The 56,708-nt window shown below is 35.8% G+C and overlaps 3 protein-coding genes and 1 pseudogene across 4 annotated transcripts; 3 read left to right on the forward strand and 1 right to left on the reverse strand.

Moving 5' to 3' along the window:
* The first annotated feature begins 17,307 nt into the window (after positions 1-17,307).
* LOC131610772 (3-ketoacyl-CoA synthase 1-like) lies at positions 17,308-19,249 on the forward strand. The gene has a single exon (XM_058882817.1). It carries the CDS (start codon positions 17,539-17,541, stop codon positions 19,123-19,125), a length of 1,587 nt encoding a protein of 528 aa, XP_058738800.1. The 5' UTR covers positions 17,308-17,538; the 3' UTR covers positions 19,126-19,249.
* A 2,937-nt stretch (positions 19,250-22,186) lies between these two features.
* On the forward strand, positions 22,187-22,944 carry LOC131610774 (uncharacterized). Its single transcript, XM_058882821.1, has one exon. The coding sequence runs from the start codon at positions 22,244-22,246 to the stop codon at positions 22,679-22,681; it is 438 nt and encodes a 145-aa protein (XP_058738804.1). The 5' UTR covers positions 22,187-22,243; the 3' UTR covers positions 22,682-22,944.
* A 574-nt stretch (positions 22,945-23,518) lies between these two features.
* Positions 23,519-29,958, reverse strand: LOC131610773 (heterogeneous nuclear ribonucleoprotein Q). 2 transcript variants are annotated; one of them, XM_058882818.1, is made up of 9 exons: positions 29,803-29,958; positions 28,462-28,893; positions 28,242-28,358; positions 27,983-28,123; positions 27,714-27,893; positions 24,623-24,827; positions 24,318-24,499; positions 24,130-24,215; positions 23,519-24,038 (listed from the first exon to the last, which is right to left on the reverse strand). In XM_058882818.1, exons 2-9 carry the CDS (start codon positions 28,855-28,857, stop codon positions 23,900-23,902), a joined length of 1,446 nt encoding a protein of 481 aa, XP_058738801.1. In that variant the 5' UTR covers positions 28,858-28,893; positions 29,803-29,958; the 3' UTR covers positions 23,519-23,899. The 2 variants fall into 2 exon arrangements, with proteins under 2 accessions (XP_058738801.1, XP_058738803.1); XM_058882820.1 differs by lacking the exon at positions 29,803-29,958 and adding an exon at positions 29,604-29,790.
* A 21,602-nt stretch (positions 29,959-51,560) lies between these two features.
* On the forward strand, positions 51,561-53,966 carry LOC131615121 (protein SMAX1-LIKE 8-like; annotated as a pseudogene).
* Positions 53,967-56,708: the final 2,742 nt, after the last annotated feature.

The raw sequence follows: 56,708 nt of genomic DNA on the forward strand, positions 1-56,708 counted from the left end.
GAATTCAATCAACACAGACTATTTTATTTTGTGTAATTTCACTTATTCTAAATTAGTTAGCTAGTTATATTTACAAATTCAATTTAAAATAAAAAAATCTTAATAACAATTTCAATATCTTATTTTAGTTAATTCATGAAATTAGTTTTCATATTTTTAATTCAAATAGTTTTATTACTTTTTAAATATTCTTACATTTAAAATTAATAATACATTTATTTTTAAATAATATATCACTTATGATATTTTAGCTAAAACCATTTCATAAATTTTTAATATAATAAAAATAAGAGAAAATTAAATGAATTTAAATTTAAAATAAAAAGACTAATTTTATAAATTACAGAAATGCCAGTAAAAAAAACTATAATTAAACTAAATAAATAAAAATCCGAAGCTTGTCAAAGATTTGGCCCTACAGACAAAATGAGAGATCAGATAAACAAGAGTACAAGATGGTTGGGTGTTTGTAGTGTCTTATCAAATAATATTTTGATTTCTACAAATTATTTTATCACTTTCATATAAAAAAAAAATAGATAAATTTATACATCCATACTAGTCCGTACCAATTTATACGGAAAAAAAATGAAGATTTCACATTTATTAAAAAAGTTTAAATTTTTATTTTTATTTTTAAATATATTTTATGAGAAGATATAAAAACAATTTTATTGGTTGTTGTTTATAGAAAAATAAACTCTAACACAAATGATTAAAGCAATAATTATAAATTTGATTAATTTAAAAAAAAAAATGATAGTTGAGTGATGATTTAAACAATAAGGACCCCATGATTTGATCGTCATTATTTGAATTTGTAATATTGATTGAATCAGTTTCTAGTTGAGTGGTGATTTATGGGTCATACTCTCTCAATTGGTCCTAAAATATCCAAAATCTTTAATCTAACTTGATAAAATAACACATAAATACATTGTCATGTGGTTATGTATCTATCTCCATAGTTATATGGGACCATTATCAAGTTGCATAATTCAAAGGGTCCTCCAAACAAGTGGAATCAATCCAGCATTCTTTAGGATATGTTGTTTTCATCCCTTTTCATAGGACAGTGTATCAACTCTGTTTCATTTGGAAAATGTTCATTCAAATGTCACACCCATGGACCCAATTCTTTGCAATATTTTCATGGCCATTAGTTTCAAAATCTTGTCGCTTATATTTTAACCAAAGAACATGTGATCAAAATATTTCACATGTTGAATCTTTTTTTGACTTGAAAACAAAATTATTGTATTCATCTAAATCGATAAAGTGCATCATAAAAAAAATACATATTCAATCAAAAGTAAAAAAAATTACAAATAAATTCACAACTGAAGTCAAAGGGTTAAGTATGAGTCAGATTTTTGGAGAAGACAAAGAGAACCATTTGATATCAATTTTTTATGTTTGATAAATCTAAGATATAAGTTAGTTAGTGTTGGGGGAGGTTTTCACTAGGGAGAATTGTTACATAGTGTAGGACTAGACATCTTTTTGAGAGGCATACAACTTATCCATCTAAAATCTTAAGGTGATAGGTGAGTGTGTTCTCCCACTTATAAAAATGCTCAAGTCATCACATTCTTATCCAATGTGAGACTATTTCCTCACTTACTCACACTTGCATTATTATTCTAACACTCCTCCTCAAGTGTGAGTTCACAATACTCCACTTAAGGTTTTGGATGAATAAGTCGTGTGTCTCTCACAAAGGTGCCTAGTCCTACACTATGTATGAATGCTCTCTAGTGAAAAACTCTCCTAACAAATGGTATCATGAGTCTTGGTTAGAGAAAGGGACCGACTAATTTGTATCGAAATGCCCAAGAAGAGGTGTCCCGTGGAAATACCCATGAAGAGGTGTCAACGGCGGTACAAGTATGAGGGGGAGCATTGTGGACTCACACTTGAGGGAGAGTGATAGAATAATAATACAAGTGTGAGTAAGTGGGGAAATAGTCCCACATTGGATAGGAATATGGTGACTTGAACATTTATAAGTGGGAGAACCCACTCACCTTTCACCTTAAAGTTTTAGGTGGACAAGTGGTGTGTCTCCCAAAAGGTGTCTAATCCTACACTATGTATCAATGCTCCCTAGTGAAAAACAAAACTCTCCTCAACAAATGGTATCATGAATCTTTGGTTCGAGAAAGGGACCTGCTGTATTGAAATGTTCAAGAAGATGTGTGTCGTTGAAATTGAAATACCCAAGAAGAGGTGTATCGAAATGTCCAAGAAGAGGTGACAATGGCGGTACAAGTGTGAGGGGAAGCATTGTGGACTCACACTTGAGGGGGGAGACTTAGAATAATATTGCAAGTGTGAGTAAGTGGGGAAATAGTCCCACATTAGATAGGAATGTGGTGACTTGAACACTTATAAGTGGGAGAACCCACTCACCTATCACCTTAAGGTTTTAGGTGGATAAGTGGTATGTCTCTCACAAATATGCCTAGTTCTACTTTATGTATCAATACTCCCTACTGAAGAACTCCCTCGAACAGTTATACCATGAGATATCTTTATGAAATTATAATCAAATGGATTACAGTGACAATCTCTCATATGTAAGAGGACTGAGTGTGACTCAAAGTTGTGAGATTAATCAAAGTAAATTGTTTGTGTCAATCTTTCGTATCTTATCTCCTTAACATTCACCATTCGTGTTTGACTTAAAAAACATTAAATAAAATAAATAAATAAACATTAATTCACACAATTCTAACTCACTTTTTTGTGTTTCCTAACCTTCAACTATATGTATCACATCAAAGATAATAATTATCTATTTTGCATTTTTGGTAATGAAAAATCATCAATAAATAATGTAGATGAAATTGGGTACCATAGTAACAAGATAGATATCAACACAACTAAAATAACAGATTAAGGAGTAGGAAATTGACACACAATATTTACATGGAAAACCCTCAACAAATAAGGGGAAAACCATGGGCACCGGTAGAAAATATTTTCACTAAGTGGAAGAGATTACAACACTTCTCTCTAAATACAAGGAGAGAACGAATTACACTCTCTCTTGAAATAGGGGAACACTCACTAAAAGAACCTTAAAGGAAAACACAATCTTTTCTTTTCTCTCTTACATTTTCTCTTAGTTATGTTACAATGCTATTTTTGTGGTGTTCTATGAATGATAAATATACCTCTATTTATAGGTGCTCATCTTCACAAAACCATGAGAGTCTTTCACAAAACCATGGGTGTTGCTTTCTTTGGTCCATAAATTGTGACTTTATTCAACCACAATCCTTGACCATAATCTTTATTAATCTCCCACTTAAAGTCACATTTATGATCTTGCAAAATGTTCTCTACCTTGCCAACTCCATGATGATTCCGCCTCTAATAGGTCATAGAAAGACCTCCATCATGCAAACTAATAAGATTTGACCGACTTCGTCATTGCATCTGCTAGGTTATCTTTGGTGTGAATTTTCTGCATATCCACTCGTCCTTCTTCTACTACATCTCTGACAATGATATTGAACTCCTATGTGCTTTTTCCTAGAATGAAAAGATGGATTCCTTGCAATATACAAGGCACTCTGACTATCACAATACACAATAATCTTCTGTTGCTTGTTCTCGAGCTCTTCCAATAACCTTTAAATCCAAATTGCTTCATTTTATGTTAGGGTTACGGCCATGTATTCAGCTTATGTAGTAGACAAAGCTACAATGATCTACAATTTGGATAACCAACTTACCGCTCCTCCTACAAGTGTGAACACATAGCCAATAGTAGATTTTCTTTTATCAAGGTCGCCTGTAAAATCTGAATCAACAAGCGTCTGATAGCGAATTCTGATTCCCTAAAACATAATGCAGCACCTGAGGTTCCTTTTATGTATCTAAGAATCCTCTTAACAACATTTTAATGTTCATTACCTGGATCTATCATAAATCGACTAACCATTCCAATTGCTTGAGCAATATCTGGTCTAATACATATCATAACATACATATGGCTTCCCACTGCTGATGCATACGGTACTCGAGACATTTCCATCCTCTCCGCTTCATTGCTAGGATTCATATTTGAGGATAATTTATAATTGACAAGAAGTGGGGTAGAGATTGGCTTACAGTCTTGCATGTTGAAGCGAGGCAAGACTTTCTGAAGATAATGCCTCCATAGAGAAGCATCTAAACCATTTAATGCCTCATGAAAGTTTGATGGTTCTCCATCTTCTGATAGAAGAAAATATGCATTGTGACTTGCCATCACATATTTTGAGTGCCATGATGGTTTTCTTATCTGACGTGTTATTCTTCTGGGTTCTACATCATTGGCCTCATTTGGTTCTTGTTCTGTATATTCTCCTCCATTATTTGTCCTTAGTCACTTAATTTTTTTCTCAGTTTTAAGTTCCACTTGTGCTTTGAACTCATTGAATACTGAATACACATTTGACTTCTTCTTGATTGGGTGCACCCACAGTCTCCTAGAGTAATCATCCATAAATGATGCAAAATATTTTGCTCCTCCAATGGACATTTTCGGTGACTCCCACACACAAGAATGAATCAAGTCTAGTATGTGTTTGCTTCTACTAGTTGACTTAGAAAAATTTAGTCTATGATGCTTTCTTATCACACAGTGCTCGCAGAAAGGTAAACTTACTGAATTGAGCTCGGGTATAAGATTATGCTCTACAAGAACTTTTAAGCCTTGTTCTAACATATGGCATAGTCTGTGATGCCATATCATTGTTGTTTCTTCCTGGCTTCTAGCTGTAACTAATACATTTGCACTTTTCAACGTATATCCCAAAAGCATGTATAGATTTGCAGCAACTTTCTCTACTTTCATCAATATTAGCGAACCTTTCACCACTTTCAAGATCCCACCGTGAACATGGGTCTTGCATCTGAGGTCATCTAGTTGCCCAACAAATAATAAATTTTTCATCAATCCTTTCACATTTCGTACCCCTTGAAGTGTGCGGATAGTACCATTATACATCTTTATTTTGACAGTACCAACTCCAGCAACTTCCAAAGCATGATCATTCACTATCAATAAATGTCCTTCTGACATAAGTGCAAAACCAGTTTCGTCATGGAGTCATGTGCCATGTTGCTCTTAAATATACTATTCAACCATCAGTGAGTTGATGTTATCCTTTGATACTTACTATTGCTCCACTGTAAAGGATTTCTCCATTATCAGAGGTACTAGAAATACATCTTTGAGATGTACTTGCTTCAGAAGACTTCTCATCATTTTCCTTGTTGAACCAACTTCTTTCTTCAAGTGCCACTTCTTGCCACAATTGTAGCATTTGAGGTTTATCCTCCTTTGAGATTTTGATCTACCATTATTTGACTCCCACTAGGTCCCGATTCTGTTGATCTACCTCTCGTCATCGTCAAAGCTTCTATTTGTTTTGAGCTTTCCTGCCAATCTTTCTTATTTTAACGCATGGATTCTTCTTCAAGAACAGCTCAAGCGGCATCATTAAAGGATAGATGATAAACAATATTATTTTTTGTAATATTGATGACGAGTTGATCATAAGAATCTCATAAACTCTGAAGAAGAAGCTTTGCTCTTTCATTTTCCACTAATGTGAAATCTGATGCAGATAGTTGAGCAAGTAATGTTTTCAAATTGTTGATGTGATTCGTCACCGAAGTGGATTCACTCATTCGAAGAGTGTAGAGTCTCCTCTTTAAGAAAATTCTATTGTGAAGTGACTTGACCTCGTATAGTTGTATGAGAGTATCCCAAATCTTCTTTGTAGTTTTCTTTTCTGCAATACTGGACAAAACTGAATATGCCATTGCTAAGTGCAAATCGGCAACAACATTGTCCTCCATCTCTTTCCATTTTTCATTAGTTATATCTGCAGGTCTACTTTCAATTACTGGTAAACAATTATCCTTCCTCAGGATCGCCTTCATCTTCAATTTCCAAAGGGAAAACTTACTCCCATTAAATTTATCAATCTCAAATTTTGCTGCCATTTAATTTTTTTTTCACTGAACCGGTTTACACAATTTCATCGTGAGTAGCATTGTATATTTTTACTGCACACTAGAATAAATCTAGTATACGTTAATAATCACTACAAAAGTATACAACCACACGTGTGAATAGTAACCGTACGCAATGGAAATAAGGATCGACACAAGTAGCTGTGATAACATTGTTGGGTATCAGAGTAGCAAGATAAATGTCACACAACTAAAATAAGATATTGGGGAGTAGGAAATTGACACACAATGTTTATGTGAAAAATCCTTAACTAATAAGGGAAAAAAACACAGACACCGGCAGAAAAGATTTTCACTTAGTGAAAGAGATTATAACACTTCTCTTTAAATACAATTAGAGAATAAATTACACTCTCTCTTGAAATAGGGGAACAATCACTAAAAGAACCTTAGAGGAGAACACAATATTTATTTTCGTTTCTCTTTTACTTTAAAATACACCTCTATTTATAGGTGATCATCTTCACAAATTCATAAGAGCCTTTCACAAAACTAGGGGTGCAAAATCATGGGTGTTACTTTCTTTGGTCCATAAATTATGACTTTATTCAAGTACAATATTTGATAAATAAAGGGTTAAATATGTTTTTCTTATTCATAAATAAACCAACATTCAGTTTTAGTCCTTTAAAAAATTTTCTTTAATGAGTGGTCGTTCTAAAGTTTTTACGCATGTAGTTTTAGTCCCTGCTATTTTCTAAAATTTTGAAAACTTTTTAACGAACCTTTAATTTTTAAATTTTTGAACAATTTTTTTATACATATTTAGAATACTGTAAAATATTTATTTATCAAACTTTAGAATTTTTTAAAATGAGAAGAAATAAATATGAATTTTTCAAATTTCAAAAGATAATGATAAAAGTAATGGAAATGTTGACTTAGAAATCAAATTTGGAGGTTTTTTTTTCAAGGAACTTTTTAGAACGTTCTAAACATGTCTGCAAAATAATCATTCAAAAATACACATTGATTTAACAGCAGGAACTAAAACTACGTGCATAATAATTTTGAATGAACCAAGACATGCCATTTACTTTTATAGAGACAAAAACTAAATTTAATATTTATATGTACCAAAAATATATTTAACCCATAAATAAAAGCTAAGCAAAATAACAAAGAATAACTCATAAAAATAATTTAGTAAAACTATACACGGTTCATTAGTCAATTGTTGTTGTCCTTAATACTTTTGTTAATTTATAATGAAATATTAACTAAATAAAGAGACTTTTTAGATTATATTATAAACTTATAATATATATTTAATTTTTCTATCTATTTTAATATATACCATTTAAAATTTTAAACATATATTAAAATATGTAACACACACAAAAATATTGAGTTGTTTTTATTTATATTTTTTATTGAGTTGTTTTTATTTATATTTTTTATAATAAAAATTTTAACATAATGTAGATAGTATTTAAAACAAAATTGTTTTTGCTAAAATTAACATTTATTGGAACAATTTGTTGAGTAGCTAATATTCAACCATTAAGTTCGTGCTCTGTTGACCAATAACTGCAAAGTATATATTTCATGGTCAACCAAATTAATAAAAAAAAATACAGAACAGTTGAACGAGGTCGGTGAGGTGTATGCCTACATGCATATGTAGCTACAGCATATGGAGATTCATTTCACCAAAATTTGAAAATGAATTCTAAGTATGGTTGGACAAAATTTGAACACTCAGTCTGAAACAGACCAATCAAATTATTATTTTTAAATAGATCGGGTGTTGAATTGATTCAATGGTTCGATTTAGGTCGTATATAATTAGTTTTGATCGGATTCAGATGATTATTTTAAATGTCAAAAATCAAATCCGATCGAACACAAGTATTATTTATTTTATTTATTTTTCTTGCTATATGGTTGACCTATTATAAAATTAGGTTCATAATGTTCTCAAGTTATCATCATTTTTATAATTTAATGGTGTTATGTATTCATAAGAATAATATAAAATTTTGAGTGTTATCTAATTTGTGGTTTAATTATTTTCTTTAGTTCTTCACATTTGAATTGTCGATAAAATTTATATTTTTTTCATCTAATGACAAATATACTATAAAAGTGTGTCTCAAATTTTAAGTGATAAAGAGAAGGAAACGTGTTCGATACTGTCAGAAATCAGAGGCGTCAAAATCGTGAAAATCAGCAAGAAAGTGATATATCTGACAGGTTGTTAGAGTAGTGGTAGCGATCGGGCGGCATGGCAATGATGATGATATAGGCGAGTCGTAGATTTTGAATCTCGAGCAGGGTCGATTCACGAATCTATTCGATGATAGGTCGTGTTTTTGACTCGTTTTGGATATTTTAAGTTCCACTTAGGATTATATTCTTAGAATTCAACAAACCTTTAAAGGTATCTAAGTGGGACTTAAAGAGATAATGATAGAAATTTCTTGGAGTGTATTCTTAAAATTTTGAAGATCTTTAGAGATATCCAAGGGGATTGAGAGACAATTATAAACACGTTGAGTTTGAATAATTCATATATAGAAAGTTTGAGAAACTGGCAAACATTTGAATATAAAATATGATTTGTTTTTATCTAATTTATTTATAATCTCTTGTAACAACTTTCCGAAGTATAGTGAATCGGAGAGATGCTCTCTCCCTATAGTATATCAGTTTGATCGAATTAGGTAAAAAAAATTGTGTACACGTCTTTTATCTTCCTCTTACTTGTTGTGAATTTGCTTACACTGTTTGGAAAGTTAATATTTTCTTAAGGCTAAATTGATGAGAATAAATTAATGAGTAGTCGACTTTATAAAGTCCTAACAAAACAGGCATCTGACTTCAACTGGATCCACTAAAACAAGATGCCTAAATAGGTTCTCCCTCTTGAACACATTATTTAAGAGTAACTGCCAAAAAATTCTAAGTGTTGTGAATAAATGATATAATAATTCAAAGTTCAAACACACCAAGACTATGTGTGGGACAAAGAACAATGACAACCAAAATAAATTACCTCAAGCAACCAAAATAACCTACAATCATTAATAGCAAAGCCACAACAAGCAAGAGGAAGATAAAAGACAGAAAAATCTAAAGAAAATTATTTATCTAGTTGAATCAAACGAATCTACTCTAGGAGGGAAAACATTACTATAATTCAATATACTTCAAAAGAATTGTTACAGGATATTACAAAAGAGTTATAAGAAAATAGTCACCCAATTAAAATAACAAAACCCATTTTGACCCTCAAGTGTTTCTCAATCTCTCCAACTCTTTATATATGAAACATAGAAGCTTAAGGTGTTTAGAAGTATTCCTCAATGCCCTTAAAAACCTCCAAAGGTCTCTCGAATTTCAAGAATATAATTGTAGGAATTTCTATCCTTTCCTCTCTAAGTTTCCCACTATGATTTTTAACTCTTCTCTCTATATTCAATTTTAAGTGTAAAGAGAAAAATGATAGAGATACATATTTATAACTGTTGAAAGTTAACAGATCCATAATGGGCCCAAAATATGATTCATTACGAATGTCTCCACGAACTCAAATGACCAAGCTTGATACTCGTGAACCTCCTGAATTGGACCTGGGGCATAAATAATGCCTAGAACCATTATCTCACTGCATGTGCTCTATCGTCACCACCGACAGACTCATGCCAGTCATCACTCCGATGTCTTATAACAGCGTCCACTGTGCACCATCGTCAAATCGGCGCTAAACCGCCCCAGTAAAATGCCTCTCTGTGGCAGCAATATCCTTGGTCGAATTTTTTACAACTTTGGTTTCTGATAGTCTCAAATTAAGTTTTCCTCCTCTCATCTCTTAAGGTTTTAAGGCATACTTCTACAAATCTCTACCTAGAGTTTAAACCCTAGTGATATCAATTTATCCATCAATTATTTTGATGCTCTCTCTGATTCGAATCATCAATAAAAAACTTGATCAAGTTCAAGTCATGCTTGAACCTTTATCTTGCCACTTGCATGCACTCGCCTCCAACTACCTTTTTCTACGTAGGTAATCTAACAAGCTAGCATGTATGGTTTTTTAAGCATGTTTAATTTTGAGTTTTGCAAACTTTCAACCACATTTAACGCATAACTACCAAGGCCAACATAATTCTATCCTTGATATGCTATAATCTCCCTCCTTACCTTATCATGAGTCAAATGATAGTAAGAGGTCTATCCAATGGTTCCCTCACTATTACCAATATTCATAGCAGGAATCTCCACCAAAAATAGAGTCTTTCCCACCATAGTTTCTAATTTCTTTATCTCAAAGTCTTTACTCTTGTTCTCTTTATGAGACTCAATGAAACTAATACATCTGCGAATAATAAACTTTGTTCCTCTAGGTTGCACTTTCCACATATCATAACCAATCCCACCTCTCGGATATCAAAACATAGTAGCCTACAAGTTTCCTATTCTAAACAACCAAAGTTTCTGGAAGTTTATTCTCATGAATGAACATCTTATGATCAAGTAAGCTGCTTTGGCACCAGCAATACCCCAGAAACTCAATGGAAACTCAGTGGTTACATGTGTTTTTATTCCTTGTCTCCTACAAAACTTATTAAAGTACCCTAAACTAACCTCTAGAAATATACCATGCCTTGACCTACAATCCCATGTCTTGTTCTTATCATGAAAGTTTTCATTAGCTGATTATGAATGAACAACAATATTGGTACCTTATAAAATATATAACACGCATATTTTAGACCCTTTAGCCATGATCACTCCACCATGTGAAATCTTCAACGCTCCATATTCTAATGTAGTTTAATGGCCTATATCATCAAATATGCTTATAGATGATAAAAAAAATCATGAGATATGAAACATACCTCACATTTTTTAGAAGGAGTTCATGGTCATCGAACATGCCAACACCATGAACCTTACGAGTTTTATTTTCACAAAGGCGAACTACTCCACCTTCTCATAACTTCAAATTCTCAAAGTATTCTTTTCTTGAACACATGTGATAAGAGAAACATGAGTCCATTACCTAACTCTCTTGAGTCTCCAAACACGAAACCACTAACGCAGGAAGACTACTATAACTATCCTCATCTGAGGTAACAATAATCTAAATAGAATTTTCATTGTCCTCCACCTTGAGATAATCTTTCATGAAGTGACAAAATTTTTGAAAAATAAAAATTTTTAACCTTGACTTGTTAAACCTCTTGGATTTGGACACCCCTCTACACTCACTTCATCCTTTAGAGATACTCAAGCCTTCACCACTATCAACCATCTTCAAATCTTTCACTTTTGAAAATTTCTTGGATCTCGCATCTGTGTGGACCTCATATAAAGTAATAGTACCTTTTTATTTACCATTAAGAATGGTGTCCTTGAAGTGCTCAAAGTATTTTGGTAATAAGCTCAACAAGAGTATATCCCTGTCCCCATCATCAATATTCATTTCACTACTCTATAGATCATCAATAATCTTGTGAAATTCTATCAATTTCTCCATTATAGATTTGTTCTCTACCATTCATAATGAATATACTTGTTGTTTCAAACACAACCCGTGACACAAATACTTGTTCATATACAATGATTAAAGCTTTGTCCACTTCGAAGTTGCATTCCTCTATCTAAAGACTTCCCTTAAAACCGTATCTATGAGGCACAAGATAATAACATTCATGGCCTCATCCACCATCTCAGTATTCTCTGCTTATGTTAGACGTGCAGACATCAATGTCTCAACCTTCAATCATTCGATGTACTTCTCTTGAGTTAAGATTTCTTTCATTTTCGGTTTCAACAATCCAAAATCGTTATCTTAAAAAAACTTCTCAATTATTCTTTTAGAATCAATGATGCTCATTTGTAAGCAAAATCCTTTTTCCCATGGTAGGCGTCACTTGTTGTGTACAAATGATAGAATAATTCAAAGTTCAAACACGCCAAGACTTTGATTGATGGGACAAAGAACAATGGCAGGTAAAATAAATGGCCTCAAGCAACAAAAATAACCAACAATTAGTGATACCAAAACCACAACAAGCAAAAGGAAGATAAAAGACATAAGAAATACAAAGAAGTTTGTTTACCTGGTTTGATCAAAATAATATACTGTGGGGAGAGAAACTCTCCAATTCATTATATTTCAAAGAATTGTTACAAGAGATTACAAAAGAGTTATTGGAAAATAGTCATCCAACTTTCCAAGAACAGACTCTATTTTCTACTTAAGTGTTTCTTAATTTTTCCAACTCTTTATATATGAATCACACAAGTGCAATGTGTTTAAATTTTTTTTCAATTCCACTTAGATACCTAGATTATCTAAATTTCAAGAGCATAATCATAAGAGTTTTTACCATTACCTTTAATTTTCCACTAGGATTCCTAACTCTTCTCTATGTCTTCTGTTTTAAAGTGCTAATACAAGAATAATGAAGATACATATTTATAATTGTTGAAACCCATCGGGTCCATAATGGCCCAAAACGCGACCTATTAACGAATAGATATGTGTACAGAAACGACCAAGCCAACTTAGTGCAATGTGTTTAAAAAAAAATTCAATTCCACTTAGATACCTAGATTATCTAAATTTCAAGAGCATAATCATAAGAATTTTTACCATTACCTTTAATTTTTCACTAGGATTCCTAACTCTTCTCTATGTCTTTTGTTTTAAAGTGCAAATACAAGAGTAATAGAGATACATATCTATAATTGTTGAAACTCATCGGGTCCATAATGGCCCAAAACGCGACCTGTTAACGAATAGATATGTGTACAAAAACGACGAAACCACTACCTACAAATCACCTAAACCGGAGTCGATGCCCCGAAGATGGGTCGTCATCGTCCGCCTCGTCGCCAGAGCTTCGTTGTTTTCATTCGCTGGATTCGCGTCGACCATCTCCAACGGCCACGGTGTCTTCTTCCTCCGAACTTTTGATTTCGTAGAATCTATTGTCGTCGGACTTCATAATCGATAGAATCAATTGTCATCGGTGATCGATTGATTGTCGCCTCTACGGTTTCAACACCTTCATGCACCAATGTCTACCCTGACCATTGGACTCTGTCATTAGCCTTCCCACTGGACCTTCTCTTTCCGGTTGTGGCGTCCCTCGTCGATTTTTTTATTGTTTTTTTTATAACTTTTTACAATTTTAATTTTTGAGAATCTCAAAATTCAATTTCTTTATCTTGGTCATCTTAAGGTTTAATAGATATTTCTACCATAATTGACCATGATTAATTATCTCAGGGTTAAGAGATACTTGTACCTAAGTGACCCTTCTTAGTTATTATACAAATATGAGAGAATATAAAATCCATTAAAGTCAAATGGAAACTAAATTTAAAATATTTGAATCATGTATAGACCAATAACATATTTAAGTTATGAAAATACTATTTAACGAATTTGTTGGCCTATACATAACCACCAATATTCAAGATATTCATAAGCTCGCTCGATACAACCTGATCGCGTATAATAGTTAGCTTTAGGCGCATAGAAGTCAAATACTATCTAACTCCACCATCCATCACCAAACTAGCTAGCATTTATGGGTTCAACTATTGAGAACTGTTTTTCTTTGGCTTCCTACATCCAGCTTGCTAAATGAATATTTAAATAAGCAAAATTGAATTAAATTATTAGTATAAAAAATATCTCTAATGAAAAAATATATAAGTGAGTTTAATAAAAATAATAATTTTTTCCTAGAGAAACTTGATGTAGCAAATTGTAAGGTAAAAATTGTTGAAGTAATTTAAATAAAATATAGTATTTTAACAATAAATACGGTCTTATTCCATTAAATATGATCAATTAAATGATTTAATTTTTGTCATAATATTCTATTTAAGAGGATGTTTTTATCTAAATTATTAATTTTGAGATTTTCTAATACCTTTTTCTATATTTTTTATGTTTTCATATAGTTTTAGTTGTTTGACTTCTCTTAATCTGATTTATTCTCTTTACCACAAAATTTATATATTTTTTATTTACATTCTTGAATTACATAAATATATTTTCACCATATATTTTACTATAGATGTTACTTCAACACTCACTCTAATATTATCATTTTTATTTTTATTTTATTTGACTTTACCACATATTTAACGTAACATTCTCGTCAATATAAAATACCTTAATAAAATTGTCAAAGTAATTCAAAATAAATTATTATATATAAAATATATTTTATATCATTGAGCCAAAATATATGAGTTGTCTAAATATAACATAATGTATTCAATACCACCTATTAATATTATAAAAAATGCTTGATACGAGGTCTTATTATTGAATTCAATATTAGACATGCGGAAATGTTAAAAAAGATTTAGGAATAATTTTGAGGTTCATTGTATTTCTTTCGGATTTTTGAAATTAGTCGATACAATTGTGCTTCAGAGAATACCTGATTTCTACTCAAAAATAGTGTATAAAATTCAAAGTATGCTTATTTAAAATAAAAAAAAAAAAATAGAAACTGCTCTTTGAAAGATAACCGATAACAATTAACGCATTCATATTTTGTGGAAAGCTCTAGAGAAGAAAGGAGTTAGGATTGCATATATTGGAACTATATCTAAAATATGTATGAAGGAGTATTGACTATTGTGCAGACACAAAGTGGAGAAACTCACGATTTTTCCATTACAATAGGTTTCCATCAAGGTTCAAATCTAAGCCCCTACCTTTTTATTTTAATTTTGGATGTACTCACACAACACATGCAGGAGCTAGCACTAAGATCCATGCTTTTTACAGATGATATAGTCATACTTAGAAAGTCGAAGGAGAATTTAAATGACAAGTTAGAGACTTGGAGACGAGCTTTTGAAACACATATTTTTTGCCTAAATAAAAATAAAATGGAGTATATGAAATATAAGTTCAATTAAAGAATTTATTTCTAACATAGAGGTAAAAGTGGAAGATCATATCATTCTCTTAAGTCACACAATTTAAATATCTTGGATTCATAATACAAAATGATGGAGAAAAAAAGGGTAAACTATCAAATCCAAGTTGGGTGGCTGAAATGGAGAAGAGCTTCAGGTGTATTATGTGACGCAAGGTACCACTCAAGTTGAAGGAAAATTTTTATCTGACTACAATAAAACTTGTGACGTTGTACAAGACATAATGTTAAACGGTTAAAAATCAACCCAAGAATAAAATAAGTATAGCAGAGATGGGGATGTCGTGTTGGATGTATGGTAAGATTAGTCGGAATATGATTAGAAATGAAAATATTATAGAGAGTGTTGGGGTAACGCTTATAATAGAAAAGATGGTAAAAAAATAGACTTAAGTTGTTTGAGTATGTAGAGAGAAGACCGGTAGATTTTATGATAAGGAGGATATATCAGATGGAGAAAAGTCAAATAAATAGAGAAAGATTGAGACCTAGAAAAACTATAAAAAAGGTTATTAAGAAAAATATTAAAGTCAACAATTTGGATAAACCAATAACTCTGAATAAAATAATATGATGAAAGTTAATTCATGTTCTCATTGGATGGAATAAAACTGATTCTTATTGTTGTTTATATTTCATGGTGCTAAATACAATAAGGGTAATGCTAACGAGTGTCCCAGGGGTGGTTAAGAGTCTAAAAAATGAATATTTTGTTAAATATATTTGTATTTAATACATTAAAAATAGAAATAACTGACTTCTTTTAATGAGCAAAAATGCATATTTCATTAAAAAAACTTGAATTGATTAATTTATTTAGAGGATGTTTTCTTTATATGGAAACCTTAAAGAGTGCCCCTGTAGCACTCGTTAGCATGACCCATACAATCATGCATTTTGCTAATTACAAATCATAATAGTTTGCGAGTTGTGTGACATATGAGTTATGAGTGATTATAACTCAACATTGATTATATTTATTGTCAAACTTAAAAAAAAAAAAAAAAAAATTGAGCCTTTTGTTATTATATGTGAACATGTACAAGTACTTAATATCATTAATTGTTCCTTAATGACCAGCCACCAACAACCACCCGCTTTCCCATCAATTTTTCATCTCTGCCTTGCCAACTGCTGCACGCCACCCACAAAATTCGGAATCATTTTTTTCTTTTCCATTTTCTCCTTTTTATCAAACACGTCAAATATTAACAAAAATAGAAGAAAAAAAAAACTAAATAGAAACAAAGACAAAGTCTTCCACCACTTTCTTACACTTTATCATCATTTCTCTATCTACGTTATATTCTAAATCGGTGGTTACTTTTCCTTCTCAACATGAAAAAAAAATACAATTAGTCAAATTGTACAAAATTTACCAATGGATAAATTAAAAAAAATAATTGTTATGTATTATATTAATATAAAATATTTTAACATTAGTGCATCATAATCGTTCACAAGATTTATAAAAATAACTTATATAATTTTATCTGTTATGATCCATAATATTAACGGTGTAAAACTTCTTTACAATAAATTTTTTATATTATAAATAAATTTTAAATTAAACGTTACGTTATTGTATATGTATACGATGTATATGTATATGATGTCTGACATGATTACCAACTAAATTGATTTAATAAAAAAAAAAAAAAAAAAAAGCTATTTAGCTTCTGTGAGTTACCTTAAATAAATAGAGTAACAAGTTTAGTTATCAATTAATTAATGCAAGTCACAATCCAAAAGTAATAAGTCCATTATCCATAAAAATGGTTTTAATTTAATTGAAGAAAGGTGGTTTAGTTTTGTGCAAGTAGTTGACCTATATATCCATAATCCATCTTTCTTTAAACTACTTTGTCAAAATTAATTTCACATGATTAAAATAGTAGTAGCTTTCTTGTAGTTTATAACCAAAGTCCCATGTGGTTTAACTATACATTCATTGAAAAAGGAAAATTAAAATTGCCGGCTAATTAATTTGGTTAAGTTAGGCTATGTTTGTTGGAAAATATAGAATAACTAATAGATTATTGCCAATATATAAACTAGTAGCCGTAGGTGATACTTCATAAAAAATAAATTAATTGATAAATTTATAATATAAGTTCAAAAAGTGATTTTTACAAATTGAATTTTAAAGTACCGTTCAATAATTGCTTAAATTGAATTTGTAAATTACTTTGGTTGAGATAATTGGTTGATAATAAGTACCGTTCAATAACTTTAAAGTATGCCATTATTTAAGTTAATCTAAAATTTGAAGTTATTTTGGATTTTTTTTTATATGAAAAAGGAAAAGCAAAAGGAAAGTTTCCATTTAAGCAATTATTGTAATTTTCCCATTAAAGAAACTACATTTTCAGCTTCTTCCAAACGCGATTCCCACGCTTTATAAATTGACGATACCGCAATTCTTTTTCAGAAACATCACAATCTCAATTCATAGCAACACTCAGAACCGCTTACACAGACAAGTACTTAACCAAAACAAACTCACATTGCAGAATCACTTCTAGAGAGGGTGCAGAAAGTAATCACTTCTAGACAGGGTGCAGAAAGTAATTCAGTTATGGATAAAGAGAACCTAACGGCGGAGATGAATTTCAAAGACTCAACCTCCGCCGTCATCAAAATCCGGCGACGGTTACCGGATTTTCTCCAGACGGTGAAGCTGAAATACGTCAAGTTAGGTTACGGCTATTCATGCAACGCAACAACCATTCTCATTTTCGCTCTCGTCGTTCCTCTCTTACTCTTCCTCGCCGTTCAGTTTCAACTCACCGATCTGAAACTCGACCGTCTCTCTCAGCTCTGGTCAAATCACACCGTGCAGCTCGACGCTGACACCGCCGTCGGTTCCATCATTCTCCTCTTCCTCTTCGGTTTGTACTACGCGAAACGATCTCCGCCTATATACTTAGTCGATTTCGCGTGCTACAAACCGGAGAACGAACGGAAGATAGCAGTGGAATCATTCGTCGAAATGTTAGAAGATAGCGGCAAATTCGGAGAAGAAACACTTCAATTTCAACGTAGAATTTTATCTAGAGCAGGTTTAGGCGATGAAACGTCTTTACCGAACGGAATAACTTCCCGTCCACCAAATCTATGCATGAACGAAGCGCGTTTAGAAGCAGAATCAGTAATGTTCGGAGCATTAGACGCGCTTTTCGCTAAAACAGGTGTTAATCCAAGGGATATTGATATTCTTGTAGTGAATTGTAGCTTATTCAATCCAACGCCGTCGCTTTCGGCTATGATTGTGAATCATTACAAGCTGAGAACGAACATAAAAAGCTATAATCTCGGTGGTATGGGTTGTAGTGCGGGTTTGATATCGATTGATCTTGCGAAAGATCTTCTGAAAGCAAATCCAAATTCATATGCAGTTGTATTGAGCACAGAGAATTTAACTTTGAATTGGTATTTCGGAAACGACAGATCAATGCTTCTGTCGAATTGCATTTTCCGAATGGGTGGTGCTGCGATATTGCTATCGAATAAACCATCTGATAAAACCCGGTCTAAGTATAGACTGGTTCACACGGTTCGGACGCATAAAGGAGCTGATGATAAGAACTATAACTGTGTTTATCAGAAAGAAGATGAGAATGGGAAGGTTGGTGTTTCATTAGCTAGAGAATTAATGGCGGTTGCTGGTGATGCTTTGAAGACGAATATAACAACATTGGGCCCATTGGTGTTGCCGTTTTCTGAACAGTTTATGTTTTTTGTGTCGTTGGTTAGAAGAAAAGTGCTGAAAGGTTCACGTGTGAAGCCTTATATACCTGATTTCAAGCTTGCTTTTGAGCATTTCTGTATTCATGCTGGTGGAAGAGCTGTTCTTGATGAGATACAGAAGAATCTGCAACTGAGTGAGTGGCATATGGAGCCGTCGAGGATGACTCTGCATCGATTCGGGAACACTTCCAGTAGTTCTCTGTGGTATGAATTGGCTTATACTGAGGCGAAAGGTCGGGTTGCGAAAGGGGATCGGGTTTGGCAGATTGCGTTTGGGTCGGGTTTTAAATGTAACAGTGCGGTGTGGAAGGCGGTGCGCGATTTGCCGGTGGTCGGAGATTGGCGGGGTAATCCTTGGGATGATTCTGTTGATAAATATCCTGTTAATGTGCCTGTTTCTGTTAGTACTTCTTAATTGTAAAACAAAATTGTTAATTTTTTTTCTTTTTTCTTTTGGGTGGTTTGTTGTTAGTATTATAGTTGTTAATTCAATGTAACAAAAGAAAGTATATTATTAATTATTATTATTATTATTATTATTATTTTATTAGTACTCATGAGTTAGTACTTAGTATATCATTGATTAAATGTGATTGATCATATGTTCTTTCTTGTGTGATACTATAGTATAACTTAGATTCTGCATGTGTGGGTTCTCTATTTGGATACTATATGTATCTACTAAAAAGGGGCATAAAATTCTTATTTTGAAACAACTAGGTTTGTGGATATGACTTTCCTTTTTGTATGTTGTTTCACATTTAGAATGATTCCTAAAAGATAACTTTTCGGGAGGAAAAAGATTCAAGATAAAATAGTTAGTTTTCATTACAATGTTGCATTGTGAAGAGATGACAAGAAGATGAAATCAACTTAAATTCTAATCAAGATTTTTTCTAATCAAGAACTTTCTCAAAAACTACAATGACAACTCAATTTGACTCAGACTTGCAATCAGAAATTTTCGTAAAAATTATAATGACAATTCAATTTGGATTAAGAAAAAGCATTTTTAATATATTATTGTCTTCCTCGCTTCCCACGCTCATATAAATCCACTCAACTCAACTTATAGAATCTAAAATGAGCAAAAGAGTGTGGAGGAGGGAGAAGTGAATGAATGGACAAAGGTGGGTGGAAGAAAAGTTACGAGGAAGGATGCAAAGAGATGGGATTTAGCCAAAAAAGAACGGAGGGAATTCCAACGCCCTTCATCTACGTTCTTTTTTACTTCGTTTCCGGAAAAGATGGTGGCTAGGGAGTTATATGATATTTTTGTAGGTTATGGGGAGGTGGATGAGGTGGTCATTCCAAATTGGAGGAACAAGTATGGGCATAGGTTTGGATTCGTTCGTTTTTTTGACGTTGGTGATGAAGCTTTGTTGGCTACGAAGCTTGATAATATCTTTGTGGGAAAACAGAAGCTTTTTGTTAATGTTCCTAGGTTTCAAAGGTCAATGGGTATGTTCAGTCAGGGAAGAAATCTGCTGTGAGATACAATGTGGGTCATTCCGATTTACGTTCAAAGGTTGATTTTAACCTGAAGGATGGGAGATCGTACGCAGGGGTAGTGAGGAAAGATACGATTCATAATGTAGGGGCTGCACCTAAACACCGGTTGGCTTTCGATATTGTTGATGAGCTTGCGATGGCAAGATTCTCTAAGGCGTCCGTGGATGAAGTTGTAAAGGCTGGCATGACCTATAATATTAAAGATGTTTTTGATTTGGAAGGATACCTTAAATGTAGCCATTTAATGTACAGTTAATACACTTATGTTTAAATTGTCAAAATTAGGTCAAGCAAATACGATACACACTACAAACATGGCATATCTACGGAAACATCTACGACATTGTTGTCCTATATAAAATAATGCTTCTTTATCTACCACTACCAATACAAAATTACAAAATAAACAACAAAGCAACATACCTGGGACCACTGAATGCAGTTTCGGTTGGACCACACTTCCTTGCAAGTGAAAGGAAGGAACACGGACCACGTGAAATTTTGATTTGGGATCACATATACGAAGCTTTGTTCTTGGCACCACACGAAGATTGATGAGCACATACTAAATGGTTTCGCTTTCTATGGATTCGATCGAACAGATAGAGAAATGTTATCTTTGTTTAAGTTTGTCAATATGGATTGGTGTTAAGAGATAAGTTGATAACGCTATCAAAATGTACATGTTAGGAAATTAGAAATAAAAATATCCATGTGAGCAACTTAAGTTTGTCACACGTAACCTTCTGTTAGTGGAATCTAACGGGAGGGACCAAACTTAGGGACCGAAAAATTTATCCACGTATGCATTTTTATAAAAGAACTTTTAGAAAAGGATAATTGTGTCAACGATTGGTAACTTAAAGCACCATGTTGCTAAAAAAATTTTAAGGAGTAACCTGTTACAATAAAATAACTTAAAAGAACCGTGGCATAATTAAACCTAAAATCATCAATGATTTGATAAGTAAAATTTAATTTTTGATGTGTTAAACTTAAAGCCAATGTCGTAGTTGAATTTGCTTATCTTTAAATATATAATCAAAAGTTTGGGCAACTTTTGTGATATCAAAATGTATTTGATTTTGAACTTTGATGATCTAGTGTTCTTTATTTTAATGGAAGAACATGATTTAAAACAAACTTAAGGAAATTGTCTTAATTTTAAGAACCTTTAAATATGTCCCCATTTGGTTATATGTGCGTCGCGGAGATGGTGGGAATAGGCCAGGTCAACTAACAGAGACCTATGATGTAGCCTACACAAACTCAAGTCTAGCAAGATTATTTTTCAAATAGAAAAAGTCTTAGGTTTTTTTAAAAGTCTATTTAGCTAAAAAGGTTAGACCACAAGACATAAAAAAAGTCTTTCAGGCCTATCAGGTCAGCCTTTTCAAATAAACATGAATAATTTTATTATTATTATTATTATTATTATTAATTATAATATTGGATTTTGTACTTGAAAATAAAATATGAAAAATAAAGTTAAGTTATCTTGAAGAAATTATGAAAATAAGTTGAAAAAACCTTATAAACAATGTTATCACAAAATTTATGTTAAAAGGTAAATTCAAATGAGTCAATGAAAACAAACATTAAGTCTCATTAATCTTTTTAGTTTGTTTGTCTATTTAACATTAGTTGAATTTCATATTTATACATGTTCTAATGAAGTTGATTTTTAAGTAGGCTAGTAGGTGAATCAGACCTTCAAAAAGGTTAGGCTTAGGCCCAAAAATAAACATATGATAGGTTACAGGTCATACTTAGGTTTTAAATTTATTTTAGTAGGTTAGACTCAGAGACTCAGGTTTGACAAAACCTAACTTAATTCCAGAGCATATTTTCACCCTTAATGGTAAATAATGAATCTAGTGAGATGTTATTTTTTATAAATAAAAAATGAGAGGATAAAATCACAAAGAAAAATTACAAATTTCATTAATATATAAGGAAAAAAAGAAAATGGGTTTCAAAAGGAGGAAGGAGAGAACAAAAGAAAAGAAGAAAAAAAAAACATGTGGTGTTGGTGTTCCAACGTGGTCATCTCAGCACACGCCACACCATGTTTCAAGGCTCTTGTTGTTCCCTCCGTCTCCGCCAGTTCTTTATCACAGAGCCGCCGCCTCCGTCAAGAACCAATCACCGAGCATCAAGTTGGGATAATAGGCCACACCTTAACAGCCAATCTCGAATCCAATTCAAAACCAGAAAAGCAACAGATGAATGGGTCAGATGTGCTCTGGGCATTGCAGAGAGCAACCACTCGTAAGAAGATTATCAAGAACAATAAAAAGAAGGAGCGTGACCGTGGAAGGGATTCATCCTCTGCTGTCAGTTCCATGGAAGAAAATTCTATGGACTACCATGTCCGACCACTTTGCATAAACGATAATTGGGGCACTAAATTGGATGAACTGGAAAATCGTCTTCGTGACCTTTCAGATACCACTTGATTTCATTTCACACTTGTTGGTATTTTACACATGGAACAGAAACTATATATATTTTCTTCTTCCGAGTCCAGTTAGACTCAGTATATTTGCATTATAGGGAACGAGGCGTGAAGAATACCATTGTATGGAAATTTCTCAGTAATTTTCTGTTAGATTTGTATCTCTTTGATTTTGTTGTCACTATTTCTTTGTATTTGTGGCAGCATTGGTATCTTGTTCGTTCCATACAGCAAACAGCAAAATAAACACATTTACCTGAGCTATTATACTGTTATGCTATAAGGGTTTAATTTCAAATTTCAGAAATTCTAGTGCGGTAAATCAATCTTTGAGTAAGCTGTACTTAAGCATTGGGCACAGGTAGAATGGAAAATGAGACCTATGTAACATCGACACTTTTGGAAAAAAAGAACATGTCAATGTAAGGGTCGTGTTTAAGATGCTCATGCTTCAGGGTCATGTTTAGGGTGCTCATGCTTCATAGAATAAGACTAGTGATCTCAGGTGGTTCTCCCACATCCTAGAAGAATGGTGCACGATCTCAGCCTTGGTGCATTGGATCTAAGAGTTGAAACCTACCACTCCACTGTTAGAGTGTGAAGAACTATTATCATCAATTTTATTCATGTGTTTCAGTCACTGTAATGTCATGAAGAATATATATTATTTCTGTTTGTGATATTTAATATTAGATTCATATCTTAATAAACATTTATAAATTTCACCCAAACACATTCGATAATAAGAAAACTTGAGTTTCTGAGTCTGAATGCAATGAAGTAGCATTGACATTGCAGATCCTATTAAAGATCACAAAATGCCAAATGAGTTTGAGTCTGAATGCAAGAACTATTGAGCGGTTCATATGCCAAATGAGTGACAAAAACATGGCAAAGTTTGCTGAAACCAGAATAACACAATTTTCTACTGGTAGTCGATAAAAAATGCCAAGCATTACAAGCAGAAAAAGTTGGGCAATAATTTACTCAACTATGACTCTTCCATCTAACAGAAATAACCCCAACGTCAACTTAATAAAATATCATTAGTCCTATTCCTAATTAACTTTTTCTTCATATTTCATTTTCCCCTTTTCATGGGTTTAGGATTGAGAAAGGATTTTCTGTCAATGCATCATCAGACTCTCCCCCAAGGCCTCCTCACTACCAAGACACAACCAGGTATGATGAGCCACGTTGAATTCGCTGCTTTATGCCACTAATATGGCCGATACCTTCTGTTACGATTTCCTTCATCATTACTACTACCTCCTCCACGCCCTGGCTGACCACCTGGACCATTTCCACGGTCATTTCTGCGGGGTCGGGGAGCTGGCACCTGTACACCAGGCTGTTGGCTGTGGAACATATAGAATACAAAGATTAAGTATTATATCAAACAAATAATATAATTAAATGACGCTGTGTGTATGAGTTGCAGCAACTTACAGGACATAACCAATTCGGCCATCTGGTAAAACCATTGGAACCATTTGCATTCCTGCTGGCATTGGACCCCTACCATATATCATTGGCTGTTCAATCGTACATAAGAATCCACAAGATGCACATAGATTAGAACAAAGAATAAACTGAGAATCAAACACTGCAAATATCTTTTTTGAATTGCTAAATACCTGTTGATAACCAGCAGCAGCAACACCATATCCAGCCCCTACAGAGCCATAAAGATTTCCAGAAAAGTTACCATAACCAGGATGTGGAAGATGGGTAGGATGGAGTCCGGGATTGTACCCATAGCCTCCATCAGGTTTTTTTTCAGCTTGAGGCTTGGCAATAACAACTTCAAGAGCTTGGCCTGCAGTTCAAATAGGAACATCAAATGATGGATCAAATACACCTTCAAAGAAAGAAAAAACAGACAAACATGCAGGGCAAAACTGATTTATAAATATATTGTACTAGGATGTAAAACAAGTACCATCAATTTCATATTTTTCTGTCTCTTTTACAGCTTTCAGTGCACTTGACCTCTCTGCATAATGAATGAAACCAAAATCACGTTTCCCTCCAGCTTTGCCAGGTGGCATGACCACTTTTGTTACTTCCCCGTGACGACGAAATAGCTCCTTTAGTTGATCTGTAGTAACATTCTCGGGTATGTTTTTCACATATAGAGCTTTAACCTGAAAATACCAGAAACAAAGAAGTTCAAAAGCAAAACTTTAATTAGCTAGCTATTTTCTCGTACGGACAAACCCTTAAATACATGTTACATGAACACCTCGTTTATATTCACATTGCATGATGCTTTCGTGTTTCAACAACTGTCAACACTAATCTGTTTTTTAAACAAACAAAACCAGCATCTGGCAAAAGTCTCAATTATAGTAATTTAAAATTTTCACCAATACAACAGACCAAAAAAACTAAAGACACCAGTGATGGTTCCAAGTACAGCAGTATATTTGCATGCCAAGGAAAAATGTTGGCGAACATCGCAAGAGGCAAATAAAATTGTGATATAAGGGAAGTGAGAAGAAAAGAAACTGAAATCGATTGAACAGGTAGAGGTTGCTTGAACAAAATACAACAATAAACTTGCATAGAGAAGCTCTCAATGTCATGTGGTTAACTTTCTAATGAAGCTGGTTACTAACTGAGTAAATCAATCTAACAAACTAAACAGAGCTAACCGATCACCATAGGTTGGATATAGATTCTAGCAAGTTGGACAAAGAAGACTAAGCATTCACATCTTCGGATGAACAAACTAATAAAAAAAAGTAAATCCAAGGGGTACATCTCTTAGAAGTTTTCAACTTTTTAATACCGACAATCTAAAGGCTTTGAATTGACATTAGCACATGGAAGCATGTCATATCAAATTATGAGGTCAAAAGTGAAGCAAAGAGAAAAAGTAACTGGAAATCAGAAATATCATTGGTGGAATATTATTAAAATTACAGAAATGTTTTGTAAACACACTTCTCAACGTCAACACACATTCGGGTTGTATTTTATATGGTGTCAGGATACAGTGTCAGTTTTCATTTGTTTAAATAACACAACTCTTAAAAATATTGTCGAGAGAATAATCTGATTTGAAAACAAAAATATTTGAGAGGAATGAAAGGAGCCATAAGCTCGTGAAAACTGGACAGGAGGGAGAAATTTTTCCTAAAAAACAAAATGTAGGAAAATATTAGAGAGACAAGTTGCAATATAAAAATAAGGTTCAATGACAGTCTACAGAAAAAAAAGGACTGATTTTCTGCAAAAAAATTTACCACAGTAGCAACTCTCACGCAATCAAATATCATTTATTGAGAAATCAAAAACCCTGCTTCAAGTTTTCATCCATTAATGGCTTTTCCTTTTTTAGGGCGAGTGGGGGATAAGGGGGTTACAGAGGAGGCTCTAAGAGCTCGTAAGGGAAGGAAGAGAGAGCATACAGAGCAGCCTTAGAAAACTATAGCCTCATGAGCTAAAACTGTTGGGCAAGATCAAGATTGAAGGAAAACGAAAAAAGAGCCAGCTACAGGTTATTCACATTCTTTATGCAAAGTTTGGGCCACTATAGAACAAGTCATTATAAAGAAAAGCCACCAATCAATGTTGGTCAACAATTGTTACAATTAAACTAAGTCAACAAACTAGGTACATATCCTAGGGATGAACCTACATCGACAGGTTATTTATGAAATTACCTTTGATGTTAGATTAACTTAGTTTACCTCGTAGGATTAAATTATAATCTTAAGATAACTTTTGATCAAAGATGTCAAAATGTGGCTATTGCCCACTATTGCCCACAATACTCTATTTATTACAAGGTGTTGTCAAATCTATGTAGTTTATCTCAGATAGCCTTTGTGGCACTGACCCCCTAAAATGCTATGGCAGATAACGGGATAGCTGCTATTACAAACACTAAAAATCAGTGTGTAATAAATACTCAAAAATAGAAAAAACATCACAAAATTAAAGAGACATTCATGAAGAACAATTGTTTGTGAGCAAAAACATATTAGAATGAAGAACAGAACATTACTCTTAAAAAAGATTTGGATTAAAATTTAAACCTTTAAAAGAGGACAATTAAAAAAAGGAGTTAAGGCCACAATTTCGCCATAATTAGCGGCTGCATCAACAGCTATTGGTGATTGCGGCTCGCAGGCCAAGGGCGTCACACCGACTGCAACGACAGCTATTGGTGATGGTGATTCGCAGGCCAAGAGCGTCGCATCGGAAGCTAGCACCGCTATGCTATTCTGCTAATACACTATTGACAACATAGTGTCAAACAATAGCTATAGCAGCGTTATGTCACAAGGGAATTTGAAAAAACTGTTATTTTCAGTGATTGACTACATTGGTTTCCACAGTTTTTTGTTATTATCATGATTTATTTCCTAAATTCCCTATTTATTTAGTATTTGGGGTTTTGTGTTAGTGCAAAAAAGGGACACTGCTTAGTTTTTGTATCTAATTATTACCAAACACACTACACAATAGTTATACTTCAAAAAGTATTTATTCTTCCTCTTCTGTCTTTTATCTATAACCCATAACTTTGATGATTATATCCAAGTACGGCATAACCACTATGATTTCTCACTCGGACTTGTGATATGCCCAGACATGGGGAATAAGCCTCCTTATCACCAGCTAAACTTTTTCTAGTCCCAAAAGAATTTATAGATGACAACCAATTCCATTACTTTGTTCTTTTGAAATAAATGACCAGACCAGATTTACTAAAATTGACGACTTCAACATGTAGCTAAAAATCAGACACATGGCCCCTATGTAATTATAATATATATTTAATGCAGAAAACAGGGTTTTCTTATTTGGTGACTTCTACATCAAAAGAAGAAAAATAACTAAACTTGCAAATACCAATCAAGTTCGGTTTTACAGGTAGGCATGAAAAAGAAGAAAAAGAGCGGGAAAAGGGAAGTAATTATCGCCTATAAATGGTCAATTAAACACTTGATGCAATGTAGGAAAACAACAATTAGAAATCACTTTTAAAATCTATATTCCACTTTCATCCAGAAAATTACCTGTGAAGAAGCAGCAGAACTGTCGGGTGAGGTCTTGGGATCTGCCCATGTCACAGTTGGTGTATTTCCATCTAGCTTGAAATTTGAATTTGACATCTTTTGTCGTGAATAATCAGCACAAGCATTATTGTAATACAAAACAAAAGCAAACCCCCGATTTTTGCTTTGATTTTGAGGGTCCTATAACAGACAAAAAATGGTTTGGCACTAATAAGTAAGCCTTAAACAATTACATATAAGCTAGTGGCACAATGAGGTCAAGCCCAAACCTTTATGAGGTCAATACTTTCAACCCCTGGACCAACAGCCTCCACGGCTTTCCTAAACTCATCCTCTGTCCATGCTTTTGGAACATTACCAATGAATAATCTGTGTTTGGTTTCAGACAGCGAACACCTCAAAGTTTTGCTCTGACATCATGAAAAATGTTAAATCAATTAAAAATAATCGCAAAAATAAGATTACTGATAAAAGTTGTCTCAAAAGTAACTATAATGAATAATATTTTTCAGAGAGCACCACAAATACCTTAAATTCCTTGTTATGTATATCATCAATGGCCTTTTGTGCCTCCTCCTTTGTTTTAAAAGCCACGAAAGCATAACCCTTACTGTCTCCGGTGTCCCTGTCTTTGATTAATTTAATCTGAAAAGTAACAACAAATCAAACTCTTGTTAATAATCCTAACTTTTCCCCTAGGCTGAAACTAAAAGCTTCATAATATCACAAGAGCATTTAATCACTTGACCTCAACAATGTCTCCCATTGGCTCACACAATTCCCTTAAATCATCATCACATGTATCCCGAGGAAGTCCACCAATAAATACTTCAGAACCATGAGGAGGAAGGGCAAGAAGTTTATCGTACTTCTCTCTTTCCTCCTCATCAATGAGAGGTGATTTTCGCTCGTCTTCTTCAGTGGCACGGTCACTCTTCTCTCCTTCAGGAAATTGTTCCTTCCCACCAGCCTCTACCGCTGACTCCTCGTAATCAATTTCTTCACCACTACCTTCAGCATTTTCATCTTCACCTCCATCCACTCCATCGTCATCTATCTGTTCCTCAACATCATCATCCATTTCTTCCATATAATTTTCCTCATCGAGGTCAACACGCTCGTCAATTTCAGCACCTTCCGACATGATTGGCTCAGGTATTTGTCATAAACAGGCAAACACCTACAGGTTCACACGTTAATCACAAAACATATCCCGAATACTAGGTAGTCGCTATAACCTATGAAGCACGGGACGCCAGATAAACAAGACAATGACACTGACAGGTTGACACCGGTAATAATTTTAAAAATGAATAAATGAAAGGTAATCACAAATGTTAGTGTTGGTGCCGAACACAAACACTGACTTTTTTTTTAGAGGTGTCAGTGCTTCAAAGGCCATAACCTCAAAAGTTGGCGTATTTTAAATCCATCATGTATCAAAGTAAAAAACAAAACCAAAAGGGGGGAAAAAGTTTTCTTAGGGTTTAAGGTAAGTCAATGAAGCTATAGTAAAAGTAGCTCCCAAAAACAACCTGAAACAACCCTAAAAGAAAATACACAAAGTAATGAAAAATTCAGACCCAAATTTTCATTTTTTTATACAATAAAATAAAACCAGTCTAGAAATGTTCTTTAAGCATTTAATATATCATCCAAAACTATAAGCAAGCAAAATTTTACACTTGCAAATTGTTGAAACAAAATGTCAAATTAAATAGATAACAAATCGAATAAGCTATTACAAATAAATAAATAAAATAGTGTAAATTTATTTGATGAAAAACAAGAAAATTAAAAAATTAACCCTCAAAATTTGAAGAGTTAATAAACCCTAAGTTGAAAGAAGAAGAAGAAGAAATGAAGATGGAGAAGAGAAATGTAACATACCAAAAAGAAAGATGGTGTGAAATTGGAGTTAGAATTGGATCGAAAGGAGAATGGAATTTGTGTATGAATTGATGATGAGAGTGAGAGATTGAAGTTGGAAAAAGGGGCATATTTATATATTTATTTGAATTTTGATTTGAATTTGGGAATATTTATGTGAATGAAAACAAGAAAAAGGAGTGATTTTGGAATAGCATACCAGTGTTTTTGAGAAATGAAGGGTTTTCAGATTTGCTTCTCACTGTGTTGTGTTCTGCGAATCTTCTTCTTCCTTTGAAGAGAGAGAAAATGAGAGAAATGAGAGAGAAAGTTTATCTTATTATAAACAAAACCAAATGAGAGCATGGACAATACTATGAAGCGGTCCTTTTCACTTTTGCAATTGTGTACCCGAGCCAATTGTTTTTTTCCACGTGTCTATTTTTTAGAATGCATGAATGATATTTTTTTTAGGGATTCATGCTTCCAAACCAAAGTAACAAATTGTTTAGGCGGTCGGATAAATTTATTTGATATGATATAATGGATTTAGATATGTATTTAAATTTAAAATTAGCTATTAATTTTAAAATGAACAATGATCCTATAAATATGTTGTACCCTAAAATTTGTCCTCCTAATTTTATTTTTAATTGACTTAGACTTTGTATTTTGAAAATGAATGAATGCAAAGTTATGTTAATTCTCCTTGATCTCATGCTTTGGGCCTTATGTTTGCATAAGATCTTAACACCAATCTATTTATTTCCTTAAAGAAGATATCTTGCACTTGACTAGAGGATGTTGTTGGCTTAGTCATTTGAAGATTACTTAATCAGATGGAATTTTTGGGCTAGGGTTTACTTCCTTGGGCACTTGGTGATCTTTTGGATTTCTAGGATTAGGTTTCCATGCTTGGAGTACCTGATGACCAGTTGATTGCAATGGTTCTTTATATTAGGGTTATGGTTCATTGCTTAAGTTGGGTGGTGTTCATCAATTGAGGATGAGATCGAGGTTTCGTGCTAAGGCTATCTTGGGTTATACTTCTTCCATAAGTCTCATTCATACTCAGGATAAATTGAATTGCAGGAGCATTGAGTAATGATACAAAGATGGCTTATTAGGGAGTTCAAGCTCATTAGTGAAGGGATTTGTCCCTCATTGATTCCAAACATGTCCTCTAATTAATTGTGCTACTTAGCAAGAAGCTTTTACTTGAAATCCCATTCTATCTTATGGCATATTCTATGTGATAAGATTAAAGAAGAGGATTTGAAAATATTCACACGAGAGTTGATTCTTGGGCAATAAAAGTGAACTAGAAAGGACTGATTTTTTGTCAACCAATATAAGATGATTCCTTTATTAGTATTGGAACAGGGCTATGTGTTTGGAAGTAATGGGTTTCCTAAAGGCGTTTCAAGTTAAAATTAACAAAAATGGAGCCAAAATATTGATTCACTTGAAGAAGTTCAAGTTCGTCTTGATTTAAGGATCATTCAAAAGTTTCAAAATTAAATTAGATCATCCATGATTTATACATGGGTTTTCATTCAATGTCAACATTTCATTACAAAAGTCCAAACTTATTAAAAAGACATTATAAGTTACAAAAAAAATTATAAAGAAGATCATATTCAAACACCCATCTTCATACCCTTACAAAAATTTACTACATTAATCATGTAATTTAGGCCACAGTGGATAAACTACGTTTCCAAAATCAAGCCCTGCAAGATAATATTCAGAACATCCAGCAAAAACAATGGGATGATGATGAACCAGATGGCATTGAGGTGTTGGATCCCTGACATATTTCTATCGAGACCTAAGGCGCTATAATTCCAAATAACTTCAAGCCATCCTCGTTAGTAACATTCAATGAAAAAGTGACAATTCGTGAGCATGTTAGCACCACTAATGCACAAATATAGCAATAATATGTGTGGCAAGATCTCTTAAATGCAAACTTTTTTCCTTAATGTTGAAGAAGGTGACCTTACGCTGGTACACGAACCTTCTTATGTTCTCCGTGACCAAATACCAAGACCTTTCCAAAAAACAAATCCACCAGCTTTCTGTAAGCAAACACCACAAGGTGTCAACCACAAGCCTGGACAACATACGACGGGGAAATTACAAGTCTTTATAGGAATACTTGAAGATATTTAATGAATCCACCATCAAAGTAATAAACCTCAACCATACGATGTTAGTGGGGATTTTCCAAAATGGCTGAAAGTATGACACTTCAACGAATCCCTCACCCATAAATTCGCAGACTCGATGGAGGAAATAATGGCAAGAGCAAAGTGCCACGTCAAAGGCTAGGAATTAAACAACATAGAAAAGAGAACCAATGACGTAAAGAAGTGCAACATCGAGGAATTTAAGCCTCCAATCAACAAAGGAACCATTTCCCATAGCCAATTTGGAATAAAGGGACTTTTAAGCCTGCTATAAAACTTATAGATAATTACATGTCACGGAATATTAGGCGATAACAAATATTGTGATAAGTGTACCACACCAAGGCTATTTCAAAACCTTTGAACCCTAAGTGAGAGGTAACGGGGAACGAGCCCAATAAGTGGTACAAATGTCATATGCCTAAGGTTCATCACACAAATAATTTTTATTAACTAAAAAAAGAGATATAATGCCTCATCCAAGACGGATACTAGAGCACGTATGTTCATGGTGTGTGTATATAGCTACAAGGACACACTCTTTGGGGTAAGACAGACCCATGAGCCCTCAGATAAGAAGAAAGCAAGATCGAGAAGGAAGAAATGGAGGAGGACCACCACACCATACACTCAACACTATCACTCGAGGATTTGCTAAAGGAGACGAGTCGAGCTCTTCCTAAAAAATGTATAATCGCTAAGAAATGCATGTTGTAGATTCACCTTTGAAGCCTTGATTGACCCTAGCACTCAAGGTCACCTTTTCACATCAAAATATAGTTTGGATTAGGGGTGGCAAAACGGGCCGGGATCCGCCGGGCCGCCCGCGCACCCGCCAAAACTGGCGGGTTGGGTTGGGATTTTAGGCTCGCCGCTCGTCAAAGTTCGCCCAGCCAAAACCCACCGCCCGCCATACCCGCCCCGCCAAAGCCCGCCACTCGCCAAAGTCCGCTCCTCCTCCAAAACTCACTCTTTTTTTAGTTAACTCTAGTAATTGCAATTCTCGTTTTTTAGCGGGCACGGGGCGGGCGGCGGGCGGGCCGTTTTGCCACCCCTAGTTTGGATCATGCCTTGCAAAGATGGCCTTACGGTCATTATTTTGCAAATTAAATTGGAATAACGCTCATTGTTTATTAGTATGTTAAATGTCTGATTTAATATAATTGTCAACATCACGATAACCTACAAGATCACACAAATAAGGATGGATTAATTAGAGAATTATGGAACACCGTAAGGCCCAGTGTACTTAAGTGGATTATGGAACACCGTATAATATATTAATAATAGTTATTATAATAATAATAATAATAATAATAAAAGTGTTTTATTATAATAATAATAATAAAAGTGTTTTTACTATAATAATAGTTATTATAATAATATAATATTATTATTGTTATACCTATGCACTTAAGTTGGGCTTTCTCAACTTATTGCCTACATAAGTGGTTATATAAATAGAACCATAGCATAAAAGCTTTAGCACTTGATAAAAATAGGTTTGTGAAACTCTCCCTGTCTCTCTAAGTCTTCATTTGAAGCAATTAGCACTAAGATTGAAGGCTCTATATTCGTGTGGACTGAGTAGAGGCGTTGTTCTTTATTAAGCACTCGTGAACATTCCTTCGATTCTGCATCAAAGTGGTTAATCACCACAAGAGGTAATCATTATATAATTTATCATGCTCTTTCGTAAGGATCAACTAAAGGGATTTTTTTCCGCTGCGTTTTGTATTGCAATTTCGCTTTAGTGGTATCAAAGCCACTTACAAAACCATGTATCAGATAGTTGTTTATTTTTTGTAATTTGTGTATTATTTTATTAAAACACAAAATGAATTAAATAAGTCCCTAAATAGCTTTTTTGTCTCTATAAGTTGGCGAGTTTTTTTTATTTTAGTCCCTAAATTTTTTTCTCAAAGTCTCTATATGTCACTTTCTTGTTGGCGTTGGTCTCTAACGTCAAAGTTCGGTTAAAAAAAAACCTATGTGGCTAACATTGCCAACTTGGCTTTAGTTTTTTAATTTTTATTATGACACTCAAATATTTCCCACAAAAAAATGTCACAAAAATGCATTTTACAATTTTATTTTTAGTCCCTGTAAATTAGGGTTTCAGAAGAGGAAACATTTGAGAGCTCTTTGGGAGGCAATTACGTAGAAGAATAGGTATGTGGGTGGCGATTAAGGTAGACAATCAAAATTTCATTTGAGTTAGACGATTGATTCAACCAGGTATGATATTTACTGTGAACTTTCATTACGGGAGAAAATTTGTCAGGGACAATGTAGTATATCACCTAGGTGGGCATGAATATATATTAGACATTGATCCTGATAAGTGGAGCTTCTTTGAAGCTAATGGTATCGTGAAAGACCTTTTTCAACTTGAGTATTCACAATATTGAATATGGTGGTATAACAATGTATCAGACAATCATAGTAGAATGGTTAGTGATAATGATGCTAATGAGGTTTATAAATTTGCTGTTGAATTGAAATGTGCAGTGGACATATATGTCGAGCATAAAGTAGTTGATGATAGTGTTATTAGTGTCGAAGAAGAAGGTGGTGTTAATGTTGATGATGGTGTTAATGTCGAGGATGATGTTAATGTTGATGATGATGGGGTTGTTAATGATGAAGATGATGTTAATGTTGATGGTGTTAACGATGAAAGTGGTGTTAGTGTTGAAGAAGATGAACATGAGGATAATGCTGACAATGATGACTGTGATGATAGTGAGTTTGAAGCTAATAGTATATGATTTGATGATAGTGAGTTTGAAGATAATGGTATATGATTTAATGATGGTGAGGATGAGAGGGCTCTTAGGTTGGATGATGAATTTGATTTAATTGAAAAACAATCTGAGGGCAAAAGAAAAAGGTTTAAACTAATAGCAAGGAAGCATAAGAATAATCCAAAGAAATTAAGAATTGTTGATGATAATGTAGGTTCATCTAGTGGTTTTAATGATGATATGGATACTAATTATGCTAGTGATGATCTTGGTAGTAGTGATTTTGATGCTTCAGATCAAGAGAAAAGATTGAAGTATCATAGATCTATATGTGTTGAGAAAACCAAAGAAAAATGCAACATGAGTTGCATGTGGGAATACAACACAAGAACAAACCCAACCTTAATCCGGAGTTGCATATGAAAATAAAATACAAGAACAACCCCAACCTGAAACTATAGTTGCATATGAAAATACAACACAAGAACAACACCCTTTTGCAAACCAAAATCAAGTTTATCCTTAATTTGAAATGTTTGCAGCAAATCTTATTGCAGAATTTGAGGCAACACAACCTCGACAAAATGTGAATGAAGTTAATTCCCAAACTTCACATGTTCCCAATCACTACTAAAAATAAGATATTCGGTTAAAGGATTTTATATCAGGTTTCAAGACATATGATGTGAAAAATATTTGTTAAAGGATTTTACATCAGATTTCATAACAAATGGAAGTGAAAAATACATGATTTAGGGATTTTACATCAGACATTTATTTCTACTGATGTGAAAAATAATGCGGTGGCAATTTAGTAAATAAGATGAAATTTTGTTATAAAGAATTTCACACCGAGGCCTGAATTTGAACCCGATGTGAAAAGTCATAGCTGAAATGTGTGGGCCTTTACATCAAACCATGTAGCAACCTGTTGCACCCCAAAATTTGCCCCTCTTTTCTTGTGCTATAAGTTATAAATGACGTTTATTTCGTCGTTCGAAAATCAAAGAAAATAATGAAGAGTTTCTAGTTTCTCACCTGAATGTTTGAGTTTGTTAAGATCCAACCGAGGTTAATTGGATTGTATGTTGAGGTTGCTCTTATGCATCAAGTAAAATTCATCTTCAAAGATTGTTCAAGGTCTCAAGTTCAAATATTCATCTCTAACCATTTATAAGATTTATATGTTGCTTCGAAGATAATGGATACATGATTGATCTTGATTTATTTTCTTGTGGAAGTGAAAGATTCATTGTTCAATATTCAAAAGAAATTTCATGGGAATTTAAAGATCATTTGAAAGAGATGATTACTTTGAGTAGTTGGAATTTGTCGTGTGGATTGAATAACGATTTGAAAACAATTTATTCATTCTTTCAAAAATATACACTATTATTCATCCAAAAATTCAAGTTCTCATTCAAAAGCCCATTCATAATCCATATGAAACTTACACAAAAGTTATCCAAATCAATACCAAATACTATCGAGCCACTCTAAGCTTGCAACAACAATTCCCAGCTCTATGCTAACAAAAACCAAACTTGAGAATTGCAAAAAAATCCAAAATCGGTTTACAACAATTGCCAGCTTGCATAAGACGGTTCACACAAAAAATGCAGCAAGAATTCAGAAGAAAGAAGAATCAGTGTAACAGAATTCAATCAACAGAAAATATCGATAAGAAAAAGCTGTAACAAACTTCTTCGATTGGAGCTCTCTCTTCAACCAACAAGCCTCTCTCCCTCATTCAACTTTCTCAGCGGCATCTTCATCTTCACCTTCACGCTTCCATTTCATCACCTACTAATCTTCTTCTCTCTGAATTTCAACTACACTATAATCTTCTCCATGTAGCAGCTTCGATCAAAAAACCTCATCACCGAATCTCATACACGCTTCGATCCATTCACCACCATAACTTTCAATCTGCAGAACAAACACACAAACAGAATCGAAGGAGAAGATTCATCAACATCTGAAAATCTTGACGCTCGCCATCTTCAATCTGAGTTCATCCTCTCAACTCATCAATCATCAAGCCTCAATCGCTCTTCAATCATTACCATAAGGATTCTCCTATGAATCTGAACTATAATCATCTTCGTCTTCATTCGTCTTCCTCGTAACCTTCAATCTACAAAATTCATCACCATCACAAATTCAACGTTGTTTATCACCTGCAATAATCACGTTTCAAAATGAAGAAAAAGAAGATAACAGAAGTGATGTGGAGTGTAATCGAAGGAGCAAGAGGTTAAAACGATGCCGGGATATAACAACTTCAACCATCGCCATCTTCGCTCAATCGTCCCCGATTCAGAGCTGCTTCGATCAACAACATCTTCAAATCGCCTTACTTTGTGATTTCACCAACGCAACGTCATCATCGTTCAGATTTGACTTAATATTGATTCGCAGAGGCGCAACAGAGGCACTCTTCATCTTCATCGCAACAGCAACCTTACCACCGCGCCGTCATAAGAGAGAGTCTCGCCGGGAGGATTTCATCGGAGACGAAAGAGATTTGAGAGAGATTGAGATGAGAGACGATGGAGTCGGAGAGACGAGATGTTGTTGTTTTGTCTTCTTGATTCACGGCGGTCGGAGAGTTGATTGGAGAAGAAGGAGCGTCGCCGTTCCGAGAAGAGAGGAAGGAGGATTCTGGTTTCAAGAGTTCAATGGCCACATTCATGTAACCCTAATTCCTCTTCTAATTTCATTTGCATTAATGTAGAGTTTTAATCTGAAAACAATTCCACTAAGTATGTTTAATGTGAATTAAATCTGAATTAGTGAGAAGGTTGATACAATTTTGATTTAGCTTAATGTGATGGAGTAGTTTAATTAGAATAATTGGATGATGAATGTGATAATGGATCAAGCCTAAGCCTCACCCGAATTACTACCATGCACCCTTAGGCAAGCCCGTATCACCCTTGTTTTTGGCCATTGCTACAAAAGAATAGAACAAAAAACTGCTCTGGGCCAACTCCCTTGGGCTCTGCGCCTTTGCTTCTCTCTGCACCACTATTTCCAGTAGTTCACCCCCTGTATGCATGATTTTGATGTTTTAGATTTAGTTTTTTTAACTAGTTTGCTTTCTATTATTTTTAGCATAATAAAATGTAATAAAATCAATCATTTGTTAAACTTTTGGCTTGATAAAAAATAATCAAAAAAACATGTAATGCTTTGCTTGTTAGAATTGAGATGTTTTGCTATATTGCTTAGTTTTAATTCTTTGATAAAATGCTATAAAAAATATTATGTTTGATTAGATTTCTCGCATTGATAAAAAGAGATAATAAAAAACATGTACTATTTTCCGTGTTAGATTTAATATTTTGTACATAGTTTTGTTCTATTGTTTTAGATATAAATGCCATAAAAAAACAATTTAATCTTGTTAGATTTTATTTTAGAATTTACTTAGAATTTAATTGCTATTATTTTCTATGGCGGTGCGCGTTTGCCTTGTTATTTCTGATTTGGTTGTTGAGATGTGCGAGGTACTTCAAGAGAGCTTTCGATTGCGATTCGACTTGCTTCGTGTTCCACTTTATTTGTGGAACACGATTTCGCTTCTAGTGCGATTGTTTTGCATTGTGTTCCACTTTATTTGTGGGACACGAACATATTTCCGATGCCAGTCATCTGATCTCTCATGCATTGAGATGTATATTCCTGCATTGTCTGGCTTGTGTTCTTTTGCAGGTTGCTTATGTGGTTATGCTCGACGTGTACCACATGTCGCTCGTGATTTACTTTCACGACGACACTTTCTGACTAGCTTTGCTTGATGATGGCTTACGCGAAGTACTTCGGACTTCTCTGCTTACGCGTGCTAGCTCATTCCGGATTTGCTATCCGTTTGGTATCGTTCCCTATTCCCTTTTACTTCTTTCTGTACTTTATCGCTTTCTCGCATCATCCTTTAACATGAGAAGTAGGACCTAGACATGCATCTAGCCAAGCCCTCGAAAGAGGCTCTGTTTTTGTTGGTATGTTTACATTTGTGCTTTGCGGCAGGGAGTCACGGTGTAATAAGTCCTATATGGCACTCCGTTAAGTCCTCATGGAAGGCATACGGAAAGGGTTAGCAATCAACCCCCGCCTAGTCTCATCGAGTCCGTTCAGTAAGCGCACGCTACGCGTTGCTTGCTTCTGAACCTGCACAAGATCTTGTTATCGAGTATGTCAGGAAAAGGGTTCATGCAGCCGGACCCCCGCCTTTCCTATAGCTCGCGTCGCTCGACGTTGATGCTCGGTGTACGCACGCACCGTTTTCCTTTATGATCCGTGACGGCTTGGTTGCTGAGAGGGGTCCGCCCTCTTGTCTATGGCCCGGTCATTTTCACGAGGTCTAATGCTTGGTTGACTTGGGTTGAGCTGCTCCCCTTGGCTATGGCGGGACCGCTTTTCTACCATTCGGCCAGTGCCGTTGGTTTGTTTGCTTTACGAGCGGAGCTCGTTTGTGTGATACTCTTGTTTGCTTTCCCTCTCCTTCGTAGGTTGCTAGTTTAGTTTAGACTTGTACCCTTTGTATGATAACATTAGGTAGCAAGCTTTCCCCCTTAGCTTAGGTTTTCCTCATGCATTCTTTAAAACACAAACCACACTCTTTTGATTTTATTTTCTTAAGAGCTTGTTATTTCCGCTCCATTCCCAGCATAAGTCTCCAAAGGTCGAGCAGCAGAGTGTGAATGTAACTCGTTCACCTAAAAAACACAAAACAAACAGAAATTAGTTAGCCGAGCTACGGTAGCTCTGATTCTGCAAAACAGATACGTAGGCAGCGGGGTAGGGCCCGTGCGAGCACAATCCTTTCTTTTCCCTACATTCTGCATTCATTTTAGTCCAGATTAGCGTAGTTTGCTTACACACCCATAGTTTTAGACACAAGCGTGGATACCATCGAGTACGATGGGCGCGAGGGGTGCTAATACCTTCCCCTCGCGTAACCGACTCCCTTACCCTTTTTCTCTGGTCGTGAGACCGTTGTTTTGTTTTGTGGTTTGCTGGCATTCCCTTCCTTTTCAGGATAAATATGTTAGTGGCGACTCTGTTAATTTTCGCGGTAGCGACAGCTGGCGACTCTGCTGGGGAATGTCTCGACCTGTTGCAGGTCCGGACTCGGCAAGTCGATCCTAGCGCTTGTGTGTTTATCTTTGGGTGTTTTATTGCTTTGCATATTTACCTGTTTGTATTGCATTCTATGTGCGCTTTTACTTTTCTGCATCATATTCTGGACTGGCTGGATCTCTGTCTGTTGGGTGGGTGTTTCAAAAGGTAAAAGGCCCAATACCCAGGCTATGTGTGAACCATAGGAACCCTAGGATAGAGTGGGAGCATGGTTTGTCTCGAGGTGTACGTCTCGGGATGGATTATGTGATCACGAGCAGGGTAGTGGTTTCAAACGGAGGTATTATCGTCACCCGCTTCCGCGCTGTGATGATGCTTACCTTCGGGCGGACCGTATACTGTGTTTCATGACCTTACCTTGGTCTGGATTTTACCCGTGAGTGGGGCAAGAATCAATGATCATATAACAGGTACATTGTTGGTGACCGCTATTCTCGTTCCTGGGTTACCGCTGTTCTCGTTCGTGGGTTACCGCTATCCTCGTTCGTGGGTTACCGCTGTTCTTGTTCGTGGGTTACCGCTGTTCTCGTTCGAGGGTACTATTGGTTCCTGTTCGTGGGGTACTATGATTCTTGTTCGAGTGGTAGTCTGTGTTCTATTCCAGTGTGTTATTGACTATGGGCTTTGGTTTCGTGGATTGATATTCCGTGTTCCGTGTGGTATACCATTTGGGGCCGAACCTTTGGCTTCTTACTATGTGTGTTACCGGCAGTCCAGAATGCCTGGTGAAAGGCAACAAGTCCCACCACCTTGCATCATTGCATGTTTACTTTCCAAAAAATGATGTACAAAAAATAACTAACATACATGTTCCTTTCATTTCCAAGGAATCATATCTTTAAGCCTCGTGTCGAGCTTTTCCATCTCTTGCTTGTCAAAATTCAAAACACGAGGATTCCTTGGAAATCGATTGAACATGGCATTGCACGCATATCATGCATCTCATACATTTCATGCATAACAGGTGTTCAGGGTTGAGGAATTCTTATTCAGACTTGGTATTCTCTCCAGACTCACAAACTCGACTTGTTCTTATTGTTTGTTCAAAGATTAGTCATGGAACAACTTTGTGGGGATTTTGCCAAGATGAAAGCTCAGTTTGGGGTTCTTTTTGAAGGCTTGTCTTATGCTCATTTGCTCCCATGCTTGCTTTATTTGCAACTGGTTAAGCTCCGTATTGTGTGGATGTCTACATATTCTCTGCTTGATGACGATGACACTAGGTGTGAGTTCTATTCTGGGGCACCTGGTCGTGATGTTAGGATCTGCAAGTGTTTGAAGTTGCTTGGGGCTCCCGCACGAGGGATAAGCAAGACATTGTCTATCTTGAGCATTGCACCATTTGCATCGCTCGAATCCCTAAAGCACTTACAAATTCCATGTGACTTCGCCAGAATTTTCTGCCAGACAGTAATCGAGATTGATATACAGAGACACCTCTCATTCTCAAGATTCTGTTTCATATCCAGAGTCACCTCCTTCTCATGGAGTTTCCTTTTCAGCAACCATCGCTTTTCAACAGAGACGGAAAAAGTATAAGAAGTAGGCTGATGTAATCCTAATGCCTTATATCCTAGTTGTTTCCCCGCTTGATGGAATTTCAGTTGGTTAAGATTCGTGCTTTGGGTGTTTCTCACCACAAATAGCTCTCCTGATTTCGATGACAATACTCGGTGTTTTTCCATTCTCGGGGCACCTGATCATGAGGTCAAGCCTTACAAAGTGTTGAGGTACAAAGAGTACAGAACTTGCTCGATGCAGAGATGTTTGAGTTTATTCGTAATGGTTCCTACAGGTCAATCCCATTTCATCTGCTGCAAGTAGATTGTTTGTTCTTTCTCGAGGAAGTAACTCATGTGAATCACTTGCAACTTGTACTACCAGAGGCTTCCTTCCTAATAGCTATTGTGTGTTCCAAGTAATGACTTTGATAGCCAAGCGTCAGAGGCTATTGTTGTTCGCTGATAGTAATACAAGTTTCCTCCATTCATGATGGTGTTTTCTGATCCAACAACTATATTTGAGGCTCCCGACCGAGGGATAAGCAAGACGCCTTGTATCTTGAGTTTGTGCACCACTTGCATGGCTCAAATCCCTAAAATCTGGACACTTGCAACTTCTGTATGACTTTGCCGAAATCTTCTTCCAAGAAGTGATCTAAAGTGTTCTGACGTAATGCTTGATGTGCTTTCCACTCTGGGGGCACTTGGTTATCTGATTGAAGGCTGACAGTCATTCAGAGATAAGGTACAAGACCTAATTGATGCAAAGGCTATTGCATTCACACCTGAAGGCCAGAATTGAAGTTCTCCTTTGACTCAATGGATCTTCTGGAGCAATAAGTCCATACGGAGAGAATCTCCTCAACATTGACAATTCTTAAATCATCATGCATTTTCATGTGTAATCTTTCTTGTTTTGTTCAATACTGTTTGTATGTAAAACTTGTTTGTTCTTGAACTATAATAATAATGCATTGGATATGTTTGTCTTGAAAAATCCATTCGCTTTTGCTCTTATATGTTTTTTTTTTATGCTTTTTGTGATACTTAACTCTTGCTACACAAAGCATGATAACTTCGAAGGGAGGATGATGAGCATAATACCAAGTACCTCAAATGGTATGCTTTTGAGTAGAACCCTGTTGATGATGTACAGGCATTGTTTCAAATTCCCAAACACTGGAGATATAAGGGAGTGAAACCCTCGTTAACCCCTCTGAGCCTTTGAAGTAGGAGTTTCTTTTCTATGCAGAAAAAACCCTTATTTTAACCCTGGGGCAGGGTAGTATTTAGTTAACCTGATCGAGCATTCAAAATTCATCAGGAGCACACATTCAAGGACATAACAATGGTTGTCTTTCAAAAGTTTGAGGAAAGTCAAATCCACAACGATTTATCCCTTACATCAGGAAGTCGAGACCAACATCAAAGCCGCTGTGGTTTATCCCTCACATCAGGAGGTCAAAATATGATGATACCACAATGGTAATTCTTCATCAATCAATGACTCAGGCAGTCACTATGCACTTCCAACAAATCAGAGATTCAGGATCACACGACTTGTTCAAAATAAAAGAATGAATCAAAAAGAAAAGAAAAAAAGAAGAAAAGCCCGCTAAGTCAACAAATTGAAAACGTGTGACTTAGGTAAAAGTTAGGGCATCCCGCTGGACATCCAAATCAAAATTCAAAAGAATTTGTCCAGGCAAAAGTTAGGGAAACAAAAAAAAAAAAGAAAAGCAAAGCAAAAGCAAAAAAACAAGGATTACAAAATAAGAATCCTCATCAAAAGAACAAAGTCGTGTGGTCAGACACCAAAAACAAAAGGTAAAGTGACTGCCGTGTCCAAATACCTTATTGACTCCTCAATCATTTCCAAACTCCTCTTGAAAGATGAATGCTCGTGTCAAGTTAACTGAACTTAGGACTGGAGAACATCATGAAGGGGGTGGGCACCAAATAATTTGAGCCTAAAAATCTTTTTTTCTTAAACCGTGAACCTGACCACGTTACAACCCTTGAAAGTCCTAATTGAAGCAGGGTTAATTCGAAAGCAAACTATACACGAGAATACGGTAAGCTGACTCCTAGGAGATCCGCTAAGCGCTTGAGTTGGTATCACACCATCTTTCTTTAACAAAAAAAACTCGATGTTACGACATCCTTTCATAAAGTTTCTTTAAACTTCAAGACAAACATACTCTTTGCATTATAATTATATTTCTCATAATAAACATTCTTTGCATGTGAACAAGTGCTTAACATCAAGAAAGTTTCCATCATGAACTTCAGATGAAAAGTTTATTCCTCCCAAAGAACAAGTTGTCTTCAAAACTCCGTTGAGCAGAGGCAACAATATTTTAAAGTCTAATCACCCTCAGGGGCACAAAAGCGTTTGATTACTATATCGAGTAAGTTTTCAATCAATATGAGGCAATCAGGTCAAGATTCGAAGAATCTCTCAAAATGCTGAATAATCAGGGGCATTCACTCAAGCACAGTCAAACCTACTTACAATACAAGTCAGGCGGGGGCATGGTGCCAAAATTCTTGATACTGGGGCAAGTCAGTTTGATATGAACAGATATCAGAAGATGATCTTTATAAGATGAATCTCTCCAAATTCCCTACAGGCTGGGGCAAGACACTATGCATTGGCATTTTATCCTCATCAGGAGGTGTTTAGTTTAAAGTTCAGGTGTGAGCTAAACAACTTATGAACTTCAGAACCATCAGGGTCGTCATCCTCGGCAATCAGAGGCTGAAAGTCCAATTTTTGGTAGCATCTCTTTGCATTTCAGTGCAACTTTCAAATCTCTTCCAGAGGTTGCAACCGTTGGTTATTGGTGTCCCTTAACCAGATTCATGTCATGTGGACATCGAAGTTCTTTGCTTTCCGACCCTCGTGTCGTGAGTAGTCCTTTGCTTTCCGACCCTCGAGTCGTGAGTTTCCAACCCTCGTATTGTGAGTCCTTTGCTTTCCGACCCTCGAGTCGTGAGTTTCCAACCCTCGTGTTGTGAGTTCTTGGCTTTCTAACCCTCGTGTTGTGAGTTCTTTGCTTTCCGACCCTCGTGTCGTGAGTAGTCCTTTGCTTTCCGACCCTCAAGTCGTGAGTTTCCAACCCTCATGTTGTGAGTTCTTGGCTTTCCAACCCTCGTGTCGTGAGTTGTTCTTTGCTTTCCGACCCTCGAGTCATGAGTTTCCAGTCCTCGTGTTGTGAGTCCTTTGCTTTCCGACCCTCGAGTCGTGAGTTTCCAACCCTCGTGTTGTGATTCCTTTGCTTTCCGACCCTCGAGTCGTGAGTTTCCAATCTTCGTGTTGTGTTTGATTCCTTTCCGACCCTGGAGTCGTGAGTTTGCTTCCTTTCCGACCCTCGAGTCGTGAGTTTATTCCCTTTCCGACCCTCGAGTCGTGAGTTTGTCTCCTTTCTGACCCTCAAGTCGTGAGTTTGTTTCATTTCCGACCCTCGAGTCGTGAGTTTCCAATCATCGTGTTGTGAATCCTTTGCTTTCCGACCCTCGAGTCGTGAGTTTCCAACCCTCGTGTCGTGAGTTTGAGTCCTTTCCGACCCTCGTGTCGTGAGTTTATCTCCTTTCCGACCCTCGAGTCGTGAGTTTCTGACCCTCGTGTCGTGAGTTTGAGTCCTTTCCGACCCTCGTGTCGTGAGTTTATCTCCTTTCCGACCCTCGAGTCGTGAGTTTATCTCCTTTCTGACCCTCGTGTCGTGAGTTTGATTCCTTTCCGACCCTCGTGTCGTGAGTTTATCTCCTTTCCGACCCTCAAGTCGTGAGTTTATCTCCTTTCCGACCCTCGAGTCGTGAGTTTATCTCTTGTCCGACCCTCGCGTCGTGAGTTTGATTCCTTTCCGACCCTCGAGTCGTGAGTTTGATTCCTTTCCGACCCTCGAGTCGTGAGTTTGATTTCTTTCCGAACCCTCGCGTCGTGAGTTTGATTCCTTTCCGACCCTCGTGTCATGAGTTTGATCCCTTTCCGACCTTCGTGTCATGGATTTCCAACAGTTGCAGATAGTTGTCATATACACTTCAATGTGTCTGTAAGCCCATTACTTGTTGGTATCTTACAATCAACATGAATATGCAGAACACTATGAAAGCCAATGCCTATTTGGTCCCTTTGAAGTCAACACTTGCTTGACCCCTTGAGCCCACTTCCTGGTGGCATTCTCTTGTAGAATCAATGCATGTTTGATGCTTCGACCGATACTTGTTTGGTGTTCTAACCACTGCTTGCCTATCAACTCATTGAATCCATTGCCTGTAGGGAAAGTTTCAAAGCCAAGATGTCTGACAATCTGTTTGATCTTGCATTTGCCCATTGTGGGTGAGCATTACTATTCTCTGTCATGTGAGGAGATCACGTGAAGATGTCATGCTATATCCTGGGGCATTTTCATTTGTTTGTTTCGCAGGTACATCCTTTCGAGTACAGTATGTCAACACATTGGCGGGTATAGCCGAGTGAGAGATTCTCGCTCCCCAGCTGAGTGCATCCTAATGGGAGACTCTCATTCCCCAGTTGAGTCATGATTGGATGATATCTGATTCCCCAGCAAGCTCTTAATGAGATTCTTGGCCCGAATGCCTCTCTTTCCCCAGTAGAGTGTTTCTCTCTCCAACATATTGACCTGTTTCCCCGAAAGAGTCATCTTATTCCCCAGTGGAGTTGCATTAACAGAGGTTCTTATGCAAAGTTCCTTATCCCCAGTGGAGTTCTTATCTTCTTAGTGGAACATTATGCTGAAATATTCATCTTCCCCACCGAGTCTTTCCTCAGCAGATATTCACATGCATCCTCAGTAGAATCTGTTTCCATAAAGGATTTCCCCAGCGGAATGTATCCTACACAAGCAAGTTGGTCACTCCCCATCAGAGTTGTCTCCATGACTTGCATTTATCTCCACATCCCCAGAGTGCCGAGAATTTTCTTCTCCAGTGAAGTTTCCTGGGTATTCCCCAAGAAGTAGATTGGGATGTTCATAACCCTAAGCAGGATTTATTTCCCCAGCCAGAGCTCACATCCAGATTTGATCGTCTCCAGCAGATTGCTGATCCGTTTTTGCCAGCTCATTATTGTGACTTCTGGTCACTCATTTCGTCCTCCCCACAGAGTTCCATACTCTCTCCAGGACTTCTTCAGCAATTCAGTGCTCATCTGTTGTCTCCCTAAGCAGCGTCCGAATCATGCATCATTCGCATTGCATTCTCAAAGCGTATAGCGTCTTCCTTCTCAGGAACGTTATTCCATAAACATTCACACATGCATCATGCACAAATCATATCATATCTGTTTCTTTCTACAAGAAAGTCATCTGAATCACAAAATAATTTCCAAAGAGCAATCCACATAGTCATTACATGCGCTTATCCTGATGTTTTGAATCAGAAGAGGATTGTTCTACTTATTTTCTGGCATAGCTCAGATCAGTTCAAAGACATTCCTATTCCCGATGCCCCCAGATCAGTCGAGATGTTCCTTCTCTTGATGCCCAGATCAATTGAAGTGTTTCCCCTGCCTGTGGGTGCCCGTTCCTTCTTATCGCAAGTTGGAGCTATTTAATTATCCAGGTAATTTGAAGTTTTTTTTTCTCCCTACTTGCGGGGTGGTACATTCCTTCTTATCGCAAGATTGAATCTTCTATTGATCAAGAGCGCAAATTTTCGAGTTCATTCTAGTATTCAATCTCCTTCCACCTCAACGGTTCAAAACTTTCGTTTCTCACTCGTCAGGTTCAAGAAGTTTGAATAGGGGCAGCTGTTGCACCCCAAAATTTGCCCCTCTTTTCTTGTGCTATAAGTTATAAATGGCGTTTATTTCGTCGTTCGAAAATCAAAGAAAATAATGAAGAGTTTCTAGTTTCTCACCTGAATGTTTGAGTTTGTTAAGATCCAACCGAGGTTAATTGGATTGTATGTTGAGGTTGCTCTTATGCATCAAGTCAAATTCATCTTCAAAGATTGTTCAAGGTCTCAAGTTCAAATATTCATCTCTAACCATTTATAAGATTTATATGTTGCTTCGAAGATAATGGATACATGATTGATCTTGATTTATTTTCTTGTGGAAGTGAAAGATTCATTGTTCAATATTCAAAAGAAACTTCATGGGAATTTAAAGATCATTTGAAAGAGATGATTACTTTGAGTAGTTGGAATTTGTCGTGTGGATTGAATAACGATTTGAAAACAATTTATTCATTCTTTCAAAAATATACATTATTATTCATCCAAAAATTCAAGTTCTCATTTAAAAGCCCATTCATAATCCATATGAAACTTACACAAAAGTTATCCAAATCAATACCAAATACTATCGAGCCACTCTAAGCTTGCAACAACAATTCCCAGCTCTATGCTAACAAAAACCAAACTTGAGAATTGCAAAAAAATCCAAAATCGGTTCACAACAATTGCCAGCTTGCATAAGACGGTTCACACAAAAAATGCAGCAAGAATTCAGAAGAAAGAAGAATCAGTGTAACAGAATTCAATCAACAGAAAATATCGATAAGAAAAAGCTGTAACAAACTTCTTCGATTGGAGCTCTCTCTTCAACCAACAAGCCTCTCTCCGTCATTCAACTTTCTCAGCGGCATCTTCATTTTCACCTTCACGCTTCCATTTCATCACCTACCAATCTTCTTCTCTCTGAATTTCAACTACACTATAATCTTCTCCATGTAGCAGCTTCGATCAAAAAACCTCATCACCGAATCTCATACACGCTTCGATCCATTCACCACCATAACTTTCAATCTGCAGAACAAACACACAAACATAATCGAAGGAGAAGATTCATCAACATCTGAAAATCTTGACGCTCGCCATCTTCAATCTGAGTTCATCCTCTCAACTCATCAATCATCAAGCCTCAATCGCTCTTCAATCATTACCATAAGGATTCTCCTATGAATCTGAACTATAATCATCTTCGTCTTCATTCGTCTTCCTCGTAACCTTCAATCTACAAAATTCATCACCATCACAAATTCAACGTTGTTTATCACCTGCAATAATCACGTTTCAAAATGAAGAAAAAGAAGATAACAGAAGTGATGTGGAGTGTAATCGAAGGAGCAAGAGATTAAAACGATGCCGGGATATAACAACTTCAACCATCGCCATCTTCGCTCAATCGTCCCCGATTCAGAGCTGCTTCGATCAACAACATCTTCAAATCGCCTTACTTTGTGATTTCACCAACGCAACGTCATCATCGTTCAGATTTGACTTAATATTGATTCGCAGAGGCGCAACAGAGGCACTCTTCATCTTCATCGCAATAGCAACCTTACCACCGCGCCGTCATAAGAGAGAGTCTCGCCGGGAGGATTTCATCGGAGACGAAAGAGATTTGAGAGAGATTGAGATGAGAGACGATGGAGTCGGAGAGACGAGATGTTGTTGTTTTGTCTTCTTGATTCACGGCGGCCGGAGAGTTGATTGGAGAAGAAGGAGCGTCGCCGTTCCAAGAAGAGAGGAAGGAGGATTCTGGTTTCAAGAGTTCAATGGCCACATTCATGTAACCCTAATTCCTCTTCTAATTTCATTTGCATTAATGTAGAGTTTTAATCTGAAAACAATTCCACTAAGTATGTTTAATGTGAATTAAATCTGAATTAGTGAGAAGGTTGATACAATTTTGATTTAGCTTAATGTGATGGAGTAGTTTAATTAGAATAATTGGATGATGAATGTGATAATGGATCAAGCCTAAGCCTCACCCGAATTACTACCATGCACCCTTAGGCAAGCCCGTATCACCCTTGTTTTTGGCCATTGCTACAAAAGAATAGAACAAAAAACTGCTCTGGGCCAACTCCCTTGGGCTCTGCGCCTTTGCTTCTCTCTGCACCACTATTTCCAGTAGTTCACCCCCTGTATGCATGATTTTGATGTTTTAGATTTAGTTTTTTTAACTAGTTTGCTTTCTATTATTTTTAGCATAATAAAATGTAATAAAATCAATCATTTGTTAAACTTTTGGCTTGATAAAAAATAATCAAAAAAACATGTAATGCTTTGCTTGTTAGAATTGAGATGTTTTGCTATATTGCTTAGTTTTAATTCTTTGATAAAATGCTATAAAAAATATTATGTTTGATTAGATTTCTCGCATTGATAAAAAGAGATAATAAAAAACATGTACTATTTTCCGTGTTAGATTTAATATTTTGTACATAGTTTTGTTCTATTGTTTTAGATATAAATGCCATAAAAAAACAATTTAATCTTGTTAGATTTTATTTTAGAATTTACTTAGAATTTAATTGCTATTATTTTCTATGGCGGTGCGCGTTTGCCTTGTTATTTCTGATTTGGTTGTTGAGATGTGCGAGGTACTTCAAGAGAGCTTTCGATTGCGATTCGACTTGCTTCGTGTTCCACTTTATTTGTGGGACACGATTTCGCTTCTAGTGCGATTGTTTTGCATTGTGTTCCACTTTATTTGTGGGACACGAACATATTTCCGATGACAGGCATCTGATCTCTCATGCATTGAGATGTATATTCCTGCATTGTCTGGCTTGTGTTCTTTTGCAGGTTGCTTATGTGGTTATGCTCGACGTGTACCACATGTCGCTCGTGATTTACTTTCACGACGACACTTTCTGACTAGCTTTGCTTGATGATGGCTTACGCGAAGTACTTCGGACTTCTCTGCTTACGCGTGCTAGCTCATTCCGGATTTGCTATCCGTTTGGTATCGTTCCCTATTCCCTTTTACTTCTTTCTGTACTTTATCGCTTTCTCGCATCATCCTTTAACATGAGAAGTAGGACCTAGACATGCATCTAGCCAAGCCCTCGAAAGAGGCTCTGTTTTTGTTGGTATGTTTACATTTGTGCTTTGCGGCAGGGAGTCACGGTGTAATAAGTCCTATATGGCACTCCGTTAAGTCCTCATGGAAGGCATGCGGAAAGGGTTAGCAATCAACCCCCGCCTAGTCTCATCGAGTCCATTCAGTAAGCGCACGCTACGCGTTGCTTGCTTCTGAACCTGCACAAGATCTTGTTATCGAGTATGTCAGGAAAAGGGTTCATGCAGCCGGACCCCCGCCTTTCCTATAGCTCGCGTCGCTCGACGTTGATGCTCGGTGTACGCACGCACCGTTTTCCTTTATGATCCGTGACGGCTTGGTTGCTGAGAGGGGTCCGCCCTCTTGTCTATGGCCCGATCATTTTCACGAGGTCTAATGCTTGGTTGACTTGGGTTGAGCTGCTCCCCTTGGCTATGGCGGGACCGCTTTTCTACCATTCGGCCAGTGCCGTTGGTTTGTTTGCTTTACAAGCGGAGCTCGTTTGTGTGATACTCTTGTTTGCTTTCCCTCTCCTTCGTAGGTTGCTAGTTTAGTTTAGACTTGTACCCTTTGTATGATAACATTGGGTAGCAAGCTTTCCCCCTTAGCTTAGGTTTTCCTCATGCATTCTTTAAAACACAAACCACACTCTTTTGATTTTATTTTCTTAAGAGCTTGTTATTTCCGCTCCATTCCCAGCATAAGTCTCCAAAGGTCGAGCAGCGGAGTGTGAATGTAACTCGTTCACCTAAAAAACACAAAACAAACAGAAATTAGTTAGCCGAGCTACGGTAGCTCTGATTCTGCAAAACAGATACGTAGGCAGCGGGGTAGGGCCCGTGCGAGCACAATCCTTTCTTTTCCCTACATTCTGCATTCATTTTAGTCCAGATTAGCGTAGTTTGCTTACACACCCATAGTTTTAGACACAAGCGTGGATACCATCGAGTACAATGGGCGCGAGGGGTGCTAATACGTTCCCCTCGCGTAACCGACTCCCTTACCCTTTTTCTCTGGTCGTGAGACCGTTGTTTTGTTTTGTGGTTTGCTGGCATTCCCTTCCTTTTCAGGATAAATATGTTAGTGGCGACTCTGTTAATTTTCGCGGTAGCGACACAACCGATGTGAAAAGTCGTCCATATGTCTTTTCATTTTTCACTAAAACCTTACTAATTTCTTTCAGTAAGGCTATGTTTGCGAGTTTGGAGGGAAGGGGAGGGGAAGATTTCCGAAAACAAAATTTTAAAAATATATAGAAAAATATTTGACATTTTTTGAAAAAATAATTTTGTTTAGAATCATAAAAGAGTCATTATCAATACTAAATAGTTAATTTTCAAAATAGTATATTAACCTAAAAGATATTTGGAATATTTATGTGAGTATTTCAAAACTCTCCTTCGATACAATTTTTGAGTTCTCCAAAACACTCGTAGCCAAAATCTTTTTATTCTTTTCACTTGATTCTTCCTATTTTTCAAAACCTAACCTTCTCTTTCTCTTCAAATTCGCAAACAAAGCCTAACTATTCGTCTCCCTCCGCCGTCTGCTATTATTTAGTTTCATTCTCTTAATCACCGCCTATCCTCTGCGCGCAACCCCTTACGTCACACTTCCACCAACTGCGAGCCCCCTCTTCTGCGGGTTTTCGGAGCTCCGAGATTAAGTTGGCTATACTTTGTCCTCTTCCGCATCTCTTTCGTTCACGTGGTCCGCCTATTTTTCTATGTAACTTGACGGAGCAGCCTCGCTGGGGGTTCGGTTTTGGGTTTCCGTTTTTATCTGGTTTTGGTGGCGAGGATGAAAATTTCCGGCAGATTGGGGAGATTCTTGTGAGGAGTAAAGGGAGGAATCCTCTGCTTCGTGGTGCATGTGATAATGATGTTCCAAGAAGTTTTACGGAGGCTGTGGAGAAAAGAAGAGAGGGGTTTTGCCTCTTGAGCTCGGGGGGCTGCGCGTGTGATTTGTATTGGGAAGGATTTGGAGAGTGTGATGGGGAGATAGTGGGTTTGAGGTTGAGGGAGATCGCTGTTACGGCGGAGGAGTGCGTCGGACCCGGTGTTATAATGAGTTTTAGGGAGTTAAAGGGTTTGGTGAATGGTGATGGTGGGTTTGGGAAAGTGTTGTTGAGGAATTGGCGAAATTGTTGAAGATTCATTATAAGTTTTGGTTGGCGGGTTCTGCCGCTAGTTATGAGAGTTACTTGAAATATTTGGGTAGGTTTTCTTCTGTGGAGAAAGATTGGGATTTGCAGATTCTTCCTATCACTTTTGTTAAGCCTTCTGAATCATATCATAGCCCCAAACCAAGGTATATCATATTATCCCTTCTGTTTACTTTTTTATGTTCATGTCTCTCGTTATGTTTTGATTCCAAATATTTAATTGCTACTACTATATTTTAAATAAATAAATTTCGTTTCTTTATTTTTGGTACATTTGTTTATAGTTGACTCAGGTAAGTTTAAATAGTAACTCACTTCCTCATGTTTTTCTAACAATGAAATAATCAAATAAGTCCATGAGAAGCCAAGCCACAAATCATAGCATTCCAAGTAACAACATTCCTCTAAGTCATTTCATTGAATAACTTCCTCGCCATCTAAATCGCCTAATTCGTTGCGCACATATAAACCAAGGCAGCACAAGAATCAGTCCCTCTTCCACCCCTTTTACTCTCATAAAATCATGAGTCCTTTTTCCCAAGCTCAAGATAACCCAGCCTAGCGCAAGCCGACAGCACGAAGCTAGCATCATTAGGCTCAAACCCAACAACAATCATTCCTTCAAAAAGACTCAAGGTCTAGTTGTAACAAAAATTATGAGCATAGCCACAAACCATCATGGTCCAAAGACTCAAACTTTCCAACGGAATTTCATCAAACGCGTAACGGGCATCAACCCAATCACCAGAAACAGAATAACCTTGTACCAAACCATTAGCCACGAGATTTTATAAATCCAACCCGAATTCGAAAGTGAAGAACAAGTTTTGAGAGAATCTTTGTGACAAGCCTATTTTTTTTTAATAATATCAAAATTTAAAGCTTAGGGTATGGTTAATCATGATTGTGTTTCTAATTTAATTTTTTAGTTTTTTTAATTTTTAATGTATAATATGCTGGATGTTTTTATGAATGTTTCTAAATTTATATTTCTGATGTTAAAATTCTACTGTATTTAGGTATCCAAGACAAACAGTTTAAGCAGAAATCCAACTTTGACTAGTCAGGTAATTTGAGAAATTAAAGAGAGATTCAATCAGAGTGATGATGTTGTTGTCTAATATCATTAGAAATGTACTATTAATTAAATATCTAATACAAACAAACAAAAAAAGAATTGTCCCTAAAAAATATCTTAATATGTCAGGGATATAACACTCTAACTTTACTCTATTCGTCATAAAAAAAATCAAGCCAAAAGAGATTTTTACTCAACAATTATGACTAATAATGAATCATATTTTCGTGATAAAATGTTATTTCTGCTGTAATTGGGTCACCAATAAACTAAAGTTACTTTAGTGAGAAGGACAATTTTCATAACTATTGCAGTATTGTACAATTTGCTTGGCAGTGAGAAGGAGATGGCCTTCGGTTGTCGGCACATGGTAAACTCCAAAAATCTTAATCTATTTCATATACTTTCAATGATTATTAACAAGTGATTCAAATGCAGACTTGCAGAGAATGTGGAACGAAAATCCGCAAGTGTCACATATGTCGAAAGAAGATCACCAATCGTATCAGATTGTTTCCTGGCTGATTGACAATGGATTTGATTTCCACTTTCTAAGAATGACGATATATATGTGCATGTTATGTCACCAATGATACATAATGTGATGAAACCTTGACAATTAGATATTACAATAATTTGCCAAGGTGATCAAATGTATTCGAGTTTAATGTATTTATGTATGTAAATTATGTTTTGGTACAGTTCTCATATGAAAGTCAGCATCTTTGACAGAGTTAATTGTTTCTCATGGTTTTTTATCTAAACGAAGATTTTTTTTGTTTGGTTTACAGCTTAATGGATTCATTTGTACCACTTGGTGGCTTTTTTCATCACAGTTTGATTTGAAAAGACCACTAAATGGCTCATTTGGTTGTGCTCCTCACTCTCATCAATATGGTGAAAGCTGTGAAAATGAATTCCTTACTGCTTCGAAGGAAATATTTTATGTTTCGGCTCCAGATCCATACCCATCTAGCTTACCTCAATGGTTAAAGACTACACAATTTGGCACTGCAAAAGCGATGAATGTTAAGGTGTGTATCATTCAGTTAAATCTACTAAGTAATTTCAGTATAAATTATTTGTATTATTATTGGGCCAATTCATATTGCGTGATGAGGTTATTTACCAACCTTAAAATGCATTAAATTAAAAGAAAAATATATTTAAGGTAAGCTATTTCCCTTGAAAATAAAAGATTAAAGGAGCATGATTGAGAAACTGGACCTACTTTCTCGGTGATTATTTATTTTCAATGGGATTTATAATCATTGATTGTTTTTTCCCTTTATCTCTTATAACATGCATGTGCACAATTATGGTAAACACTGAGGATGGGCAATTCTTGGGATTACTTGCTTGTATTTGCTTACAGGTCACTCTGGTAGGGCTTCGGCTAATATGCATAAGCTTTTACTTATGCACCATGCATAAGCCTACATAAGTCCTTGAATTATGTTTTTAATCTAATGGATAGAAATATATATATATATATATATATATATATATATATATATATATATATATATATATATATATATATATATATATATATATATATATATATATATATATATATATATATCCTAATAACAGAAAAAAAACGTATATCTTTTTTTGATCTCCTCAATTCCAACGATCACCATCGTCGCCATCTCTCCTTCCCAACATCACCACCGATCACCACTGTCGCTATCTTCCTTCCCAACACATCACCACCGTCGCCATCCTTCCTTCCCAACACATCACCACCGATCAACATCGTTGCCATCCTTCGTTTCCAACACATCACCACCGTCGCCATCCTTCGTCTTCCACAAATGTCACTAAAGATGTTGGTACTTACTCCGATGAAAATAAAGAATCCTGGCAACATTTTGTCTTCCACGACCTTTCATCAATCAAGGATTTCTACGCTAAATACGTTCATGAAAAGGGGTTTTCTTTGAGAAGAAATCTGCACTCCTTTTATGATTCTCGTAACAAAAAAAAAAACTGACATTGTGCAATATGTCCGTTATGTTTGTAACAAGCATGGGAGTCGGGCGGATCCTAAGAACAAGACAAACTCGAATACTCCTGTTCTCGTTGAATTTCAGAAAGAGAAAGAACTTCCCGAGGAAAGGACTGGTTGCCCAGCTAGTATTTCGTTGAAGTATGATTCCAATGTTAAAGGTTATCAGATATACAAATGGAATGTTCCTCATAACCACCCTCTCCATAAACCCGAGCATTCGCATTCCTTGAGATCAGCTCGAGAGATTAGTGAGCCTAAAAAACAACTTGCTATAATAAATTCGAAAGCAGACATGTCTGTAAGATCATCCTTTCAAGTTATGCGTCAAATAGCTGGTGGTTCAAAGAACCTTGGGTATTTCTTCCAAGATTTAAAGAACTTTCTCAGCATTGTTCGACAAAAGGAAATGGTCATTGATGATGCAACTATTATCCAAGAATATCTTAGAAATGAAGCTTGGAGGAACCCACCGTTCTATTATGATATCCAAGTTGACTCTAAAGAGAACATAGCTAGCATTTTCTGGTCAGATGCAATAATGCAGCAAGACTATGAATTATTTGGTGATCTCATCAGTTTTGACACAACTTATCGAACAAACACGGAGTATCGTCCATTAGGTTTGTTTTCTATTCATTTATCTGTATTTTCCTTGTTTCATTTGGTTCTTCAACTTTTTTTAATTATGGCACTACTATTATATTGATAACATCCATTTATTTTGCAATTATCGATGCATGAATTTATTCCCTGTACCATATTTATTATTACATCATTATATATTACTACTAAGATATATTGATAACATCCATTGTTTTAGGTATGACACTGCTATTATATTGATAACATCCATTGTTTTAACTTTTTCGTTATATGTTTTTGTCATACATACCAACTCCATTCCTTGGATTTGAAAATCACCGTAAGAGTGTATTATTTGGTTGTGCCCTGCTCTACGATGAGACTTCAGCAAGTTTTGATTGGTTGTTTACCACTTTCCTGAAGTACAAGAAAAATAATAAACCCATTACAATTTATACAGACCAAGCTTGTGCTTTGATGAAGTCAGTTCGAAATTTTTTTCCCGATGTTTTCCATGGGTTGTGTTCCTAGCACATGGGGGAGAATGCAAAGTCCAACCTAGGCTCTCGTTGCAATGCTGCATTTCTTGACGAACTACATCACCTGGTTTTGAATGTTGATGATGAGACAGAGTTCGACTTCAACCGGAATAAGATGCTTCAAAATTGTTTTGGTGGTAAAGCTACTTCTGAATTTACTTGGCTTGTCCAGATTCATCGTAATCGTACTCAATGGTCTTCTGCTTGGGTGAAATCACACTTCACTGTCGGTTTGAAGACCACACAGTTAAGTGAGTCGTTTAATGCCTTTCTTCGCCACTTTCTTCAGCCAGACCACTCACTTGTGCAATTCTTTATCCATTTCAATGTTATGGTTGAGAA

This window comes from Vicia villosa, linkage group LG6, assembly GCF_029867415.1.
Source record: "Vicia villosa cultivar HV-30 ecotype Madison, WI linkage group LG6, Vvil1.0, whole genome shotgun sequence".
Classification (NCBI taxonomy): domain Eukaryota; kingdom Viridiplantae; phylum Streptophyta; class Magnoliopsida; order Fabales; family Fabaceae; genus Vicia; species Vicia villosa.

Excerpts from the sequence above, each read along its gene's own strand:
- LOC131610774 (XM_058882821.1), top strand. The coding sequence starts at position 22,244 with ATGTGGTGTTGGTGTTCCAACGTGGTCATCTCAGCACACGCCACACCA.
- LOC131610773 (XM_058882818.1), bottom strand. The coding sequence starts at position 28,857 with ATGTCGGAAGGTGCTGAAATTGACGAGCGTGTTGACCTCGATGAGGAA. Across the intron at positions 24,828-27,713 it reads GTTCTGCTGCTTCTTCACAG|GTTAAAGCTCTATATGTGAA; the intron begins GTAATTTTCTGG and ends TGGTATTTTCAG. Across the intron at positions 24,500-24,622 it reads AGAAAAATATGAAATTGATG|GCCAAGCTCTTGAAGTTGTT; the intron begins GTACTTGTTTTA and ends TTTGAACTGCAG.
- LOC131610772 (XM_058882817.1), top strand. The coding sequence starts at position 17,539 with ATGGATAAAGAGAACCTAACGGCGGAGATGAATTTCAAAGACTCAACC.